The sequence below is a fragment of the Peromyscus leucopus genome, chromosome 20, assembly GCF_004664715.2.
Source record: "Peromyscus leucopus breed LL Stock chromosome 20, UCI_PerLeu_2.1, whole genome shotgun sequence".
Classification (NCBI taxonomy): domain Eukaryota; kingdom Metazoa; phylum Chordata; class Mammalia; order Rodentia; family Cricetidae; genus Peromyscus; species Peromyscus leucopus.
In genome coordinates this window covers 19,442,497-19,512,095 of record NC_051080.1, presented here as the reverse complement: position 1 = coordinate 19,512,095, position 69,599 = coordinate 19,442,497, and the positions used below count along the sequence as shown (strand labels likewise).

At 48.9% G+C, this 69,599-nt stretch overlaps 2 protein-coding genes across 6 annotated transcripts; both read left to right on the top strand.

The window, feature by feature from the left end:
* The first annotated feature begins 14,841 nt into the window (after positions 1 to 14,841).
* On the top strand, positions 14,842 to 21,589 carry Upk3a (uroplakin 3A). Its single transcript, XM_028878108.2, has 6 exons — positions 14,842 to 14,978; positions 15,765 to 15,920; positions 16,839 to 17,118; positions 18,095 to 18,177; positions 19,785 to 19,917; positions 21,284 to 21,589. Exons 1-6 carry the CDS (start codon positions 14,927 to 14,929, stop codon positions 21,441 to 21,443), a joined length of 864 nt encoding a protein of 287 aa, XP_028733941.1. The 5' UTR covers positions 14,842 to 14,926; the 3' UTR covers positions 21,444 to 21,589.
* Positions 21,590 to 36,575: 14,986 nt separating this feature from the next.
* Positions 36,576 to 68,773, top strand: Fam118a (family with sequence similarity 118 member A). Of its 5 annotated transcripts, none has more exons than XM_028878130.1 (9): positions 36,576 to 36,751; positions 47,344 to 47,399; positions 47,977 to 48,229; positions 50,937 to 51,158; positions 53,782 to 53,910; positions 60,014 to 60,299; positions 61,968 to 62,000; positions 63,388 to 63,471; positions 67,471 to 68,773. In XM_028878130.1, the coding sequence occupies exons 2-9, from the start codon at positions 47,353 to 47,355 to the stop codon at positions 67,488 to 67,490; spliced, it is 1,074 nt and encodes a 357-aa protein (XP_028733963.1). In that variant the 5' UTR covers positions 36,576 to 36,751; positions 47,344 to 47,352; the 3' UTR covers positions 67,491 to 68,773. The 5 variants fall into 5 exon arrangements, with proteins under 5 accessions (XP_028733963.1, XP_028733961.1, XP_037053368.1 ...); XM_028878128.2 differs by lacking the exon at positions 67,471 to 68,773 and adding an exon at positions 64,055 to 64,169 and having other exon boundaries at positions 36,601 to 36,751; XM_037197473.1 differs by lacking the exons at positions 36,576 to 36,751; positions 67,471 to 68,773 and adding exons at positions 36,787 to 37,213; positions 64,055 to 64,169.
* The last annotated feature ends 826 nt before the right edge of the window (positions 68,774 to 69,599 follow it).

The following is a 69,599-nucleotide window of genomic DNA, read 5'->3' as shown; positions in this document are numbered from 1 at the left end:
GTTCCTTTCACGAGGACATAGGAGAGCCAAATGCCCCCTGAGTAGAATGGTGACCAAATGGGCGGCCCCGGGGGCTGGGCCTCAGGCTCGCCTCCCTGCCATCTTGCATCTAGACTGTGGCCCCTCGGCCCTGAGCCGTGGCTGGTTCTCCCAGACTGCCCCATCCCCTGGCCGCGCGCACACACACACACACACACACACACACACACACACACACACACACACGAGTGGGTATGCGCACTGAGCACAGATTCCTCAGGAGGCATCAGATTCCCTGGGAGCCGGAGTCACACGGCCATTGGGAACCACGGGACTAGGGTACTGGGAACCAACCTTGGATCCTCTGCAAGAGCAGTACGCTGTCCGACACTGAGTGACCCCAAATTCATGAGATGAAGCCTAACCCCAGTTATTGGGGATGAGACCCCTGGGAAAATCCCTGAGGTTAGAGGAGGTCATGAGGGTGGGGTGCTGGGATCGGTGCCCTTATGTGGTAGAGATGACTGGGAACCTTCGGTTTCGAGTGTCCCCTCCTGTCCCAAGTGTACCATATGTGGATAGGGTGAGAAGGTGTGTGGCACCCGCTTATAATCCCAGCTGCTAGGGGGAGCTGAAGAAGCCGAGTGGAAGCTTCAGGGCCAGCCTGGGCTATTGAATGAGTAAGAGGGCTGGGGATGAAGCTGGGTGGAAGACTGCTTGTCTAGAAAGGGTGTAGCCCTGGGTCCCTGCCCCAGCATCAGGATTGTGCGGAGTTTGAGTCTATCCTGGGCTACTTGGTGAATCCCAGGCTAGTCTGGGCTACAGACATCCACACCTCAACCAAAGTGAGTTAGGACCAGGTGTGGTGAAACATGCCTTTAATTTCAGTACCCAGGAGGCAGAGTCAGGTGACCTCTGAATTCAGGTCCAGCCTGGTCTATATATTCAGTTCTGGGTCAAGACTACAAGGTGAGACCCTGCCCCCCCCCAAAAAAAAAAGATAAATGCATACAGTGCTTTTATAGGAAAATTAGAAAATGTAGAGATTAAAGAAAAAAAGGGGTTCTTATAGCCCAGCCCCCCTCCCCAGAGCTAAGAACTGGCATTTTCAGGTGTTTTATTTCTGTCTCAGTTTTCCGCTAGCTACTGGAACAAACCTTATACGGTTCACGGTTTAAAATAACACAACTCGATCCTCTCCCCTCTGCAGGTCAGAAGCTGGAATCTGCTCAGTAGATGAAAGCTGGGCCTTGGCAGGGCTGGTTCCTTGAGGAGTTTCTGGGGAAGATCCATGTCTGAAGCATGTCCATCTCTAGAGACGGAACTCCACTGCACCCCCAAATTCCTTGCTATGTACCTCGGGTTTTAGGGGGGACATGAGGTTCTAAGGGTTGAGGGCGCTTTTGTTCAGCGTTTTGTGATTTTTCTTTTCTCTGGTTGCAACTCGTTTTCCTCACAGTCTACCTATGGTCCTGCTTGGCTTGTGACTTGCTTACCCAGCTCTGTGCCTCCAGTGGTCTCTGGGCTGGACCCTGAGCCCGTGTGCTTGTGGGCTAAGCATTATGGTGTCTCCTCCTGGGGAACTCCACAATAAGACCCTCACCCTGTAACAATCCAACCCTTCCCCTATCACTGGACATCCTCGACTCTACTCCCATCATCCCCTGAGAGCCCCCCAATTCCGTCTCTTCTCTCTTTCCTGGGTGCTTTTTTTTTTGAATGCCAAATTCCGTTTATTGAAGGAGGGAGGAGGTCTTAAATACAGGCTTACACCACAATGAGAGAACCCCGGAGGGCAGAAGTTCGATGTTTTACAATCTTGCATCTAAGCTGTTAACACCCATTATGCAGGATACACAGACAAGGATTAAGCCTTCAGGAAGGTGGAACCCGGGAGGGAATCAGCATAGGGAGGACATCAAGGTCAAGGACAGTGAGCAAAGCAACAGCTACCCAAAATGGGGGCCGGGACCCTACAGGTTCCCCCCCTTTTACTAAAAAATGAGCTTCTGACTTAGGTTGCGTGGGACGTCAGCAGGTCATCTCACCCATCATGGAGACACCTGCCCTCCTGGGTCCTTTTGTGGCCACACTTCTTGGGATGTTCTCTGAAGAGTTTCTGGTCTGGGGTGAGTGAGATGGCTCAGCAGATAAAGGTGTCTGCTGCCAAGCCTGCTGACCTGAGTTCAATCCCTGAGACCCATAGGTGGAGGGCGAGAACTGACTCTCAGAGGTTGTCTCCTCACCTTCACACTTGAGCTGTGGTGTGTATACACCCACATATATACACACAATTAAGTAAGTGTAATACACACAAGTAAGTGTAATAAAAAAAAACATTGAAAAATAGAGTTCTGGGTTGCTCTTCTCCTTTGGCTTTGCCTTCTTTCCTGGACTCTCCATTCACTAGACCCCTGTTCTAGGTCCCCCACCCATGTGGGAATGTCATTCAACTATCCTAACTTTTTAAGGTTGTCCCGAGCAGTTTGGCGTTGGGACATGAGGCCTGAAGTGAATCCAGATGCTACCAGCAGCTCAGAGCCAACCTGCGTGACTGGTCAGGCTCTCCCCTGGGCGACTAGACACCAGATGTTCTGGTCCTGATGGCCACACACCCCATAAAAAAGCCCAAAGCTGAAAATGACCCCGAGATGAAGCAGGGGCCATTATGCTATCTACTCAGGCTGAGTCACACTGCCCTCAGGGACCGTCCCTGCCATGGCAGTGAAGGTAGGGAGCCCAGATGATATCTCATGGGCTTATTCCTCCCCTGCTGTGGTTTTACACATCTTTCTGTGATCATGTGTTATATGACTCCTCCAGTAACAGTGTCCCGAGGGCTGGCTCTCTTCCTGTGACTGCCAGAATAACAGTCTTCCCGGCACATAGAATGGGTGCTTCCTACACACTAGTTCAGTGGTATTTTTGTTTTGTTTTCTAAAATTATTCTTTGAGGGGCTGGAGGAATGGCTCAGAAGTTAAGAGCACCTGTCACTCCTACAGAGAACCTGGGTTCAGTTCCACCACACTCACATGGTGGTTTGTAATCATTCATAACTCCAGTTCCAGGGGATCTGCTGGCCTTTTTTGACTTCCATGAGCACCAGATACACATGTGGCATGCATACATACATACATGCATGCATGCATGCAGACAAAACATTTATACACATAAACACACACACACACACACACACACACACACACACACACACACACACACACTTGAGACAGGGATCTCTCTAGTAGTTCTGGCTGTCCTGAAACTTGCTCTGTAGACCAGGCTGGCCTTGAACTCACAGAGACCCACTTGCCTCTGTTTCTTGAGTGCTGGCATTAAAGGCATGTGCCACCACTGCCCAACTCTATTTATTTTTTTTAAATTACTTGTCTGGGTATGTGCATACCAGTGCAGGTGCCCTTGGAGGCATCAGACCTTCTGTAGCTGCAGTAACAGGCAGTTGTGAGCCGCCCAGTGTGGGTGCTGGGAACTGACCTCCATAGAAGGAGACCATCTATTAACCACAGAGCCATCTCTCCAGTCCAACCCCTTCATTCTATTTATTTATTTATTTATTTATTTATTTATTTATTTATTTATTTATTTATTTTTTGAGACAGGGTTTCTCTGTGTAGCTTTGCGCCTTTCCTGGAACTCACTTGGTAGCCCAGGCTGGCCTCGAACTCACAGAGATCTGCCTGGCTCTGCCTCCCGAGTACTGGGATTAAAGGCGTGCGCCACCACCGCCCGGCCAACCCCTTCATTTTAGTTGGGGTCGCTTTTATGAGTATGGGTGGTACTCTGTTCCTGACGCAGGATCTGCCTCCACCTCCCCCGTGCTGGGATTATAGGCGTGTACCATCATGCCCCACACATTATCTTATAAATCTAGCAGACTACAAAGGAGAAATGATGGTCATTTTAAAATGAAGACAGGGAGGTGTGGGGACATGCCCACGGTCATGTATACATTCAGGTGCTCCATGCACTGGGTGTTGCTACATGACCATACATACATACGCTGTTCAGTAACCAAGCAAGGAGCCTTACGTCCTATGTAACCTGAGCGCCATCTAATTTGCACGCAGCGTGATCACGCACTCTATGCGCATGCGTGGTGTAGCTATGTGAGCCCATACGCGCATGTGCAGGGGAATCCATAAAAATCGGGTCACAGACTCCTCCTCCCTTCTTTTTCTCTCTTTTCCTTCTTTCTCTCTCTGCACATGTATCTCAAACAGGCCTGAGCACACCCTCTCCTGTCCCTCCCTTCTCCTAATAAACTTTCATAGTGACTTTTCCTCACAGGGTAAACAGCACTGCCTAGAACCAACACTAGGACCCTTGTGAGCCAGTCCGGGAAGACTTTAAGGGCTACAAGGGCATAGAAGGTTGGCTGAGGGCAAGGACATGGCATAGAGAACTAAGTCTACAGCTGGCAGTGTTCTGACAGCAGGAAGTAATTTCTCAGGGCAGCATCAAAAGAACCAAGTCAGAGCTGCTGCCCTGCGCCTGAGCTGAGGTGGGTGGCAAGAGGGTCTGGGGGAAACCAGGGTAGTGAAGGGGCAAGAACAATGTTCTAAGCCCACCACCCTGCTGCGGTCCTACTGGCTGGCTGGACAGTGTCTTCCCTCTGGCCTCAGTTTCTCCACCAAACCACTGTGGTGATGGTGTATCTAGAGATTCATGGAAACCCCTTGCAGACAGCCATGAAGTGCCCCAGATGGACAGAGTGGGAGAAATAGTCAATAGTCAGAGTTCTGGGGTGCCTGATCTAGGACGCCCTGCCCATCTCTTTCCAGCGTGCTTAAGAACCTCCAAAACAGCCCTTGGGGATTAGAGCTCACAGAACCAAGCTGCAGCCTGGCCCGGCACCAGATGCAGGTTCTTACTAGTCTAGGGAGGTCACTGGGTACCAGATCTGCAAAAGTTTCTTCGTCAAGAGTCTAGGTCGAGGTCACATGGGATACAGCAGGTAAGACAGGGGCATGACCAGATGCCAGGTCATCTCAAGAAGTGCTAGGGAGGTCATCGGGATAACAAGATGCCAGGTTTCTCAAAGAAAGAGTCTTTAAGGAGGCGTCACTTTCAGGCATTTTAAATCCAGTGAGGTCAGGGTGAGGCTCATCATCAGTCAGTGTATCTTTCTGGGGGTTACTGGCAGAGCGGCTCCCCAGAGCCCACATTCATTCTTTTTTTTTTTTCAAAGTATAGCTGTTATTTATGTCTATATCACCACAACCTTCAATTCTCTTATTTTTTAATCTCAAAGCAAATTTTACTTAATTATTTTTTCAGCTGAATTTTTTTTCATACAATATATTCTGATCATACTTTTCTCCTCCTCCTCCAGCTCCTCCTAAATCCTCCCAACCCCCCCCCACCCGATCCTATGCCCCCTCTCTCTTTAAAAAGCAAAAACAAACAAGAAACATACACAAAATACTCAAAATCACAAAAATAGAAACTAAAATATACAAGCAAAAGACCAATAAGACAAAAACATGCTCTAACAAAGCAAAATGATGCGAAATGTCTGCAAAAATACCACTGAGTTCATTTTATGTTGGGCAACTCCTCCTGGGCACGGGGCCTCCCCTGACGTGTGCTTCATAGTCTTGGTGACACTCCATTGAAGAAAACTAAATTTCCCCTTGCTAGGCACTATCAATTGCACAAAGCTTCTTGGTTAGGGGTGAGACCCTGTGTCCAGCTCCCCCTCTCAGCGTTGGGACCACATCTGCCTTGAACCTGTACCTGCCCTGTGCATGCTGCCACGGTCTCTGTGAGCTCACATGTGTGTTAGTTACATTCATTCTTTTGACTCTGACCCACTAGGATGTGGGGCCTGCAGGGCCCTGGTGATAAGATTAGCAGGAGATAGCAGGGACAAGAGAATGAATGGTCAGGAAAAGTCGTCAGGCTTCCAGACCTCACAGGTAACGACAGAGCTATGCACGTCTGCTGCAGGCTTCATTCCAGTCCCTGACAAACCAGTTTTGCTCTGCTAACCCAGAGACCCTGACCTTTCCACCTTGCAGTAGCCCAGCTTGCTGATCCCCACCTACAAGCTCTTCTGGTTCATCAGGTAGGCTTTTTCGGGGTCTTGGTGAATCTGACATCCTCAGCTCTCCATGTCCAGCATGGAATGGGGCAGCAGGTAAGGACAGGGACATGATGCTTAAAAATCAGATTGTCAATCAGCGAATCCACCTTCGCTCAGGAGAAACTGCCTCCGGGGACTGGAGAATCAGTCCTGACTTGAGAATCAGCTCCTGACCCACAGATGGACACTGTCAGGAAGAGAAAACCACTGACGTCTGACCTCCCTCTGGACTCCAGGTCCTCTACTGTACAAAGGGGAACAGTAGGTCTTGGATCCCCCTCCCTACATCTGTGCTCACGCCTGTCCTCTCTTAGTTGGCAGGTTCCAGTCCCACCCCCTGACTCCTCCAGCCAGACCCGGATCCTCTAGATAGCCCCTTATTTGGACCCCACATCTAATGCATCAGTGGTGACCTGTTAGGGCAACCTTCAAACTATGCTTACAGACTCTCCTCTTTTCTGCTCCAGGGTCAGCCTGCACCAGTGTCCTGTGGGTCCTTCCTGGGCACCTTGTCTGGCATGACCCGAGATGAACTTGACACCCACAAAGAGCTTCTTTTTTCCCCATGCTATTTATACTGATTTTTTTTTGTGTGTTTTTTTTTTTGTTGTTTGTTTGTTTGTTTGTTTTTTCGAGGCAGGGTTTCTCTGTGTAGTTTTGGTGCCTGTCCTGAATCTCACCCTGTAGACCAGGCTGGCCTCATCACAGATCTGCCTGGCTCTGCCTTCTGAGTGCTGGGATCAAAGGCATGTGCCACCACTGCCTGGCTTTATACTGATTTTTTAAAGCCTACTTATAATTTGTTACATGCATTTCATGTTTGGCCTACATATATGTCTGTATGAGGGAGTTGAAACCACTGGAACTTGAGTTACAGACAGTTGTGAGCCTCCATGGGGATGCTGGGAATTGAACCCAGGTCCTCTGGAAGAGCAGCCAGTGCTCTTAAGCTCTGAGCCATCTCTCCAGCCCCTTTAAAACCTTCTTCACTCATCTAGTATTGATAAGCTTACACACCCCACAGGACATGGGGTCACTGTCACAAGCCCCTATCTCTACCCTCGAGGGGATTTTGCTCTTGGATTTGGAAGACTCACGGATGGCAAGATAGGTCTCTCCAACAGGAGCTGCTTGGGACAGGCACATCCACTCTAGATGCCGACTCTCTCAGGCTGACAACTGACAAGGGACTTGGGTCCTTTGTAAGAGCTGGTGGGTTTTTGTTGTTGTTGTTTTTTCAAGACAGGGTTTCTCGGTGTAGTTTTGGTGCCTGTCCTGGATCTCGCTTTGTAGACCAGGTTGGCCTCAAACTCACAAAGATCTGCCTGACTCTGCCTCCCTAGTGCTAGGATTAAAGGCATGCACCACCACTGCCTGGTCATAAGAGCTATTTTTAAGTGCTGGGCTGTCCGAGAGTTTGTGAATATATTTAGAAGGCTGAGTCCCAAGATAGAGTTGTTTAAAGCCATGTGGAGATGCTCGAAGCAGGGGCAGGATGTGTGACCCTCAGAAGACTTTGGGTTTCTTCTCTTGGGCTGTAAGAAACAAATCATTATAGTCCATTTTCCACATGATGTGCAGTTAGAACTCAGCAGGGAAGCAGGACGCGCAGGAGGCGCTAGGTCCCTGTCTTCCGTAGCTGGCTCCCAGATGTCTAGAAGCTCTGTATTCATTCCAGCTTTCAAAGTCTCTGTAACTGAGCCCCGGGGAAGAAAAAGGGCAACTTTGGAGGCCCAGGATATGCATTAGGTGAGGCTTTGTGTCCTGAGTCAATAGGATGGGGTCTCTGGGGAGGGGGCAATGCTAGACACTGAGAAGACTGTACCTCCCTGAAGCACTCAGCCAGCGTGGAGTCCAAGCGGGAAGGGAAATGTGTTAGGAATATAAATGCCGCTGCTATTCCAAATGGACCCACCAGCCATCTTTTGCTGGTTTGGCTTGCATGTTCTGAGCTTCCAGAACACTTATTACAAAGTGAGGACCCCTGTTTCCCACAGTGTCCTTCTGTTTTCTTAGAGTGCTGGAATCCCACAGCGGGTCACCAGGGTCGGAGACCAGCACTGAAAACCAGCATTGCCCAACATCCCTGGCAGCCTCCCTAGCTTCTAAAACACGAGGCAGATCTCTGGCTCTTGGAGAAGCAGCTCAGGGGCAAGAATTTCTACCCCACAAACTGCCAGTGTTGAACTTGAAAGAGGCCTGCACAGGACTGGGCTCTTCTCCTTCTCCTTCTCCTTCTCCTTCTCCTTCTCCTTCTCCTCCTTCTCCTTCTCCTTCTTTCTTTCTCCTTTTTTTTCTTCTCCTTCTCTCTTCTTTTTCTTTCTCCTTCTCCTCCTCCTCCTTCCTCCTCCTCCTCCTCCTTCTTCTTCTTCCTCTTCTTCTTCTTCTCTTTTGTTTTTTTGAGACAGGGTTTCTCTGTGTAGTTTTGGTGCCTGTCCTGGATCTCGCTCTGTAGACCAGGCTGGCCTCCAACTCATGGAGATCTGCCTGATTCTGCCTCCGAGTGCTGGGATTAAAGGCGTGTGCTACCACTACCCTGATCCTCCTGTCTCCACTTCCTGCCAGATTTATATCCTGCTGCTAGGTAAGCCTGCTGTCAGAAGTTTAAGGTCATTTTCCATTACAGACAGAATTTGAGACCTGGGATTTATCAGTTTAAAAAAAAAAACTCAAAAAAAAAAAAAAAAAAAAAAAAAAAAAAAAAAAAAGAAAGAAAAGAAAAAAGAAAAAAAAAAAAAAAGAAAAAGCCAGAGGTAGGAGGCAGGAGGCAGAGGTCACATAGTGAGTTCCAGGCTGCATAGTGAGATGGTCTCAAATTAAAAAAAAAACACCTCAGCTCGGCAGTAGCACACGCCTTTAATCCCAGCACTTGGGAGGCAGAGCCAGGTGGATCTCTGTGAGTTTGAGGCCAGCTTGTTCTACAGAGTTAGTTCCAGGACAGACAGGCTCCAATAGCTACACAGAGAAATCCTGTCTCAAAACAACCAAAAAAACAAAACAAAACAAAAAAACAACAGCAAAAAACCCAAGAAACCAAGGTATTATTATTTTGCAAAAAGGCTTTAAAATGCTTACATGGGGGCGTGGCTACTGTAGGGGCATGATTCTTTCTGTCTTTTTGGGTGCTCTGGCACTGAGTCACACTTGCCTAGAGATCTTCATTAGTCCCCGCTCCTTTGAGATCGGCATGGGTCACCCCCAAGTGAGCTTGCTGACATCACTCCTCCTGAATCTCTCAGTCAAGCTCCAAAGCCAGCAGGCTTTAAAGCCGAGGCCTGACTATAAACCGGAGGAGGAGGTTTTGCTTTATTTATTTTGCTGAGCATGTTTGGGCCTTTGCGGATTATTATTTAAATATTTCCCCCACAAAGCTCCCTCCTTTTTTGGGCAAAGGAGGAGATGAGAAGATGCTCTGTTTGTTTTTCTCATAGGAAACAGCAGGGCCTGAAGAAGTCAAGGAATGGCAGGGCTGTTCTCTCTCACCAGTGAGATCAACCCCGAGGACCCCGTACCCCATGAAAGCCCAGGTGCACAAACAATCACAAAACCAGAAACGCCAGCCCCTAAAAACCCTTGCAGGAAACCCCACCCCTGCTCTGGAGCACCTGTCGCTGGGACTTTCTAGGTGCCCGGGATATGCTGTCTACCCTGCGGGTCAGAGCCCAGGGGTGTCCAATCCCACCCCATTCACAGAGGGAAACTGATCCCCAGAGAGGTGAGAACACAGAACTTCCCCCAGCACCTCCCCCCTTCTTTATATTGCTGGAAGTAAACCCAGAATCTCACGCACGTTAGGCAAGTGCCCAGCCCTTCCCCCACAGCATTTTTATACTGAACATGTCAAACCTTTAGGAATGCGGCAAGAACAGCGGTGTGCAAACTCATATCCATTTACAAGTGTTGACAAGGCCGCCACACTTCCTTTCTTCTCTCTCTCATCCGGTCTGACTCAGGCCACTTCACCTTTGTCCGTCCGTCCCCCCCTCGCCCCAGCGTGTGGTGTCTTTTGCATAACCTCATCATCACTATAAAAATGGAACTCCTTTAAAAAAATACAGAAAAATTGTTTTTTCCATGCTAGGCTTGGTGGCGCACGCCTTTAATCTCAGCACCCGGGAGGCAAAAGCAGGTGGGTCTCTCTGAGTTTGAGGCCAACCTGGTCTATGTCACAAGTTCCAGGCCAGACAGAGTTACATAGTGAGACCCTGTCCTGTACTCCCCGTCCCCCCATTTATTGGTTTGTTTATTTGGGGTAAGAGGTGTATGTAGGTGGCACAGTAGTGCTGTGGGAGGCAATTCTCTCCTTTTACTGTTACCGGATTTGGGGACATAGACTGTGCCCCAACAAGTCAGATTCAAGCCCCTGTTACTGATAAGGCATTTAAAGCTGCCAAATTAATATCAAAAGGCAGAAAATGAGATTTATTCAGCATGACTGCAGTGGGGAGAGAGAGACATAGATTCAGTGGCTCCGGGTTCATCTTAGGAGTCCTGAAGAGATAGCTTAGAGTTTCAGTGGAGGCCGGTGCTATACAGAGCTAAGCAGCCTGGGTCAAGCTATGGTCCCACGCACCATTGATCCATCATTGTCTTGTCTATAAGGTAGGCTGACAAGTTATGAACTTCTGTCCCAGAGAGAAACGTCTCCTCCGGTCAGCCCTGGGTTTGAGCTTTCTCTCCTCCGGAAGTGAGATTCCTGGGGGAATTCCAGTTTCTTGGGGTCCACTGTTCCAATAGTCGTACAAAGTAAAGGACACAAGCCTCAATTTAGAATATCTGGATCCTGCCAGGTGGGTGGTGACACATGCCTACTTTAGTCCCAGCACTCTGAGGCAGGCTGATTTCTGTGAGTTTGAGGCCAGCCTAGTCTGCAGAGGAAGTTCCAGGATAGCCAGGGATACATAGAGAAACCCTGTCTAAAAAAACTGGGGTTGGGGATTTAGCTCAGTGGTAGAGCGCTTGCCTAGTAAGCACAAGGCCCTGGGTTCGGTCCTCAGCTCCAGAAAAAAAAAAAAAAAAAAAAAAAAAACCAGCAACCAACCAACCAACCAATCAATCAGGAATATCTGCATCCCTGGCGGATATAGATCCCAGGAATCAGACCCTGGGTTGTCAGGCTTAGCATGCATCAAGCACCTAAGCCATCTCACTGGCTCAGAAATGTAACTTCCATGTGCTATTGTTTCTTAATATGCATCACATGCTGACAGTTTCCCCTGTCACAGAGATTATGATAGTGTGCACTTTGCATTCCTCTGTGTGTGCATCTGTGTGCACTAGAGGCAGCACCTGGGCCTTGTGCATGCTAGGCAAAGTGCTCTGCCACTAAGCTGCAGTTTCAGCCTTTGGATTTGGAGACTCGGGCAGCTCAGGCGGCCTCAAACTTGAGATTCTCCTGACTTCTCCGCCTAAGTGCTGGGACGGGGTTGCTTGTTTTTAGATGACTAAGCCAGAAGTTGGCTTGGAGTCTGTAGGCACTACATGCCCTTGGTCCCCTCGGTCGCCCCAGGTCTCAGCTTCTGTTTGACTCTGTCTTTTCTCTTTTACCACACTGACATTTGCAAAGTGGCCAGCTGTTTGGCAGACAGACCCTCAGTTCTCATCTGTCTGCTTCCTGCCGAGTAGACCCAGGTTAAACTTTGGGGACAGGACACTGCCTAGATGCCTTTGAGTGCCCACTTCTGTAAGTCCAGGAAGCACTTGCTGTCTGTCTGTGCAGTGATGCCTGGCTAGGTCACCCTTCCTTAAGCTAGTCTCTCCAGATCTCTGTACAGAATCAGTATTGACTCACGGACCTGTGTGTTATCAAATGGGCTAAATGTTAAATATTACCACCTTTGTTTATTTTGTGAGCAAAGTTCCTCGGATCGGGTGATGGAGGCCTCTTCAAGCCGGTCTAGACTGGCTCCTTTGACATGTGTTCACCATTCTTTAATGGATTTCAAAAGTCCAGCTCCTCCTGCCTTGCCCATCCCAGCCTGGAGTCAGCCCCTCTCTAAGGGGCCTGGGGACCTTTGCAGGAAGTGGATTTTAGAATGTAAGCATTTTAACTTTGCTCTTTGCAGGGGTGAGGGTCGGAGGGTAGGAGTGGTAAAGCAACTAGGCTCTCTTAAGTGGTCAGAAAAGGTAAAAAATAAAAACAAAAACAAAGCAAAAAAAACCCAACATTTTGCTTATTTGTATGTGTGTTGTAAGCATGTGCATGCATGTTTGCATGTGTGTATTTACATGTACATATGTGTTTGCATGTGTGTTTGTGTGTGCATGTGTTTATGTGTACATGTGTGTTTGCATGTGCATGTGTGTTTGTGTGTGCATGTGTGTTTGCATGTGCAGGCCAGAGGTCAGCATCAGGTGTCTTCCTCTATATACCATAAATTTGAGGCAGAGTCTCTCACGGAACTTGGGGTTCGTCTTGACTAGACTAGCTGGTCAGAGAATCCCAGGGATCCTCTGTCTCTCCTCAGCTCCTCAGGGATCCTGCTGATCCTCCTCAGCATTGGAGTTCTAGCTGTACCACTGTGCCTGGCTTTTTACACGGGGGCTGGGGATTTGAACTCAGTCAGGCCCTCATGCGTACAAGGCAAGCTTCACCAATGGGCCCATCTTCCTTGTCCTGTTTTGCTCTGTAGAGTTCTGTCCTCATCCCAAAGCTTCCCCATTCTCTAGCAAGCACACCATCAGAGCTAGGACACCACAGAATTTGCCCCCCCCCCACTACCAGCAACTTTCCAGGAAGGACCTGGGTTCTATTTCAGGAATTGTGTTCTTAGAGGTCTCTCCAAGAAGGGCCCGGGATAGCTGCTTGCAAATTCACCCAGATCCAGTTTCCACACAGATGATCATGTTATCCATTCCACACTTTATTCATTTACTGGTCCCCCACCCATGCTTGCTGAGTCGTATGTCTTGCATATAAAATTGATTTAAGATGCATTTGGAGTTGTGCATAGATTCCCGACACTGGAGGGAACTGGTTAATTTAGGTGAAGACCCCCTCATCTCTCTCATTTCTTTTTCCAAGGTCTGATCATTTATTTGTTCCTTTAAAGATGGACTTCGCTGGACTCAGACTCAGAAATAGAAGCTCTCGGCGAGGACAGCCCACGTCTCCTGGCAATCTGTTCCTGGCGTTTTTTCTTTGATTTCCTTCATCCTCGTGGCCAAGAGTTTAGCACATTCTGCAGCCTCCTCCTTGTTTGCCTTAGTGTGTTGTTTCTTCAGGGCGATACGTTGGTGTTTGTGTTGCAGGTTCTGTGGAGTGGCAGGATGCTGAGTCTGGGTGCTTTGGGTCTGGGTCTCTTACCCCTTTGTTTAAGGGCTTCCTGGCAACACACTCATGGATATCTCCTTCTTCTTCTCCTTCTTCTCCTTCTCCTTCTTTTCTCCTTCTTCTCCTTCTTCTCCTTCTTCTCCTTCTTCTCTTGCTTCTCCTCCTTCTCCTTCTCCTTCTCCTTCTCCTTCTCCTTCTCCTTCTCCTTCTCCTTCTCCTTATCCTTCTCCTTCTTCTTCTTCTTCTTCTTCAGCTTTTTGAGACAGGGTTTCTCTGTGTAGCTTTGGAGCCTTTCCTGGATCTCACTCTGTAGCCCAGGCTGGCCTTGAACTCACAGCGATCCGCCTGGCTCTGCCTCCTGAGTGCTGGGATTAAAGGCATGCGCCACCACCACCCAGCGGACATCATCTTCTTTAGAGAGATCAGAAGCTGGCAGATTTTGCCAGCTCCCTTGGACCCCAACAGCAGAAGTACTGTAGTATCTATCAGTCCAAAAATACACCCCCCTCTCTCCCCACTAACAGGAACTTTCTGATTGGCGTTCTTCCACAAGGCATCTGTAAACACACTCGCACTTCCTCACTTCCATTCTCCTTGGTTCGTAACAAGAATGCCCCTTCCTCAACAGCAGGAGCTCTCTGCCATGGGTCAAGACACCTTACTTCATAGGAAAACCTTGTTTGTTGTCCCCACCACAGACTGGAAGCTCATACCCCTTTCCACTCTTCACCCAGGGCATACCCAGGGAGTCAGCCCTATTCCTGGGACCATGTGTTTCTCATAGGACCAGTGACATTTGCATTCATCAGTGAGTTCTGACAGCCGTGGTGGGGAAGATGTTCAGCTTCATCTTGAAGGATCCCATCAGGAGAAGAGGCGCCACGAAAAAGAACGGGGTTTCTTCCCCACGCTTCAGCTCTGCTGGGGGACGACGACGACCCAGCGTCTTACTTAGCCTACGCAAGCATCTACCGCTGAGCGGCACCCCAGCCCACCATCCCTATCGTCCATTGCTTCTCAGGAAGCAGCGAGGGGTTAAAGACCCTATTCCGTTCACCTGAAGCAGCCCTTGGCCTGGTCCCACCGGTTCCTGCCCCTTCTCAGTCTCTCTGGGCCTCTGTCTTGCATGGTCTGTGAACAGAAAAGAACCATCATCCAGGACTTCATTTTTCCATGATTAATTTACCAGTATCTGGCATGTAGTATGAGCTCATGCGTGTTGGAACTAGTGTCTCTACTTTACACTATAGAAATTGAGGCTCCAAAAATGAGGGTGTCTCAGACGACACTGCGAAAGCCTCACCTCAGCTTTAGCACGCAGTAGGAGCTTTGCAGAAGGCAAAGAGATGCTTGGGAGCCTTAGTTCATTAATGGTCCCCAGAACCGCACTGGTGGGAGGAGCCCAGGGGGCTAGGCTGTATGCAAATATCACACTGAGAGGCTTCGGATTGGTCCGCTCGGGAGGGGTGGGGCGTGCCCTTGCTGGCGGCAGGTGCTCAGGGCTGCAACCGGCAAGGCGTGGTGGGCTCTCAGGTTGGAGCGCAGTTGCTGAGGCTCATCTCGGGCGATGCTCCTGCTCTGGGCCCTGCTGGCCCTCGGATGCCTGCAGTGTGGCTGGAGTAAGCCGGGGATGAGAACACCGGGGTGTGTCCAGGGAGGTCGGAGAGGAACGGAGACATGGAGTGGCACTGGGAGCCTCCTTTACGAGGTCTCTGATTCCGGCAACAGGGACACAGATGTGAGCAGCTGTAGTAAAGAGAAACAGCCCACCTTTACGTGTTTCCTTTGATGGGAATCCCAGCGCCCATCCATGGGCTGGCCCTCAGCCTTCTGAGGGGTGTTGCCAGAGAACACCCTCTACAAGGGCTGCAGAGGGCAGAACCAGTTCTGTGGCAACCCCGGGGCTGGGGAAGGTGGAGGGGTACGTTCCTGGAGAGGGAGGGATGGCCCATACTGGGATTGATTTTTCGATCCCTGTGGCTGAGGAAGGGATGGCATGAGAGGGAGCCTGCCGGGGTTGAAGTTGAGAGTAGATATGGAAGAGCCCCGAACGTCTGGATCTCATTGTTTTTCCTGAGAGACCGTGAGAGGCCAGTGGGGAGCCAGAGGGCGGAAAACGGATACGGTTTGCATGCTAGAATAGAGGGTTCAAGTGAAGAGCGTGGGGTGGACGGGGAAGGGCCCTGGGATAGAACTTTATAGAGACAGATAGAGGGCAGCTGGGGTGCGGTGGGGATGTGACCAGCGGGGTGGGCACAGGAGCAGTGACTATCTCTGCGAGAAGTTCGTGGATTGGCCCGCTGGGAAGGCCAAGCCCAGTGCAGGACAATGCAGCAAGTGCTCAGATACACCTGTGCCCAGGGATGGGCCCAGAGGTCAGTTCCCACCCTCATTGCCTTCACCAGCTGTGGACCTCCAGCCCCAACTGGCCAGTGTGACCTTTGCCACCAACAACCCCACCCTGACCACCGTGGCCTTGGAGAAACCTCTGTGCATGTTCGATAGCTCAGAGCCACTCAGCGGCACTTACGAGGTTTACCTCTATGCCATGGTCGACTCAGGTAAGGAACCTGTTTCCCTCTAAAAGGGTCCTTGACAGTCCACAGGGAGGAGGAAGAGGGAGCTGGGTGATGGGACATTGCATACCTGTGAAGGTCCAGGACCCCCTTGCTCATCACAGTCCATGCACACACTGACACCACTGTGGGTGTGGCCCCAGACCTGCACTTGTCCTGGCATCCAGGCTGGTGTGGGGGAGACACACCAATTGAGTACCTGCCTTGCCAATGTCTGCAAGCAGCTTGCACGCTATTACGGTAGAGCAGGGCATCAAGGCAGGGGTGGGTGGGGTCCCCTCTCTAGGGCTCCTACAGTTATATTCTGATCTCACTGACCTTTGAACCTAGGTCATTTCAGGGTTTTCCCTAGGATTGCTCCCCCTGACCCAGCCCACAGCCCTTCAAAGCAAGCTGCTGGGTTTGGGGACCTAGTAACCTTCTGATGTTTCCCAGCCTTCCATCCTGTCAGCAGGCCTGATCTGTGGGTACCCTAGGGGTCTTTTTCTGCCACCTCACAGAAGCCCAAAGGCAAGAGATGCCAAGTAATAGGTCCAAGGTCACCCATGTAGTAAAGAAGAAAGATGGGATCCAATATGGGTCCAGCCACATGCACCTTAGCATTATCCCACCCTTCCCGTGTTATAGGGGAAAGAATCCAGGGCCGCCAGCTGCAGGTGGCAGAGGTCTGTTGATCTGGGGGTTACAGGGCATTGAAAGACAGAGTGAGAGATGAACCCACCACCTCACAGTGATGTGCTCCCGGGCCAGCTGCACTGTTACCACTGAACTTGTGTGTGCAAACCATCCTAGTGCCCAGAACGAACCTGGGTAGACTTGGGCTTGGGGTGTTTGATGGGTGACTGAGAGGTTGCCACTGAGTTGGAGTGGCCCGGGTCCTAACTCCCAGCACTGCCTCTGCAGCCAGCTCCAGGAATGTGTCTGTACAGGACAGCGTGGGGACTCCACTGAGCACCACCTTCCACCAAACCCAGGGTGGGCGGTCGGGCCCCTACAAAGCTGCGGCTTTTGACCTGACCCCTTGTGGTGACTTGCCCAGCCTGGACGCGGTTGGAGATGTGAACCAGGCCTCAGAGATCCTGAATGCATACCTAGTCAGGGTGGGTAACAATGGGACCTGTCTTTGGGACCCCAACTTCCAGGGCCTCTGCAACCCACCTCTGTCAGCAGCTACTGAGTACAGGTGAGTGTAAACGACCCTGGGGGAACGGAAGACCCAGGGAGGGGACAAAATGGGGGAAGCCATACTTTGGCACACGGACCAGGTGTCAGGCAGGGGAGGCTTCCTGGTTTGCAGCAGGTACACAGAGGACCAACAGGGCCCTGCTAGGCACCCTGCTCTGCAAACACAGTTTAAAACCCATCCTCTCTTCCCTTCTCTCTTTCCTTCCTCCCTTTCTCCATCCCTCCCTGCCTTTCTCCTCCCCAGCCCCTCTTCTGTTTTGAGACAGGCATTCACACAGCCCAGGCTAGGCTTGAACTCCCGAACTGCCTGAATGAAGGGTGTGTGTATTGCTATGGCTTTGCACATGCTGAACGTGTGCCCTTCCACTGAGCTACAGTCCCAGCCCCTAAAGAGGCTTTAATTTTAAGGGTCACTAAGCTATAGGCTGTAGATGAATTGGTCCTCATCGCAGATTTTCAGTCTATCCAAGCCACTGTTCAAAATGGGACTTAAGTGGGCTACAGAGCTTACCATCTCTCTTGGTCTTCCCTTCTGATTATAGCCCTCATTTGGGGATTCTTGCACCTAAAACAGCCCTAATCCAAGGAAGCCAAGGGAACTGGGAGCTGGCGATGGATGCTATCAGGCTGGGTTTCTAATTCCCTTTGTGACCCCAAGGACCAGAGCTGCTTGGAGGATTATGGATTAACACCCAGCAAGGGGGTTACAGACACATAGAATAAAAGGGGGTACTCCCAGAGGAATGCTGAGCAACAGCCCCAATCCTGAAGGCTTCCCAAAGCAGGTGCAGCCAAGCTGGAGGAGGATCCAGGGGATATGTGGTCAAGTCCAGCATGCTTCTGTTGTCCTGACTCCACCCACAGCTGTCTCCTGGAAGTCTTCCTGTGTGCCTCTCGTGGTTCTCCTCCTTCCTGTTTCCTGTGGCTGGGCACACAGGATAGAGGAAAGTCACCCTTAATCTATCTTCTTCCAGGTTCAAATATGTCCTAGTCAACATGTCCACAGGCTTGGTGCAGGACCAGACACTATGGTCGGATCCCATCCGTACCAACCATCGTAAGTGCATGCATGCTGTGTGTGTGTATGTGGGGGGGGTGTCGTGGCAGGTCAGTTCTGGGATACTCCTTAAGGACATATCCAGGAATGCAGGGCCAAGGATTGATCAAGAGGAGGGTTGGCTATCCCTGGGAAAAAATCCCCCAAGCACCTGGCCATTGTGCTGTTTAATATAATGCTTCTTGAGATATTTTCATCTGAACCATCCCTTCCCTCTTCCATGCTTGAGACTGGCCCAGGTTGGGTGCACTAGAGTCAAGATCACCTGTCTGGATCCAGAGACCAGTGGTCCTGTGGATTCTCACGATAGCAAGGATCCATGGCAGTACAGGGACTGGGCACTAAGTGGAAGAACTCAGGAAGAGCCATGTCTTTCCTTACTCAGAGCCCCTTGTACCCCTGAGGCCGGCAGCAGGGGCTAGGAGGCTGCAGAGCAACTGAGGTCCTGCCCTCACCAACTCTAGTGCCACTAGGGTGCAGGGTCACACAGACTTAGGGCCAGGGAACATCCATGCTCAGCAGAGGTAGACCAGATGATCGTGACTGTATGGGACTCCAGCACAGAAACTCTCTGCCTCCTACTCCAGCCCTGGCAGGGCTAGGGCCACAGGAGGGAGGCTGGATCTCCAGATGGTTGCCTGAACTCCCACACCAGTGAGGAACGTGGCGGAATGGGCGGTACCTTGGTGGGTGGGTGAGTGGGTGAGTGTACCCATGGCTGTGGGTATGACTGAATTACTCGTGAGTCCGAGTGTGTGGTGTGTGTCTGTGGTTTGTGTGTGATCGTGGGGTATGAGGTGTGTGGCATACATCTATGAGTGTGTAATGAGCGTAGTGTGTGCAAGTATAGTGTATTTGCTATGTGTTGTATGTGGGTCTATGTGGCGTGTCTGTGCTGCCGGGTGACCCCCCACTCATGCCCCTTCCCTGCCACACCCCCTGTGACATTCCCATTTATTGTGTTCTTGCCTTGAGGTCCTTGGAGCTGAGTCCTGGCTCTAAGTCTGGCCTCGGTCCCTCACACAGCGGGCACCTCCACCTCCTTGCCTGGCTGGCTCGGTGGAATCCCTCTAGAAACTCTGGAGGTGGCAGCAGGCCGAGCACTTCTGGAGCCAGTCCTAAGGGTTGGCCCCTGGGGTATGCATAGGGGACCCCCTAGACCTGGGGTACCAGAGTGGAGTGTGAACTCAGAGTCAGACCTCCAGGGATCTGTCTCCGGGGACAGTGCCACAAATCGCTTGCTCACTGTAGGACCTGTCCATTGTTTCCAAGGGTGACACTAGCCAGAAAGATCGAGAACCACGTCCCCTCGGAGCCCTTTGCTCAACTGTATTTTGTTTAGAATGTGCATGGCTATGTCACCGGAAGCCTTGCGTTCGTATATACCTAACCTTATGCAAGCAGAGGAAGTAAACAGAAACACGTAGACTACAGAAGGGGACGAGGGACAGACAGGCCATAGGGCCAAAGCCTGGGAAGAGCAGTTACTGCCCTGGGTACGTAGGTCACCCTGGATTCCAGGCAGCCAGGACAGGGGACCCCTGTCCCTGGAAGAAGATCCAGGGTGGGGCATTTCCTGCGGAGTAAGTGGCTGTGGTCCTCTGCAGCTACCCCCTACTCAGCCATCGACACGTGGCCGGGCCGGCGGAGCGGAGGCATGATTGTCATTACTTCCATTCTGGGCTCCCTACCCTTCTTCCTGCTTGTGGGCTTCGCCGGAGCCATCGTCCTGAGCTTTGTGTGAGTACTGCCAGCGGGGAGGAGCCTGGAGACCGAGCAACACGCTCCCCAGGAAAGAGGACTCAGCACTGGGTCCTCTGAGACAGGGCAGGGAGTGGAAGCCGGGGGCTCCGTGTCATGGCCCTGGTGAAGGCAAGCAGAACGCTGGCATTTCAAGGTCAGGTCACTCATCAGGGGAGGGAAGGGCTCAGGTGCATCCCAGGCTGTGAGCAGTGGGCCCATTTATGTCTCAGTTCTTGGACTGGGAGTATATAGCTCAGTGTAGCACTTGTCTAGTATGTAGAGGGCTCTGGGTTCAATCCCAACATCCCACAAAAAAAAAAAAAAAAAAAAAAAAAGAGACAAGCTTTAGCCGTGATGGAGTTGTGTGACCTCAGCAAAGCGTCCAGGGCCTCGGTTTTCCCGTCTGGAAAAATGAAGGTGACCATAATGTGCACAACAGAATGGTAAAGGTCACCTGGAATTAGCCCTGGGAAGCCCTCAGAGAAGTTCCTGGGAGCTGTTATTTAACTCGCCCATTTAGGTGGGGAAACTGAGGCCTGGTAGGTAGCAGGGGAGGGTGGAGCAGGACGTGAATCAGCACTCTCCCTCCCCAAGCCTGCAGTGTGCTCACTGGGAATCTGGAAGCAACAGGAAAGAAAGGACCTGAAGCAGCAGCAGGCTGGCTTCCTGGAGGAGGGTTCAGCAAGAGCAAGCTCATGGCACAGGATGGATCCTAGCCCCAGCAAGCTGAGGGAACTCAGAGGGGTTTGGGACACTGGCAGGGTGGGGAAGCAGATGGGAAAGCTTGTCTGAGTAGGTGACATTAACTGGGCCCCAGAAGCTGGCCAGCAATGGGCCCAGAGAGGGACAGTGAAATCCAAATGTCCGCCAGCATTTAAGTTAACAAAGCATCCATGTAAATGGCAGCAGGCATCGAAAGTCGCTGTCCGGCTGGCAGCTGGACGTGGCTATGTCTTTCTCTCCCTTCCTGTTTCATCCCATGTGCCTCTCTCTACCCATGACCCTCCTTCAGGATCAGAGTGTCTGCCCCCTCCTCCAGGAAGCCTTCCACCTGGACCTGTCCACTCTGTGTGATCACTGTTAACTGTGCTCTGTCTCCCTTGATGATCAGGACACTTTGAGGACCTGGAACAATGGCCTCTAATGCTCCAGCTCCCAGACATGAAACTACCCTCATATTTCAAGAAGGGTGACACTTCCCTTATTCCCAAGGCCTCACACACACAAGGGCTACAAACATACTGTTTGTTGAGACCACACCCTCAAAGGCAGGGTGCTATCTAAGTTAAGGCCCTGAGCAGCTGCAGGGGTCCAGGTTTGCTCGGCTCCCCTAACCCTGGCTCTCTCTCTCTCTCTCTGTCAGGGACACGGGCAGCTCTGATGGGGAAACAACACACGACTCACAGATCACCCAGGAGGCTGTCCCCAAGACCCTGGGGGCCTCTGAGCCTTCTTACACGTCTGTGAACCGGGGCCCACCCCTAGACAGAGCCGAGGTGTTCACCAGCAAGCTCCAAGACTGAGACAAGCCCCAGCCCCAGGTCGTGGTCTCCTCTCAGTCTGGTCTTGTGATCTGCGGTGATGGTGTTGATGCTCTGACCTGACCAAAGGCGAAGCAAGGCTTGTTGGTCCGACTTCATGAAAATGCTTAATAAAATCTCAAGCGACAGTGTCTGGAATGAAAGCACAAGCGCAGGGGATGGCTATGTGAGTGACATCACATTGAGGGACTGGACACTGGGTCTCAGGAGGTGGGGACACTGTTGTCAAAACTATGGTGCTGAGAACATGTGAGTTTCTCAGCTCTCAACCCTGAGTGCCCCCATCTGTTAAATGGGCTGCTGGATCTGGGCTGTTACCAGGCTAGCCTGACCTAGCTTCCTAAACCACTTTCCCTGTGGGCATCATCATGGCGTCTGTTCTGTACCTTCTGGAGAATGATCTTTGCCTTCAGTTTAGAATGAGTTGAGTTTATTAAGTAGATAATAAGCCAAAGTAAAAGACTAAATAGAAAAAGGGAGAGAGGGAGGGAGAGGAGAGAGAGAGATAATAGGCAGATGATAGATAGATAGATAGATAGATGATAGATAATGACTAGAGATGATGATCGATAAATGGATAGATGATAGATAGATTGAGTTGAGTTTATTAAGTAGATAATAAGCCAAAGTAAAAGACTAAATAGAAAAAGGGAGAGAGGGAGAGAGATGAGAGAGAGAGATAATAGGCAGATGATAGATAGATAGATAGATGACAGATAAATAATGACTAGAGATGATGATCGATAAATGGATAGATAAATGGATAGATGATAGATAGATAGATAATGATTATAGATGATGAATAGAGAGATGTTACGTAGGTAGGTAGGTAGAGGATGGATAGATAGATGATAGACAGATAGGTAGATAGGCAGATGGGTAGACAGATGATTGATAGATAGGTAGATAGAAGGTAAAACATCAAATCAGGTCCTCAAAACACCCAGCAGGAACCGACTAGAGAAGCCCCTTTAAGTAGCCAGCTTGGGTTTCCCATGAGAGCCCTGGGCAGAGTGGAGGATCCCTTCAGGTGAGGCTTCCAAATGGAAGAACAAATAGCAAGAGAGCAAGATGATGTCATCAAAATGGGTGCCCTCAACATCCAGCAGAAACTGACTGGGAAGTTGAGGCAGTCAGCTGGAGCTCCCAACTGGCCCTTCTCTCCAAGGCTGAGCTTCCAGCCCCCCTTTCCCACTGCAGGCATCTTTATACCTTGGGATCAACAGTAGCAACCCCTGTGGGAATGGTTTGTGTCCTAGATGTTCCATCCTTCCCGTCACAGTTAGAGCGGCAGCCCATCACAGGACAAGAGGTCTTGGAGGATTCTCTAGACAACCACACTGGAATCTGAAATGGGATGGGGATGACAGCCAGCTTCCTGAGTTCAAATAGCACATAACAACTGAATAGTGTAATGTACATTACAGGTTCCCAGAGCAGCAGGAAGATGAGGAGCCAGCAAATCAGACTGTCACAGAGCAAGCCCAAGAGGCTGCAGGACATACAGGGAGCAGGGAGGCACCAGGTCTGCCTGTGCTCATGCGTGCATGAAAAGGAACTGTTCCTGCCCTGGGTCTGGGTTCAAGACTCATTTCTCTTTTCTGAGCCACATACCAAGATGCTTCCCCTTTGAGGGTGTGCGAAACAAGTCCCAGGCCACCCCTCACCACTGGAAGAGGATCTCAGGAGCTGTTTACAGTAGGAAAGTTACTTACAGCTGAAGGAAGCCTCCCCTACCCCCCCCAACCCCGCTCATGACTAGCCTCTTCTTCCCAGGGCACTGCAGAACAGTACATGTCTGTGCCCCTCACATCACTCATATGTTGAAGTCTTGACTCTCAATGGGTGATGATCAGGGTGGGGGGCTTTGGAATGTTTGGAGTGATTGCTGTTGAAGTTGGGGTCCTCACCACTGGGATCGATGTCCTTCTAAAAGAGCCCAGAGTTGGCATGGTGGCACATGCTTATAATCCCAGTGCTCAGGAGGAAGCGGCAGGAAGCTGAGGAGTTCAAGATTGTCTTGGGCAACAGAGTGAGTTTGAGGACAACCTGGGCTGCAAGAGAGAACTGCTGAGAAAAAAAGGAGGCGGTGTCAGGGGTGGGGGTGGGGTCACGTAAGCCCCAGTCCTGAGAGGCCCTGTCATGAAAGGATTTAAGGACTGAGTCTCAAAACAACCGGGTCACGCAGCCACCCTGATCTCAGCCTCCAAAACCATAGAAGTAGGTTTCTGTCTTTCATCAGCCACCCTGTGTGTGGCAGCTTATTACAAAAATCCTGCACAGGCTCGTGATGGTCCACTGGTGGCTGTGGACCCAGACTGAGCCACTGGAGGGCAGGAAGGCATCAGATTCATTTCTGTGCCACCCCCCCCACCAACACAACAATGCAAGGGGAAGAGGGAGACTGGCAACAGCAGCCACTGGTTCACTGGACACCTGTTCTGTGCAGGAACGATGCAGAGACCGCACTTTGCCAGTGTTCGGCACCCTCAAGGTCAGCAAGAGGGCGTGGCCTAATGGGTGAAAGAGTTGAGATAAACAAGGTCCGTGGGCCAGAGGCCTGGAGGCCTTCCACTATGACGGGCGGCTTTTATTCTGAATGTGATAGCAGACCGTGGAATAGTTTCAGGTAGAAGGTAAGCTTGACGAAGCCCTCTTGGCTGCCCTGTGGAGGACAGTCTGTCACGGAGCTTTCTGTTGCGATGATGAGATACCAGAGGAGTCAACTGAAGAGGACATTTTTAGTTTGGCCGTTCAGTGTCTTAGCCCATGGTCACCTGGCTCCCACGTGATGAGGAAGAATGTCTTGACAGAGAGGGCGAGGTGGAGTGAGGATGCTACCTCATGATGGCGAAAAAGGATGGGGTGAGAGAGAAGGGAGAAAGGGGGAGAGAGACAGATACCAGGGACAGGATGTCCTTCCAAGAGCGTACCCCAGAGATCTACTCCTTTCAACTACATCTCCCTTCCACTATTGAGTCCCAGTAGCCCATCACGTTATGGACACATCAACAGATCGGTCAGAGCCTCATTGTTATGAATTTGCATGAGTGGAGAAGCCCCAGCGACCAAGCCAGGGTATCCCACATGTGGGGAAAACATGCTGGGCAGAGGCAGCGGTGGTGACCCGTGGAAAGTCATTCACACCCGGACACCGCATCCACATGGAGAGTTTATTATAACAGATGAAGAGAAAGACAGGAAGAGGGAGACAAGGAAGAAAGAGAAGGGAGGGAAAGCAGAGGCGCGCACACCTCGTGGGAATGGGGAGAGAGAGTTTGAAAGAGAGGAAGGGGAGGAGTTTTTCCTTAAAATGAGGTTTTTATGTCAGGATGCAGGGTGGCCCCAAGGGGAGGGATTTCAAGGGGGGCAGGTCAGAATATTAACACTCATGAGCCAATCATTTCTCAAAATGCTGCCTCTGAGGCTCAAGAGTTAACAATAAGTGCTGTGGGATGGTCTTTCTGAACACTGTGAATATGTGTTGCTGCTATTGGTTAAATAAAGAAGCTGTTTTGGCCTATGGCAACACAGATATAGCCAGGTGGGAAATCCAAGAGAGATACAGGGAGAAAAAGGTGGAGTTGGGGTGGGCAGTGGTGGTGCCTTTAATCCCAGCACTCAGAAGGCAGAGCCAGGCAGATCTCTGTGAGTTCGCAGGCCAGCCTGGTCTACAGAGTGAGAGCCAGGACAGGCATCAAAACTACACGGAGAAACCCTGTCTCGAAAAACAAAACAAAACAGAACAAAAAAAAGAAAAGAAAAGAACAAAAAGAAAGGTGGAGTCGGGGAGACACTGCAAGTTGCCAGGGGGAGCAAGATGTAATAGAACAGAAGTAAAACCATGAGACACGTGGCAACACATCGTTTAATAGAAATGGGTTAATTTAAGATGTTCGAGCTAGCTAGCGATAAGCCTGAACCATAGACCAAACAGTTTGTAAATAACATTAAGCCTCTGAGTGATTATTTTATAAAAACAGCTGCTGCCCGGGTGGGACCGGATGGGACGGAGAAACTTCAGTTTGCACCATATGCCTTTGGGGACGTTTCTAGGTTCTAACCATAGTTACAATGGGGAGCCCCTTCAGGCAAGCGTGGGCTGTGCAGTAACCCAGGCAGGAGGTGTGAGCAGCCCAGCAGGGAATGGGGCAGATGGGAGCCAGGTGGTGTGTAGCTTTGATGGGGGCTGAGGAACACGCTGATGGACTGGAGGTGGCAGGAAAAGGGGTGGAGCTTGTGGGTTCAGGGGCCAGGGGCACTGGGGATGTGATAATGCCTTCTCAAGATGGGCTGGGGGGACTGGGGGAGTTCAGTGTAGGTTAGTTAGGCTGTATCAGCAGAGCCCAGCAGGAGTCATAGGTGTGCAAGTCTGGCACACAGAGAAGGAAGGGGTTCCAGGTACCCATATGGGGCCTTATCTGAGTGAGGCGGAGAGATCATGGCTCCCAGATACTCCTCAACCTTTGCTGTGGAAGGATTTAAGTTATGCCTCAGTGCCCTTGGGGACAAGTTCCAGCACACTCACACATACCAAGGTGCACCAAGGTGTAAATCCCTATGTACACAACATCTGTACTAAGTAGTTTGCACATGCCCTCCCGTATCCTGTTTTATTAATTCTTCTGGCAGCGCTGGGAGGGAACCCAGGGACCTCGCACATGCTAGACAAACATTCTACCTCTGAGCCACACCCCAAGTCCCTTCTGTATACTTTAAATTGTTGGTAGAGTACTTAATGCCTAATGCACGGTTACGTTCATTTGCCTCCAAACAGGGTCTCCCTGTGTCTCCCAGGCTGGACTCCAACTCTTAGGCTCCAGCGACCCTCTGCTCTCAGCCTCCTAAGCAGCTGGAGCAGCAGGTGGGAAGCACAGTGCCTAGTTCCTGTCTTGTATAGGACTGTTAAAGTTGTTGTGTTGTGTCATTCAGAGAACAAGGGAAGTCCTGTAGGGCCTTAGCCACGGTTCTCGCAGCGTATTGCGTGTACGAGCAGGTGCACTCTCCTATGCACGCACAAATGGTGGCTGGGGGTCAGCGTCAAGTGTCTTTATCACTCTGCACCTAATATTAAAAAAAAAAAATGTCCTTTTACATTTATTTCTTCTGTGGTGGGGGATGGGCAGGTGTATGGAAGTCAGAGAGCAGCTGTCAGGAGTCTGGTCTCTCCTGCCATCACGTGGGCTTCAGGGACGACCTCAGGCTGTCAGAGGTGGCAGCGAGCATCTCTACCCGATGACTCATCTTTCAGCCCTCTCCACCTTAGTATTACTGTTGTTGGAGGTCTTTCTTTCTTTCTTTCTTTCTTTCTTTCTTTCTTTCTTTCTTTCTTTCTTTCTTCCTTCCTTCCTTCCTTCCTTCCTTCCTTCCTTCCTTCCTTCCTTCCTTCCTTCCTTCCTTCCTTCCTTCCTTCCTTCCTTCCTTTCTTTCTTTCTTTCTGTCTCCCTCTCCCTCTTTCTATCTTCCTTCTTTCTTTCTTTTTACTTTTTATTCAGTGATTTTGAGACAGGGTTTCTCTGTGTAGCTCTGGCCATCCTGGAAATTACTCTGTAAACCAGGCTGGCCTCACCCCCAGACATCTACCTGTCTCCCGGTGCTGAGATTAAAGGCGTGCTTTTTTTTTCCTCCCAGTAACAGGGTTACTGTGTGACCCTGGCTGTCTCTGAAACTCACTCTGTAGACCAGGTTGGCTTCAAACTCATAGAGATCCACCTGCCTCTGCCTCCCGAGCGCTGGGATTAATGGTGTGCACCTGGCCTCTACCCTCCTTTATGAGACAGGGTCTATCACTGACCCTGGAGCTCACTATTTTGGTTTGACTGGTAGGTCCTGGCAGCCCTGGGACCCGCCGGTCTCTGTCCTCCACCCCAGTCTGGAGATACAGGTGTGCACAGCCATATGTCTCTTTTGAGCTGGGGATGGGAACTCGGGTCCTTACGCCTGCACAGTAAGTGCTTTACCCACCAAGCCATCTCTCCAGCTCCCTCTGAATCTGCTTGATCCACTTTTGGTTGGTTCAAGGTCACAGAATCCAGATATGCAGTGCCAGCGGTATACAGGCGGTCCTCAGGCTGGCCCTGGATGCACAGGGGGGGCTACTTCTGAGCAGGCGTAAGAGTCTTCCACGGTTGCTTTTCTCTACTCATTTTTTTTTCCTATTCTAGAAAAGCAAGCCACTGCCGATCCACGTGTGCAGCCCCTCCTCCATCCGTCAGAAGAGCAACCCTGTCCTCTCAACAGGAAATAAGCCCTTGCATTTTATGGCCCTCCAGGGCACTCCCTTCTGGTGACCTGCCTCCATGGCAGACTGCCACACAAGCCGTTGGGCTGGGATTCCCCATCATTTCTTGGCAGAAAACTGCCACTGTCCCAGGAGAGGGGCAGGCGGAGGTTTGGGACCTACTGCTCCAAAGCCCTGCAGCCCGGATCTTTCTGGAAGCTGTGGTGACAGCCTCTTCACAGCAGGTGTCCCACTTGGCACGGGTTAGCCACCTGTCCTCAGGAATGCAGGGGTGCAAGGAGCTGACAACAGCTCTGTCCTTCTCTTGCTGAATCCAACAAATTCTCTTCTGTCCACCCCCTCCCGCCCGATGGAATCAGTTACCTTGTCTTGACAATCAAGCCTGCGCAGCAAAATGTACTCCAGGCTTTCTGACGCTCAGGGCGAAGATAAAGCTGGCCGACACCGCTCAGGTGAGGGCTGGAGCTACAGTGAAGGTGACCCTGATACAGTTTGGGCAGACATGAGCATTGAGTGAGGTCGCAGGAGAAAAGATTGGAAAGCCAGCCCTAACCCTAGTGGCCCACTGCTGGCCCTGCTCTTGTTTTCTTCCCCGAACGCCAGAACCTCAAAGCCATCAGGGTGACCCTCTCCCCACCATCTCTGAAAACAGAGTAACCCACGTGCACGGGTCTGTCTTGAGGGAGGAGGTCGCTGTGTGTCAACAGTAACATTACAAAGCGCTAAGTCTGGATTTGGGGGTGGAGCAAAGCGCTGCAGATTTATAGCCAGTTCTCTCCAAGCCCTGACTATTGGAACAGAGTGGGCCCCACTGGTGGGGAGAAGTGGAATTGTGGCATGTGGCTCCCGGACTCTGTGGTCACGGGGGCTTGCTTGCCCTTGCATGCATATGGAGGTCAGAGGGCAGCTTGTGGGAATTGTTCCTCTCCTTCCAGCATGTGGCCCTGGTTGTCCTCTGAATTGGTGGCAAGTGCCTTTGCCCACTGGTCCTTGGAAGTAATTTCTTTTCTTTTCTTTTTTTTTTTGAAAGGTCAAAGCTACACAGAGACCGTCTCAAACAACCAACACAACAACAAAAAATATCATTAACCTTGAAATAATTATAGGACTCACAGGGTTGAGAAAAACAAAGATTCACACTTGAATCTCCCTGCATATGTCTAGAAGTGCCCTAATATATCAACGATGCATTCATGACATCTCAGCCTAAAAGAAATACCATTAAGCCGGGCGGTGTGTGTGGTGGGGTGGGGCCTTTAATCCCAACAAGCCTTTAATCTTAGCACACCTTTAATTCCAGCAAGCCTTTAATCCCAGTACTTGGGAGGCAGAGGCAGGCGGATCTCTGTGAGTTCGAGGCCAGCCTGGTCTACAGAGCTAGTCCAGGATAGGCCCAAAGCTACAGAGAAACCCTGTCTCGAAAAACAAAACAAAACAATGGTAAACTGCTCCTCACCAAGTCCCCTTGTATTTGTGACTTTTTTGTTGCTGTCCCAAACACCCAACACAAACGACGTTAAAGTCGGAAGGATGGATTTTGTGTCACAGTTTCAGAGCTTTCAGGTCACCCTTGCTGACTCTGCTGCTTCTGGGCGCGTGGTGAGGTAGAATATCATAGTCATAGCAGCATGGGGAAGAGGCTGTGTGTGTCATGGTGGACAGGACGCAGAGAGCAAGGAAGTAAGAGGGAGTCAGGGAAAGATATACGTCCAGCAGCCTACCTCCTCCACAGAGGCCCAGCTCCTCCCTTCACTACCTTCCAGTAGAGCAATCAATCATCTTTATGAATCCAGCAAGGGAGTCAACCCACTGATTGCGTTAGAGTCTTTATAATCTAATCATTTCTGGAAACACCCCGCCCCCCAGAGACACACCGAGAGGTGCACTTTAAATCTTCTAGATATTTCTCAGTCAAGTTTATTTCTCAGTCCATTGAAAGTTGGCAATTAAGATTCATCATCATGGGCTGGAGAGATGGCTAAGGGTTACGAGCACTGGCTGCTCTTCCAGAGGACCCAGTTTGGATTCCCAGCAACCATATGGTGACTCACAACCATCTGACGATCTAGCTCCAGGGGATCTGATGCTGTCTTCTGGCTTCTGCAGGCACCAGGCATGTACACAGTAAACATACATCCAGTCAGGTAAAATGCTCGTACACATAAAATTAAATAAATATATCTAAAAGTTGGAGTTACATCAGTGGAATCACAAAGTGTGTAACCCTCCATACAGTACAGTTCTTTGGAGTCCCACGCCAAAGCCTTTTGATCATCAGGAAGTGATCATAGAATAAATGAGCCTGGTTTGTTTATCCATTCAGCCAGGCATTTAGGCTATTTCTGGTTTGGGCTGTTTTAATTCCAGCTGCAAGGCATATGTGTATACAGGTCTCTCTACACATGAGAAGTTTCCCTTCTCTGGGTAAATAAATCCAATCCACGAGTACAACTTCTGGCTTGCAGGGCAATGCATGCTTATTGTATTTTATTATTTTAATTTTTTTTTTCGAGACAGGGTTTCTCTGTGTAGTTTTGGTGCCTGTCCTGGATCTTGCTCTGTAGGCCAGTCTAGCCTCAAACTCGCAGACATCCACCTGCTTCTGCCTCCTGAGTGCTGGGATTAAAGGAATACCCTGCCCGCCACCGCCGCCGCCGCCGCCGCCGCCGCCGCCGCCGCCGCACAGCTTTTCTTTTAATTTTTATTTTTTTGGTTTTTCAAGACAGGATTTTTCTGTGTAGTTTTGGTACCTGTCCTGGATCTTGCCCTGAACTCACAGAGATCTGCCTGGCTCTGCCTCCTGAGTGCTGGGATTAAAGGTGCGTGCCACCACCGCCTGGCTGTTTTATTTTTATTTTTATTTATTTTTTTTTTTTTTGGTTTTTCGAGACAGGGTTTCTCTGTGTAGCTTTGCGCCTTTCCTGGAGCTCACTTGGTAGCCCAGGCTGGCCTCGAACTCACAGAGATCCGCCTGGCTCTGCCTCCCGAGTGCTGGGATTAAAGGCGTGTGCCACCATCGCCCGGCTGTTTTAATTTTTTTAACCTTTAATTTTTTTATGTGTGTGGGTGTTTTGCCTGCTTGTATGTGTGTGCATCGTGTGTGATATAGTGGGTATCCCAATAAAGCTTGTCTCGGGATCAGAGGACAGAGCCAGCCACTAGACTAGACAGAGTCCAGACAGTGGTGGCACACATACCCTTCCTTAATCCTATCACTTGGGAGGCAGAGATCCATTTGGATCTCTGTGAGTTCAAGGCCACACTAAAAACAGAGTCACACAGTGGTGGCCCACACCTTTAATCCCCATTACTGGGAAGCACACACACTAAGGCAGTTCAGCTGAGACCCATTCAGGCGAGGACTCAGAGGCTTTCAGTCTGAGGATTCGTGGAAACAGGAGCGGGTGAGGAGTTGGTGAGGTGAGGTTGGCTGTGGGTTGCTCTGCTTCTCTGATCTCTCAGCTTTCACCCCAATATCTGGCTCTGGGTTTTTTATGGTAAGACCTTTTAAGATCCGTGTTACATGTGCGTGCTTGGAGAAAAGAGTGATGGGTCCCCTGGAAATGGACGATGGTGAGCGCTGGGAATGCAGCGCAGATTCTCCAGAAGAGCAGTCAGTGCTCCAGCACTGAGCCATCTTGCCAGCACCCCGCCCCCCAAATCCCGCACCCTTGCCTTTGTTTGAGATAAGGTCTCACTGTGTTTCCCTGGTTGGCCTGGGTTTTGCTTTGTTCACTCACAGAGATATACCTGGCTCTGCTGCCTGGCTGCCGGAGTTAAAAGGGTGTGCCACCATGGCCAGCCAAACACCTTCTCTTCCAAGAGATCTGTCTCTGGTATTCCTTACTTGATGAGAAGCAAAGGAAGCTAACAGAACTGAGCCACTCCATTTCTCCGCATCCTCACCAGCCCTTGATGTGGTGACTATTTCACCCTTAGCCTTGTGGTGTGTGGTGTACAGTGGCTGAGGCACTTCCCATTCCCTCCAGAAGTGGGAGCAGATTCCAGTCCATACCTCTGAGGACGAACTGCCTTCATCAGTCTTTTACTTTTTTTGTTGTTGTTGGGTTTCTTTTTTTTTTTTCTTTCTCGAGACAGGGTTTCTCTGTGTAGTTTTGGTGCCTGTCCTGGATCTCGCTCTGTAGACCAGGCTGGCCTCAGACTCACAGAGTGCTGGGATTAAAGGCATGTGCCATTGATGCCTGGCCAGTCTTTCTAATTTTGAACATTCTAGTGTGTAACCATACCTCTGAGTGGTTTTGATTGGCATTTCCCTCATGAGTAATCATACTGAGCACTTTTCCAGGTGCTCATCTGCCAACCACAAATCTTCTTTGGAGAAGCATGTGTGGTGGTATTATGTTCCCCAAAATATTGTGTACTCTAATAAATTTATCTGGGGTCAGAGAACAGACAGCCACTAGATACAAAGGCTAGAAAATGGTGGCACTCACACCTTTAATCCTAGCATTCCAGAGATAGAAATCCCTCTGGATCTCTGTGAGTTCAAGGCCACATTGGAAATAGCCAAGCGTGGTGACTCATGCCTTTAATCCCAGAAAGCCAGCCTTTAATCCCAGGGAGTGGTGGTAGAAAGCAGAAAGATATATAAGGCGTGAGGACCAGAAACTAGAATATTTGGGCTGGTTAAGCATTCAGGCTTTTGAGCAGTAATTCAGCTGAGACCCATTCCGGATGAGGACTCAGAGGCCTCCGGTCTGAGGAGTCAAGACCAGCTGAGGATCCGGCGAGGTGAGATAGCTGTGGCTTGTTCTGTCTCTCTGATCTACCAGCATGGACCCCAATAACTCGCCTCGGGATTGATTTTATTAATAAGAACTTTTAAGATTCATGCTACAAGCATGTGTTCAAATATTTGCTCAATTAAGTTTTTTAAATCTTTCCTTGCTGGGAGTTGCTCCTGGGCTTTGCATATGTTAAGAGAGCGTCAGCCTTCTCTGTTTTGATTTGGTTTTACACATGTACTCTGCCAGATTTTTAAAAATTGGACTTGTTTACTGCCTTGTTACTGAACTGTGGTGAGATCTTTATATATTTTAGATCAGGTCCTTGATCAGTGCTGTGGGATGATCCTTCTGTATGCTGTGAATATGTATTACTCTCATTGGTTAATAATAAAGCTGTTTAGCCGGGCAGTGGTGGCTCACACTTTTAATCCCAGCACTCAGGAGGCAGAGCCAGGTGGATCTCTGAGTTTGAGGCCAGCCTGGGCTACAGAGAGAGATCCAGGGCTGGCACCAAAACTATACAGAGAAACCCTGTCTCGAAAAACAACAACAACAACAAAAAAGCTGCTTGGTCTATAGCAAGGCAGGATCAAGTTAGGCGGGATAATCCAACTGAGGACTGGGATGAAAAAGGGCAGAGTTGGGAGAGATGCCAGTGAGCCAACCAAGAAGCAGGATGCCAGAGGACTGGTAAGGCCACGGGCCGCATGGCAATACATAGATGAATAGAAATTGGGTTAATTTTAAAAGTAAGAGCTAGTTAATAATAAGCCTGAGCTATTGGCCAAGAATTTTGTAATTAATATAAGCTCTTGTGTGTTTATTTGGGACCTGGCAGTCTGGACAGAAAAATTCTGCCTCCATTTACAGGTCAGATGTACATTTTCAAGTTTCTTGTAGTCTAAGTCTTTCCCTTACATGACTTATTCTTTCTTCAGGGTCTTAATGGCCACACCACCCATGTTGGTAGTCATTTTCCCTGGCTAACCAGCTCCACAAGGGCAAGAATGATTTTCCTGTTGTGTCCTAGCACGGTGGGCATGTGAGTACTTAATCAGTGCCCAGCTGTCCCCAACCATCTTGTGGCTGCTGGGGGGGGCGGTGCAGGAGACCCAGGAGAGGAGGGCCTCAGAGCAGCCTGCTGGCAAACTTTCAGGCCAGCAGAAAGGAGGCCTTAAGAATCTAGGGCCTAGATGGAGCAGAGGTGAGACATGGGGTGAGGCAGGCACAGCCAACAGGTGTGGAAATGGGCCAGAGAGGTTCGGCCTGGATGCTAGGCTCTCTCCTACCAAGCAAAGCCATCTTGCAGCGGCCACACAGTCCTTCCTGCCCAGAGTCGGGGGAATCTGGATGACTTCCATAGGAATCTGACTGGGGTGTATGTGGGAGAGAGGTGGAGGGTTCAAAGCACTCTATTGCTTCCTTTGTCTTTAGTGTTTACAGCTTGCATGTGTGGTGACACATACCTGTGCATGGCTACAGTGCTTGGTATTTATACAGAAGGTGGTACTAGGGCCCAGGATCTGTGTCTACCTGGCCTGTACACTGATGTAGGGCCGAAGTGATAGAGGCCTTCCAAGGCTACAATAAAGCAACAGTTTTATCTGGGGGGTGGGGTGGGGGCGGGGGCACTGTCATGTGCGGCACCTTGTGTCCTTCCTGTTCACCCTGTCATGTCTCACTGAATCCAACAGTTCTCTCCTTTCTGGCTGCACAAAGAGATCTGTAGCAGACCAGAGAGCAGCCAAACCCAGGCACTTTTACTAGTTATTTTAAGTCCGTGTGTGTGTGTGTGTGTGTGTGTGTGTGTGTGTGTGTGTGTGTGTATGAGCATAATCATTCATATGTATGAGCATGGGCATGTGTATGTTCATGGCATGAGTATGGAGATCAGAGGACAAACTTCTGTGTGGGTCATGACCTTCCATCATGTTTGTGACAGGGACCTTTTCATGTCGTTTACAGCTTCCTGTGCCAGGCTAGCTGGCCTGTGAGCTTCGGGACGTTCTCATGTCTTTGCTTGTTATCTTACTATAGGGTGTGCAATCACGCCTGACTTTTACATGGGTTCTGCTGATGCAGACTCAGGTCCTCACGCTGCATGGCACACGCTTTACCCACATGGAGCCATCTTCCCGGTCCTGACTCTGGTTTTTGAATCTGTAAAAACAGACTAACTATCCTAACGGCAAAGAGTTGCTGTGAGACTGAAGACGGGACGTTAGAAGAGTTTAGCACATAGTGTGTGCTTAGTAACCATTACTGTCCTCTCACAGGCTTGCACAAGTACATGCCTTTCAAACACACTGACATTTCCCGGTCCCGGGTGGTCCCTGCTGCATGCTCCAAAGGCCACCTTTGGTATAACAAACAAATCGGAGCCGGGCGGTGGTGGCACACGCCTTTAATCCCAGCACTCGGGAGGCAGAGCCAGGCGGATCTCTGAGTTCGAGGCCATCCTGGGCTACCAAGTGAGTCCCAGGAAAGGCGCAAAGCTACACAGAGAAACCCTGTCTCGAAAAACCAAAAAAAAAAAAAAAAAAAAGAAATCGGTCTGTTCTGTTGAACTCAGGCCATGACACCCATTTTGTGCATACACCTATTCATGTATTTGTCCAACACACCTGAATGATGCATACCAGGAACACATCGGCATATACCACACTGGCCCCTGGTAAGAGACGCATTATCACTCAGAATAAGTACAGTGGCCCGGGGTTAAAGCAGCTTTCTGGAATTGCTCTCTGTAAATCAGGGTGATCCTAGTACTGCCTGGGAGTAGGTGCTCAGCTGTCTCTCTTGGATGGGGGAAGAAGGGGACTATTGTACCAAATGTGTCCCTTCTGTGGGTCTTGTCCTTGTGAAGTTTCTTGGCTGGATGGGCTGAGACTTTCAGTCTGTGTCCCCCATGGGGTTGTACTTGGATGGAGAGTTGAGTTTACCTGGGCTCTACTGTCCTGGACCTTGGAGGACATTCAGTCTCTCTCTGCATACTGTGGGTCCAAAATGTTCTAGTCCATAGTCTCCTTGAACAAGTACCTCCCTGGGACCCAGGAGCTCCTTTAGTATAGGTCTCGGGACCTGGCCTGGGGCAGGAGCTTGTCAATTGAATTGCATCACACTTAAACTGTACAGTCTAGTGGAGGTAAGCCTGGACAGTGGGAGTCAATGCATGGCTGGTATTGCCAATACAACCTCCCTGGGCCTCTGCCTCTTCTGCTGTTAATTGCAGTAAATGTGGTGCCGTCCACGGGGTTGTTTTGAGGACTAAAGGAACATTCAGACTCAGGTAGGTGCCCGGTACTGCATGGGAAACCACTGGGCTCTGGCTTCACAAATTTCATGCCGAAAGTCGTTAAGAACAGCATCTGTGACAAATGTAGTTTCCTTATGGGCTACAGGGATGCTAATAGCAAAACTAAGTAGAAAAAAGGAGGCAGAGAGAGAGGAAGTCCTAAAAACTTGCCTGGGTAGGGCGGACCCGGGAAGGTGGGAAGGAGGAAGTGGGTTTTGATCCGACCCAGCCTTATTTAGAGAAAGGGGAGGTGTAACCGGGACTTTAGGTTCCTCAGACTGAGTGCTCCCCCGCAGAGCCCACCCACGTGTGCCCACCCCCAGTCCAGGGCGAGTACTGAGTTCACCCTGATTGACAGGCGCGGAACCTGGGCACAGAGGTGTCCAAGAGGGGCCCCGGGGCACACCGGGAGGACCAGGTGCCAGGTCTGGCAAGAGATGGGAGAGATGGTCACTGCGGGAAAGCAAGCTGGGCCGGGTAGGGGCACAGGCGGTGCAGCCTGTGGCTTGAGCTTGAAGGAGCGCGCCCGAGTGCCAGGCTAGACGTGGCTGCCGAGGGGTGGTTCCGACCGAGCTCGAGGACCTTCGCGTTTTCGCAGGGCCGTCCAGGCGCACAGATAGGGAAACTGAGGACGCAAAGCTGCCGCGAGCTCTTCACTCTCTAAGTCCTCGCTCCCCTCCCCATTCCCTCCCCCCAGCGCGACTGCGCAGTCCGCCCGGTCGCAGCCCCTCTGAGGGCGGGGCGCGCCACGGCCCCGCCCCCTCCGGGCGGGGCTTCCCGTTGCCGCGGGGCCGTTGATTTCAGGGCGGAACGTTCGCGCGGGGAGTGCGCGCGCGCGGGGGAAGGCATTGAGGGAGCGCTGCGGGTTCGGTTCGGCAGGCTCCGCTTGGTGCGCGCGCAGCGCCATCCGGCGCACCGCCCGGCGGCTCCACCCAGCCCGAGGGGCGCGGCCCGGGTGGGAGGAGGCGAGAGCGCGAGCGACACTGGCGACTCCGCTGCGCGGCAGGTGAGGCGGCGGGTCGGGGCCGGATGCCAGCACCCCGCGTTTCCCCAGCCCACAGGACCCGCCCTGAGTGCCCGGGACCCCAGGTCCCTCATGTCCCGGGGACTCCTACCTCCGGCATCCCCTGGGATTGCCCGGGTCCGCGGCCACCTGTGGACTGGACCACCTTTCAGTCCTGGGAAGCCCCCCAAACCCTCCAGTTTTGCCCCAGACTCAGTCCACAGAGGACTTCTGCGTCTTCAAGGCCTGAGACCCTGTCACCTTGTGCTCCAGAAGCCCAACAGAATCCCCTCTGGTCCCGCTCCTAAACCTCGGGTCTCCCTGGCCGGTGGACTCCAACCTTTCTTGGGTGGAGGCCTTCAGAGCCACCTCTCCCCACCGTCCTTCCTTCCTGGGATCTCCTGCCTCCTGCTTTCTGACTTGAGGTTCACAGAGCCATGCAGCTTCTACTAGAGTGTTCTTGAGGTTTGTGATTTGTTCATAGGAATAAAAGTAGAAACACGCGACAGGTCAGCGGAGGGCTATGTATAACCGAAGAGGAGATGGGATGTAGGGCTCAGCATATGCGTTTGTGCTCACCGTACAGCGGAAGCCAGTGTGGGACCGCGTTTTTACTCGTGAGACTCATTGTAGAGAGGCATCACTGGGAGTGAAGGACTTGGCAGACAAAGGCCCTTCTAGGTTGTGTTCTCAATGTGTGGTAGTTTCTGTTACCACACACAGCCCACCAAAACCAGTCCAAGAGAGCAAGGCTTGATTACGGTGGCCTAGTTGCTAGGAAGATGGTAGCCTAAAGAGCCGTCCTTCTGGATCTTGATTTAGGGGCTGCTTATGTAGGAAATGGAAGTCTGTGGCTGTCTTCCCGAGGTGGACGTTTGGAGCCAAATGTTACACATGTTATCCTTTTTCAGTCTTGGAAATCTCTAGAACAAAGATTGTCATTTCCTCAGGCTATCGTCACTGATGAACAGTTCTGGTGCCCCGAAGCACTGCTTACAAAAGAGAACGTACTTCATCTGCTGATTGTGAAAGACAAGGGTCAGGCATGGGTGAGGAGGGAGTGGGTGCCCTATGTGATCCAGGACTCTTGGTGCTGGAGGCAGGGGGCAGAGCCCCAGCTGGTAAGGTTGGGAGGTGGGGGTGGTTAGCCAGGCTGTGTGGTACTTGTGTGCAATGATGACCTTAAAGGCAGCTGGGGTGGGATTCTTGAGAACAGGTTATGGTGAAGAGAAGGGATGTGAGAAGTAAAAGAGAAGCAGACTCTCAAAGGCTGAGACGTTGTTGAGGGTCATTTCAGGCAGAGTGGCAGGCGGAATGAGAAGTCAGCGAGGTGGGCCCAGCACACTAGATGTTAGAACCATGAGGTGTGGGTGGCAGAGCTTCGTCCTGGGAGCTGTCCTTGTACGGATGATAAAGAGAAAGGAGGAAGCCGCAGCCTCATCCCCTTGGGCTGTCTTCAGTGACTGCTTCTGCGGTGAAGGAAGGAGAGAAGTTAGGATGAAGGCAGGGAGGGAAGTGCTCTTAGTTGAGACCATGATGCCATAGCAGGAGGGCCTGAGCCAGAACCTGGCTCTGAGCTTCCAGTGGGGAGCAGAGGCCTGGGTGGTTTAGGGGAACAGGAGGCCAGTGGAGGAGTAAAGTAGCTTGTATGGTTTTTTAAATAGTTTTCTTTTTCTTCCTTCCTTCCTTTCTTTCTTTCTTTCTTTCTTTCTTTCTTTCTTTCTTTCTTTCTTTCTTTCTTTCTTTCTTTCTTTCTTTCTTTCTTTCTTTCTTTCTTTTTTTGTTGTTGTTTCTCAAGACAGAGTTTCTCTGTGTAGCTTTGCGCCTTTCCTGGAACTCACTTGGTAGCCCAGGCTGGCCTCGAACTCACAGAGATCTGCCTGCCTCTGCCTCTCGAGTGCTGGGATTAAAGGTGTGCGCCACCACCGCCCGCCGCCCAGCATATTTGTGTGTGTGTGAATAGCAAGGTGGAGGGCAGGGCACAGCACTTATGTCTGTGTGGAGGCCAAATGGCAGTCTTGGGTGTCATTCCTCAGGTGTTTTGTTTTTTTTTTTTTTTTTTTTGAGGCAGGATCTCTCACTGGCCTAGGATTTATCAATGAGGCTAGGCTGGCTGAGGAGCTGCAAGGACCTGCATGTCTTCACCATCCCACCAATGGGATCACTAGTGTACACCAACACATGAGAGACACTTTTTAAAAAACAGTTGTGAGGATCAAACTCAGGCCTTATGTTTACAGGTCAGATGATTTGCTGATGGAAACATCTCCCCAGTCCTGACTGACACATTTTTCCAGTGGTCGCTTTAGCTGTAGTAGAGAGACTTGTTTGTAGGAAGCAAGACAGACCCAGGTGGTGTGGTTCAAAAGCCCTCTAGGGTTTCACTAAGCTCCTGAAAGCCCAGGGCTCAGGGCCTGGGACACTGACATGGGAACGTCTTAGGCGAGACTTTATCTGTTTGCTCGTGGGTCATAGTCACCTTAGTGCCTCACCAAGGTGACTGTCTGCTTTCCCCTAGGAGACATGCTTCCAACAGGGGGTGCAGGCTTGGTTCTTAGAGGCCAGCTGGGGGGTCTTGAAGGAAAAGGAAAGGTGCTGGAGACACATGCGGATGTGTCAGCACTGTCCTGTGTGACTGGAGGGGCCGAAGCTGCCAGCAGGTGTCAGTGTCCAGACAGGTGAGCACTCGAAGGCATGGCACACAGTGTAGACAGTGTGAGATCATGAAGAACAGTGAAGGAAGCCTGGACTGGGGAGAGGGAACTGGTTTCCTGTGGGCACCACAGCAGCCTGTGGTAGAGTCTCCACACCAGCCATACATGGCTGACAGTCACTGACAGGGCTGGATTCTAGCGGATTAAATCTAGGGGTCCTTCAAAGCATGCTCCGTAGGTTGCTCTGGTGTTATCCCGTGGAATGGCTCTAGCTACCTGGGAGGTGCACACTGCCCTTTTCACGTGTCAGGGAACAGACTCAGAGGGCTGCCTAGGCTGAGGCAGCCCAGCACTGCTAATGTTGACAGGGGCTTTCTGTGAACCTTTCCTTTCCCCACAGCCTGGAGAAGTGGCCACACTTCTTCTCCTTCAGCCCTCCTTATCAGTTAGTTCTGCTAAGGTTACCTCAGGCAGTTAAAGTGTGACAGCCAGTCTGTCTGTGTGTGTGTGTCTGTCTGTCCCACCCATCTCTCCTGGCTTCCCTGAAGGCATGTTTCTGGGGGAATGACAGAGGGCCAGCAGGCTAACCAGAGCAGCCAGCCTGGGGGCCAGGTGTTGAACATGGCAGGGAGACTTGGGGATGCAGGGTGCAGGCAGTGCCTGGGACAGTCACAGGAGTCTGGATGCAAGCCAGTAGCGAGTTATTGCTGTCCCCAGTGCCTGGGGAGATGTTGACCAAATTACTAGAGGCCTTCTTTCACCTTAGAAAAATGAGGGCAGTTGGCATTATAAACCTTAAGATGCCCCCTAGCTCTAAAATTCTGTGATTTTTTTTTCTTTAAGTTGCTCTACAGAATATCTCTTCTGCATCTTGTGGGGCTGGGGGTCATTTGGTCCCTGTTTGGGGGTGTTTTACTGATTTATTAAGTTAATACAAATACCTGTGTTATGGGATGTGTCACCTCTGATGGGCACACTAAAACTGAGTGCTGTGGGCGGCAGGTTCCTGGGAAAACATCCCATGTATTGTTTGCCAGCCCAGCACACTAGAATTCGGACAAGACCTCAGTGTGGTGGTTGCCTCTACTATGGACTCAGTGGGAGTGGTGTAGGTGAGTGCTGTAGGCACTTCCCTGAGTGGGTGGAATGAGATCATGCTGTAGAGTGCTTTGTATTTTTCTCCCTAGAAGCAACAATACTTAATATTGTGGGTTTTTTTTTTTTCAATCTTTTTATTTATTTGGACAAGCTCTCATGCCCAGGCTGGCCTTAAACTTCACCTTGAACTTTTTTTTTTTTTTTTTTTTTTTTTTTTTTTTTTTTTTTTTTTTTTTTTTTGAGACAGGGTTTCTCTGTGTAGCTTTGGAACCTGTCCTGGAACTCACTCTGTAGACCAGGCTGGCCTTGAACTCACAGGTATCCGCCTGCCTCTGCCTACCAAGTGCCAGGATTAAAGGCGTGCGTCACCACTGACTGGTTCACTTTGAACTTCTAATCCTTCTGCCTCTATCTCTAAAATTCTGGGACTGCAGGTGTGTGGGTTTCTCTGTGTAGTTTTGGTATCTGTCCTGGATCTCGCTCTGTAGACCAGGCTGGCCTCGAACTCACAGAGATCCACCTGGCTCTGCCTCCCGAGTGCTGGGATTAAAGGCGTGCACCACCATCGCCAGGCAAGAACTGTAATCTTAAGTGTTTTGGTTTGGGTACTGGTGGGATCTTGCTTTTTCTTTTTTAGAATTTGTTTTTTTTTTTTTTTTTTTTTTTTTTTTTTTTTTTTTTTTTTTTTTTTTTTTTTTTTTTGGTTTTTCGAGACAGGGTTTCTCTGTGTAGCTTTGCGCCTTTTTCCTGGAACTCATTTGGTAGCCCAGGCTGGCCTCAACTCACAGAGATCCGCCTGGCTCTGCCTCCCGAGTGCTGGGATTAAAGGCGTGCGCCACCACCGCCTGGCTTAGAATTTGTTTTTTTATTATTGTGCGTGTGATATGTGTGAGTGCATGTTACACAGCATGTGCGGAGGTCAGTGAACAACTTTGTGGAATTATTTCTCTTATCCACCTTTTTTTGGGAAGGTTGAGACAGGGTTTCTTTATTATGTAGCTATTTCTTAATTTGGGCTCAAATATAAGCAGCTTGGGAGCACTGTTTCCAAGACACCAGTTAGCACTTTTTTGTTTTGTTTTGACATAGTTTGTCTTCATAGCCCTAGCTGTCCTGGAACTCACTATGTAGATCAGCAGTCAGGCTTTGAACTCACAGAGATCCACCTGCCTCCTCCAGAGTGCTGGGATCAAAGACATGTGACACCATGCCCAGCTATAGGTGGACTTTCTGCTGTTATTTATTTTAGCGATTGGCCTAGTGGTGTGTGCTGAGGGTCAGGGCTTGTCTGCTGTAAATTGTTTTGAAGTGTGTGTTTGTGTTGCATGGAGGCCAGGAGAGGCTGCCAGATGTTCCTCCCTCCCTTATTCCATATAAGACTGGGTCTCTCACTGAACCATCAAGTTCCAGGGATCTTCCAGGCTCTGCCCCCTACAAAGATGTAGGTGCCTATATAACTATACATAGTTTTCTGGTTTTTCGAGACAGGGTTTTGCTGTGTAGCTTTGGAGCCTGCCCTGGAATTCACTTTGTAGGCCAGGCTGACCTCGAACTCACAGAGATCGCCTGCCTCTGCCTCCTGAGTGCTGGGATTAAAGGTGTGTGTCACCACTGCCCGGCCACACACAAATTTTAAGTGGGTGCTGGGGGTTCAAACTTAGATCCTAGTTCTTGTGCAGCAAGTAATTTTACCCACTGAGCCACCCCCCCATCCCCTTTTCTGTTTTAGGGTCTCATTCTGTAGCCCAGGCTGGCCTGGAATTCACTATGTGGACCAGGGTGGCCTTAAACTTTTGGTATCTTTCTTCTGTTTAAGCCTTCTGTTTGCTGGAATTGCAGGCATGAGCAACCATGCTTGGCTGTCTTTTGGGGGGAGGGGATCCATGAGCAACCATGCTTGACTGTCTCTGCCGGGGTGGGGGGAGGATGGGAGTGGAGGGGTGTTGAGGCAGCCTCATGCTGTATGCCCAGGCTGGCCTTTTACTCTTAGTGATCCACCTGCTCGGTATCCTGAATACTCTGATCACAGATGTGAGTCACCATGCCTAGCTTTGTTCTCTGAGCTGGAGACACGATTCATCCTCACACCCTGATTACAGGCTGCAGAAGTGACCGTTGTAGGATGGCCCCAAGAGAGTGGTTCAGAGTTGGAAACTTGCTGGTGTGCTTAGGCAACTTCTGGTAGCTTGTAGGCATCTTGACCAAGTGCCTTTCAGATTCTGTGCTCACCTGAAGTCTTTGCAATGGTCTAACCAGTGACATGGGTGGGGGAACCCCACATGCAGGTGGGAACGGAGCTTTGGGTTTTTCTGCCATGTCTCAGTACTGTTCTGAGTGGTTGTGGTTCCGAGTATAAGTCTATAAGTCTATTCCTTGTGTGGTTTTTTAAAGCTCCTTCCTGCTTTGTTTCCAGTTCAGGTAGATGGAGTCCTGTTGATCCATCTCACCTGAGACAGATCTGTCACCCAGACCCCAGCTGGTTCATTTGTGCCACGGGGTAGACTGGACATTATTATTATTACCAGTGACTTCTGCCCCAGCACCATGTTCCTCCTGTCTAAGACCCACATAAGGTCCATGTGGTGTGAGAAAGAAGACTGACTGGACATCAGGGATTAGAAATCAGGTGAGGGGAATGGGCCGGCATCAGTTGGAGTGGCAGGCTTGGCAGATGGCCACAAGTGCCTGCTGTGCAGATGCCCCAGTCTCGTAGTGGGAATATGACTGGCGGAGTCCAGCTTCCTGTTCTCCTGTGTGCTTTTTTGAGATAAAAATCTTGCTGTGTAGCCCAGGCTGCCCTGGAGCTCATTATGTAGATAAGGCTAACCTTAAACTTGAAGTGGTCCTCCTGCCTCTGCCTCCCCAGAGCTAGGATTAAAGGAATGGCCACCATGCTCCATGTTAGCCTTCTTTGAGGACCTCCGAGCCTTTGAGTGCTGGGACTAAAGGCATGCGCCACCACATCTGGCTAGAAGTCAAGTTTTTTAAAAAGTGTAATTTCTGAGATTTCACAGGCTTGGGCTTAATTTAGTTACTTGTTGCGGCACTTTTAATGATCAACAGCACACACCCCTTACATCCTCCCACACCTATGGCCACCCTCATGACGGCTCTGGCGTGTTCTTTCTTCCTCTGATCTCTGTGGCAGTGTAGAACCCTGGTGGTAGCCAGCCTTTCAGACAAGGGTGGCTTGTAGAGCTTGGGCTGGGCCTGACTCAGCAAAGCTCGACCAGCCACCTGGGTGGCTCACACGGTGTTCTTGGACCTGTGTGTTGAGGGTAGGGTAGCCTTGCTCCTCAGCTGGGTGATGCTCATTCTCTCGGGCTGTATCAGCTCTCCAGGGCAGAGTTGCAGGGGACAGGAGGCTGTACCCCCCCACCTCCCCCCCCACCCCCTACCCACCCCCACCCCCACCCCCGCCGTGCTTGTCACACACGCACTTTTCTCCCATTTGTTGGTGTGCCAGTGGCCAAAGAAGTCATGTGACTAAGACCAGAGCCATTGTGTGGGGTGCGGGTATCTGGAGACTTGATGGGCATTGTCAGTGATCCACCATGGTGGGTTGGAGGTGGGGGTTCCTCTTCACAGTTGTATGAAGATGGAGTCTGTCATGTTTTAGACTCTGGTGAACATTAAGTGTTTTTAAATTTTTAATTTCTGTGTCTGTGTGTGCCAGTGTGGAGTATATACTTATGAGGCAGGTGCTCGTGGAGGTCAGGCGCTAGGTCCCCTGGAGCTGGAGATTCCTTTAAACACCTGGAGTAGGTGCTGGGACCAAAGGTAGGACCCCTGTAAGAGCAGTTTATGATCATAACCACTGAGCCATGTCTCCGGCCCTTCTGACGAGCATATATTTAGTGCTGGATGCCAAGGAGCAGTCTAGCTACTACAGAGCTCATTTGCGTAAAATAGCTGTGCTTTCTTAGTCTAGGCCCAAAACATTGTGCTGAGACTTTGCTGAAGGGTTTAGATAAAGAGGACAGTAACTGCTTTTAAGAGTCTGTTTTGGGCCTGATTTTTACATTTAGAGAACACTGGTAGGTTTTTATGAAAAAAAAAAAAAATGGGTTGCTATGATGACTTGGCTTTGAGACTGCAAACTGGTGACGACATGGTCACCTAGGAAACGGAAAGCTGCAGCATCTAAGAGGCCTCTGAAGGGTTTTGTTGCTGTTGTCAGGAATGTGATTGGCTTAAAGGAGAGGCTCTTGAGAAGGGAAAGGAGCATCAGAGGTAGAATGGCCTCCAGAAACTTCTAGGCACAGATGAAGCTGGGCAAATCTCCCACTTGGGCCTTGGTTTAAAAACAAAGGGGAGAGTTTGGGCACTCTGGATTATGATGAGGTTTGGCTCTGATCTTTTGGCTGCTGAAAAACAGGAAATGAAGTAATGTCTTTAAGCATGTAGTGTTTATAAAGAACTGTAAATGTCTAAATATGGACAGCTGTGCAGCTAGCACATCACGGTTCCTGTGCTGAGCCTGTGTCTTGTGCGTCCCCTGCTGGTTGCTCTGATCCCTAGAGGTCCCCAGCAGTCTAAAAGCCCAGAGGCCCCCTCCCTGTGGAGGTGGGAATCCCTGTGCAGAGCTGGCTGCAGAGACCTCTCCGGACCACCACCTCAGGCTGAGGCAGAGCCCAGCAGGAACCAGTCACAGCGTGCCTGCCAGAGCAGAGTTCTCTCCTGTGAGTGTCTCTCGTTTTCTTGGGGAACTGAAATCTCTTGTTTTCGTGTTACTTTGAGGTCCAAGTGCACGGTTTTGGGTGTTAACTGTGGTGCCTACAGATGTGTGGAGGACAAAAGCAGTTGAACAGGAGGAAGATCTAGAGCGTCTCCAAGTTCTTTGTGTGCTAACAGTCGAGGCTGTGCCATTTCTAAGGCATGCTGGCTGCCTGGGACTGTTTGAAGTCAGCTGTAAATGCTGGGGAGAGCCGGCCAGGATGAAGGGCTTTCTCCCAGGCAGGAAGACAGGTCCACTCTGAAGACAGTTATTTTGGTGGTCTTGAGTTAGTCTGCTCATATTGACTTCAAACAGGAAGTGCAGCAACATCTCTGTGCTCTGTCCTTCAGGGATCCCGGGCCCCCCCCCCCCCCCCCCCGCTCCTGACCCTTGACCCCTGTTCTCAGCTGTGGGGCACAGCTCAGCTGCTTGGCTCAGCAGTTTGGTTCACAGAGCACTTTCCCTCCAGAGAGGACTGGGCTTGGTAGTTTGGCCAGTTACAGGAATCTGCTGTACAGTCGGAAACAGAATCAACGAATATGTATTGGCCCCCTAGACTCGTGGGGTGGGGTCCGTAGGGCTTCTGTGTGCAGTGGACAGGTTATGTGGACTAGAATACTTGGAACTTGCCTTAGAAAATTTCTACCAGATTACAAAAGCAAAGTAGACTTGACCGTGTGTGGTGACTGCAGTGAGGGGGGCGGGTACCCACACTCCTCGGCCCTTCTTTCCCCCGGGCAGGTGGCATCCTCTGCCAGCTTCACTTTTTGGCCCATGGACTAGTTTCTTAGCACTGAGGAAAGGTCAGGGACCCTTGGAGACTTTGGAAGCTATGAGTGTTTTCCTCCAAGGTAGGGGGATGGATGCATCCCATGTTTTCATGGGTGACTGCAGGACCCCATTTCTCCAGCCCGAGGGTGCAACTTATAGACCCATTGAGCTTGGTGATTTCTCCTGGGAAATTATTTTTGGTGACCTAATTCTCATTGAAGAGGAAAAAGATTAGAATGTGGACAAGGGTTTTCAGTCTGTGGGCGGGGTTGGCAGGGCAGGTGTTCTGCCACTGCTGACCTCTGGGGAGTGCTGCTGCAGGGGGTGCTGCTGCAGGGGGTGCTGCTGCAGGGTGTGCTGCTGCAGGGGTGCTGCTGCAGGGAGTGCTGCTGCAGGGGTGCTGCTGCAGGGGTGCTGCTGCAGGGGTGCTGCTGCAGGGAGTGCTGCTGCAGGGGTGCTGCTGCAGGGGTGCTGCTGCAGGGGGTGCTGCTGCAGGGGTGCTGCTGCAGGGGTGCTGCTGCAGGGGGTGCTGCTGCAGGGGTGCTGAGGAGTGGTAGGACTCCTTTTTCTCCTTTGTTTTGAGCTGGAGTCCCTACATAGCCTAGGCGGGCCTTTACCTCAGGTTCCTCTGCTTCTGCCCTTCTGACTGATGGGATTGTAGGTGTGCTCTCTCACGCCTTTAATTCAGCAGGTCTGCCGCTCAGAGGGCTGCCCTCCTTAGACAGGGTCATTACAAGTTCTGCACACAAGCTGCTCACCATGCCACTAGCTTCTTGCATGAGTGAAGGGCTATTGAAGATGGCGTATCAGTCAGTATATGTATTGTAATTCCACATGTGTGGCTTACTTTTAATTATGAATTAGGATATGTATTAGGCTCTCAAATTACATGAAAAATATCAGTAAAAGGCCTGGAGGTAAATGGGCAAATGGTACCATAATTCTCAGTGATAGTAGGATGTAGGCCTTCATACCAAGTTCTCTGCACATTTCCTTGTTTACAGTAAACATTAGTTCTAGAATCAAGGGAGAGGGGGTTGGGACAATTGTAGATGGCTTTGTCTTAAGGAGACATCCAGGGTGAAAACACAGTGGGAACTAGCTCACAAAAGCTGCTGCTCACTGCCTGCTCTGGGAATGTTTTCCTTTCTGAACCTTTGACCCATGGAAGCCAGGCAAGGGAGCAGTGGTGGCCGAGGAACTGTCTTTTCATGGATGGCATTTTCCAGGTGTTCTGATTAGATGGGGAGTCAGGGCCTGTGGTTTCAACCCCATCCTTTACTGTCTTCCAGGGCACTCATAAAGTCTTTCATCTGGGGAGGAGAACCTGGGCTGATGAATGTATTTCTCTTTAGGATTCACAGATGGAGTCAGTGGAAAAGACAACGAACAGAAGTGAACAGAAATCAAGGTAACTAAAGTCAGTTAGAAAATAGAGGTAGGCTGGCAGGAGAACCCAGAGCTGCTCACCATGGTCTCCTCCAACACAAGAAACATCACAGAAAATGGCTTTCTGCTCGAAGAAGCCATCCGAGCCCCATCTCTAACCCAAGCCATGTGGAGGTGGAGGGTGGGAAGGCCCCAGGACTGTGAGTGGCCCCAGGTTCCACTTCCTGGAAAGTGATGCAGAATGAACTGCTGCCCCCTGGAGAGTGCAGCGCAGGGTGTGTGTGGAGGGGGGGTGTTTAGGTGGCAGAAAACCTGCATTTTGTCAGAAATTGTCTTGCTGTCACCACAGCAAGATCATTTTGTCCTTACAGTGTTTGCAAGCTACTTGCAGCTTCAGAGGATGAGAGGGGCTGAACTGGTTGTTCACAGATATTCTCATGTTAATGTGCTTATCACCGTGGTGGGCAGCATGGACTTTGTCTTCTGGTAGTGTATGGAAGGGCCAGTGTTTGACCTGAACGTTCTAGATGTTTCTAGACTGGAAGCTTGCGGTAGTTCCAAGCCGACTGCTGGCTGCTTCTTCCCTTGTTTCTCAACAGGAAGTTTTTAAAGAGCCTCATCAGGAAGCAACCCCAGGACCTGCTCCTGGTCATCGGGACTGGCGTGAGTGCCGCAGTGGCCCCGGGCATCCGCGCACTCTGCTCTTGGAGGAGCTGCATCGAGGCTGTCATCGAGGCTGCGGAGCAGCTGGAGGTCCTGCACCCCGGGGACGTTGCCGAGTTCCGGAGGAAGGTGATGAAAGACCGGGACCTGCTGGTTGTGGCCCATGATCTGATCCGGAAAATGTCACCTGTGAGTCGCAAACCCTTCTGGTTTCACTGGGCTGCCTTTGGGTTTTAGGCCAGGTTGAGGGAGTGGATAGATTGAACACTCGGCCTCCGTGAGCAGAGGTACTCATTATTTAGTGCTCAGCCTAGCTGGTCACCGTCCTTTTGGTCTATTTTTTTATATTCGAGACAGGGTTTCTCTGTGTAGCCTTGGCTGTCCTGGAACTCAGAAATCTACCTGCCTCTGCCTCCCGAGTGCTGGGATTAAAGGTGTGCACCATCATGCCCAGCAGATGCCACCCTTTCAAACGCTGACGTTGTCTGCAGGGGCTGGATCAGCTTGTAGCAATGACTCCCGTAGGCTGCCTGGCTCTGGATGTTGTCATGCTGCATTTTTGGTGTGAGGGTTGTGAGGCGCTGTGAATACTGTGTTGGCAGTCATACCTCTCCAGATACAGCGGGTCCTCAGAAGACATTTTAAGGTGGGAAATCAGGGTCTGTCTGCTGGTAGAAGTGACACAGCAGAGCGGTGACATAGTTGGTGATGCAGGGGGCAGTTAATGAGAGGCAGGGCCAGCTCGGGTGTCTGTGCTGGGTGCAGGTGCTAAGCACAGTGTGAAGCTGGAGTGGGCCGCTTCTCCCTGGTCTGTGTTCGTGGGAGATGTACAGTCGGTCAGCATTTGCAGGAGGTGGAAGGAAACTTGAGCTGTGAGCCCTAGGGAAGATGATAAGAACCTGAAATGGTCAACTGGAAGGGCAGGAGAGGTTTTGGGTCAAAAGAGAGACCCCAAATGGTGTGGTTTTATTGTGATAGTAGCTGATTCCTATATTGAAACCTGGAGAGGCAGCCCAGGAGGGTGCAAGAGCTCCATGGTGCTGGGGACCTGGGCTCTGCCATCCTCAGCGTGAAGTGCCCTGTCTTTGTTCAGTTGGCTGCCTGACCGCCCCTGCTCCTTTTCCAGTGGGCAGTGGGGGATGGGCTGTCACCCCTCACCCTTCCATGGCATCCCATGGAGTCACAAGACTCTAATGCTGCACCTCACCTTCCCAGGCTGGGGACCTTTTCAGTTAGGTGGGGCTGGGCCAAGTGGGGGTGTTCTGTAGCTGCCACTGTAGGCATGGGCTGAGCCAACCCTGACCTGCTAGCCCTTTTTATAAGGTGGTGTTGGCACATGGCCACACCCTCTTGCAGACACATTGTCTATGGCTGCTCTCGTGCCCAGAGGCCAGCTTGAGTAGTCACAGAGGAACCGTGGCCACAGGCCTAACAGATGTACTGGCCTTGGTAGACAAAGGGTGCTGACCCCTTCCTTCTACAGGAAGAGGAAGGCTACATCTGTGGATGGCTGGGCAGCATGGAGGGTGTGTGGCTCATGCAGGGAGAGGCTGTCATGTTGATCAGTGTTGGTCAGGAGATGCGTCTGAAGTGCTGTCTGTCTGTCCCTTCTTACCCTTGTGCGCTCTTCTGAACCTCCCGAGGAGTCAGGTGGGGTGTCAGCAGGCCTCTGCTGTGTTGGCAGGTTTTCGAGGAGGGTTCTGGTCCATGGATAAAGATGAGGGCTGGCAGGCACTGCAGGGGAGTGGCGCAGTGCTGAGATCCCCACAGCCTCCTAGGAGAAGGAGGGGCCTGAGGGAAACTTGCCTGGTGGCTCTGACTTGTGGCCCTTGAGGTGCTGACTGAGACCAAGCCTAGGTTAGGCAGGGCTGCTCTTCCTTGACCCCTGTGTATGTCCAGCTCAACCCCATCCTCGGGTTCCCTTCAGCAAAGCTCTGCTGCCGCCGCTTCTGCCCGCTCACGCCCTTAGCGCCCTACCTTCCCTGCCCGACGTGGAACGTAGGGACTTCCCGTGTATATGACCTGGTCCCTGGCCACCTCTCTGACCTGCTGTCGTTCCCCTCCCTCTCCTAGCCACACATGGGCGCTTTTCTGACCTTGGTCCCTTTTACCTGCGCTGTGTGCTTTCAGCAGTCCTGAGAACTCCTCCTCCTGCAGGTCTCTGCCTGGACATTGAGTCTTCAGAGAGACTCTGGGGCCCTTGACCTGCCCACGCTCACCCGAGCGGTAGCTGCACCCCTACTCTGCCTGCTGCCTGGCTTTCCCTGTAGTATTTATTGCTGCAGTGTTACAGCTTTGCCCTTGAGCTCTCCTCCTTCTCCTCCTCCTCCTCCTCCTCCTCCTCCTCCTCCTCCTCCGAGGCTGACTTCCTTCTTACTGTTTGTAAGAATGTGCCTCCTACTCAGGTGCCATGGCTTTGTCACAGTGAGCTCTGGTGTTCCTAACTCCTTTTGTTGTTGTTATTTTGAGACAGGGTCTCTATGTAGACCTGGCTGGCCTGTAATTCACTATGAAGACCAGGCCGGTCTCAAACTCACAGAGATGTGCGCCTGCTTCTGCCTTGTGCGCCTGCTTCTGCCTTGTGTGCCATCAGGCTCATCTTGTGTTCCTAACTACTACTACTACTACTACTACTACTATTTCTTCTTCTTTCTTCTTCTTCTTCTTCTTTCTTCTTATTATTATTATTATTATTATTATTATTATTATTTGGTGTTTTGAGATAGTTTCTTTCTCTTTGGAGCCCTGCCTGTCCTGGATTTCGCTCTGTAGACCAGGCTGACCTCAGACTCATAGAGATCCACCTGGCTCTGCTTCCCGAGTGCTGGGGTTAAAGGTGTGCACCACCGCTGCCCGGCGTGTGTTCCTAACTCTTGATCTACCTTTCTTTCCATAGCGCACGGGAGACACCAAGCCCAACTTCTTCCAGGATTGCCTAATGGAGGTTTTTGACAGCTTGGAGCAGCACATCCAGAACCCCGTGGTGCTGCAGTCCATCCTCGGCCTAATGGACAGAGGCACCATGGTGCTGACTACCAACTATGACAACTTGCTGGAGATCTTTGGGCAGCAGCAGAGCAAGCCCATGGAATCCCTGGACTTGAAGGACAAGACAAAGGTACGGGCTGGGCAGGAGTCGGGGAAGTCATTGCTGCGGACATGTCGCAGGGGTCTGCATTGAAACGAGGCACTGGGTTACTACTAGATGCCACATAGCCGTTTCCTCAAGCAGCCTGGGAGTCGTGCCCTTCCCCTCTTGGGATGCTTGCTATTATCCACTCATCTGTTCTGTCCTGTGCCCTGTACGTTTAGTCATTAGCAGTCACCGTGGGAATATGGACCATAAAGCAAGTACTAAAAGAAACGACTGCAATCCTCCCAGGGTGGGTTTTACTGGCACAGTTGGGATTTCGAGGTATGCAAACATTTCAATGCTGCTTTTAATTTTTCCTTTAATGTTTATTTTGGAGGCAGGGTCTTACTGAATATAGCTCAGGCAGATTTCACACTTGGGGTCCACGTGCCTCTGCTTTCAAGTACTGGGGTTAAAGGTGCACAGCACTGTGCCTTGCTTCCATTAGCCATTTTTGTTTGTTTTTGAGACAGGCTCATGCTATATAGTTGTAGCTGGGCTGCAGCTCACTATGTAGATCGTGCTGGCTTTGAACTGATAGCGATCCTCCTGCCTTTGCCTCCCAGGTGCTAGGACTACAGGCGTACTCCATGATGCCTGGCTCCATTAGGCGATTTTGTCTTACTACTGTTCTGTTGCTATGACGAGACACCATGACCAAGGTACCTTGTAGAAGAAGGCATTTATTTATTTGAGGGTTTGCTTACAGTTTCAGAGGGTGAGCCTGTGACCATCATGGTAGGGAGCTTGGCAGAAAATAGGCAGGCCTGGCACTAGAGCAGTAGCTGAGAGCTTACATCTGAGCTACATGTTGGAGGCAGAGAGAGAGAGACAGACAGACAGACAGACTGGGCCTGGTGTGGGCTTTTGAAACCTCAAGCTCACCCCTGTGACACACTTCCTCCAACAAGGCCACACCTCTTAACCCTTCCCAAACAGTTCTAACTGGGGACCAATTGTTCAAATAGATGAGCCTATGAAGGTCATTGTCATTCAAACTAGATTATTTTTACTTTAAAAAGAGCAAATGTTGGCCGGGCGGTAGTGGCGCACGCCTTTAATCCCAGCACTTGGGAGGCAGAGGCAGGCGGATCTCTGTGAGTTCGAGGCCAGCCTGGGCTACCAAGTGAGTCCCAGGAAAGGCACAAAGCTACATAGAGAAACCCTGTCTCAAAAAACAAAAAAAAAAAAAAAAAAAAAAAAAGAGCAAATGTAATTTAAGGAAAAGTGAGGAAGAACTTCTGAGAGCAGGTTCTAAGGGAGAAGAGCCCAGAAGTTGTTGACAGTGATTTGGCCTGACATGGAGGTGCCTGTAATCCTAGCACCAGAAGGCAGGTGTGCCCCTCCAGCTCTGTGTGGCACAGCATTCCCTGTCCCTTGCCAGCAGCGGAGTTATTAAAAACAAAGCAAGCAGGCATGGGAGTGCTCACCCGGAACCTTAGCACTTGGGAGGCTGTGGATTTGAGTGCATTTGAGCCTGCTCCGGGCTACCCAGTGGGTGTGAGGCAGGTCTGGGCAGCTGTCTCAAATACAAAACAAAACAGAAAAGCCACGAGTTTCCCTGTCTGGGGGTGAAAATCCTAATGGTTTCCCTTTTATTGCTGAGGTTGAACAGTTCCACTTCATGGACCAATTTCATTTTTGGCATGTTTGTACCTTTTGTGATACTCTTATATTCTGGGTTATTAGGGATCCACATTGCTACCTGTGCTCTTGGCCACTGAGTTGTGGTACCCATGTTCTCTCTGTGGTAGCCTGTCTTGAGTTGGCTGTGGGCACAGGCTGGCTGCTTGGGGATCCTGTGCTGTGACTTAGCCCTGGGAGGGGGTGGACACAGGCTGTGGCTGAGCAGGACGGCCCGTTAGGAAATGAATCGTCTGCTATGGTAAGAGAATTGTCATCAGGCTCCTGCCCCCAGGTAGTCTATCCGTAGAGCCTGCAGATTCAGGAGCCCCACACTGAGGGATGAGTCACAGACATGGAGTGTGTCCTGTAACCCGCTTGGCTCTGTAATTAGAACTGAAATGAATTCAGGGGCTAGTTGATAAGTGGCCTTTTTCTGAATATGTAGTTTTGCTGGTGTTAAAATAACAGAGAGCTGGTATTATAGCCCAGGAGTAGAACACTTCATCTCCATATGTGACGGAGGACCTAGGTTTACCTGCAGCACCAAAAACAGGAAAATGGAAACAAACTCAACTACAGCCCCTGCAACAACACAGAATGATGAGCTGCGTATGACTTAAGAAGGTCCCTTGCCCCACACAGTAACTACTAGCTGCTGTAACAGCAGAGTTACAGTCCACACACTGTATGTAAAGATCTTGCTGAGTTCTGGGCAGGAATAACTGCCAGCCACATTTTGTTTTCAAGGTGTAATTATAAGTGGAAACATTTACCTTTTTGGATATTTTCTTTTTTGGGTTTTTTTTTTTTGTTGTTGTTGTTGTTTTTTCCCCCAGAGCTGAGGACCAAACCCAGGGCCTTGCACTTGCTAGGCAAGCGCTCTACCACTGAACTAAATCCCCAACCCCTCAGATATTTTCTTCTTGTATCTTGTTTGAAGTAACATCAGACTGTTTCTTTGTCTTGGTTTGGTTTTTGATAGGTCCTTCAGTGGGCAAGAGGCCACATCAAGTATGGAGTTCTTCATATTCATGGCTTGTACACAGACCCCTGTGGGATGGTACTGGACCCATCGGGCTATAAAGATGTCACTCAAGATCCAGAAGTAATGGTATGCCTGTTTTCACTAAGCCTTGGGTGCCTGTCCTGGGGAATTTACGGTGGCAAGCAGCCATCTGGCTGTAGTCTGAGTGTTTTCCAGGCATTCTGGCCGTCTGTTGACCCTCCATCATACTGAAGGTACCCACAATTCTCGCCTTGAAGGGCGCCTGTAGTTCTATGCTGAGCAGCACATATAAGTGTCTTAACAGAGATCTACCTCGCCTTAGTGTTCGCCTATTCTATTCACCTTCTAACTTCATTAGACTACTTTTTATTTAGATCTGTCCATAGCTGTTCGTGCCAATTCAGGTATTCACAAGCTTAGGTGTGCTCTGCACTCTTTATGAGCAGGAGTAGTGCTTCAGGGAATCATAACGAAATCTACTGAGTATATCCTTGAAGGAGAAGTTGTGCCTATGTCTCCTATAAGTAAACGTACAAACCGTGCTTTGCTTTCCTTTGTGCTGGGCGTTCCCAGACAGGACATTGTACGACAATGTCAAGTTGTTAAGTGACTTCTATGTACCTTACAGTAGAGGACATTCAGTAAATAGAACCGCGGAAGGCTTTGCTAGCGCACTGCTCAGAGGATTAAAAGGCCTTTCTCACATGTGGAGGCTGAATTTGAATCCTAGCACATCTGTAAAGAAATGGGTGTGGAGGGTAGTAATAGTGGTGTGCTAGGTACAGTTCTGCCCATGGAACTTTGCTGTGGGCGAGCTGGTGTGGGTCTTCCTCTGTGTTGTCCTCTAGCGAAGTGATCCTGGTTGCGCTACTCGTGTTTGGCCTCAGGGTGTCTTCTGTCTGCCCGCTCCATGCTCGACATTCCGGTTAACACTCAGCTCAATCTAATGAAGTGCTATTCTCCAAGAGAGCTGAGTTTGTATAGGAGAAATCGGCAGGCACAGACACCTCACCCCTTTACTCCCCTCCTCCACGACACCACACAAGGTCTAAAGAAGAAAAGCTCTGGCTGAGCTCTGCCCAGCACATGCCCTTGGTTCTATTTGCCGAAGGACGCATGGCAGGCAGAACCAGTGCGTTGACACAAGCCCCCTTCATTTTCACTCGACACCTTGACTCTTAGATAACACATTATATTAAAGCAACACGCGACTCAATCTATAACACTAAACACAGACACGCCGCTTTAAGACTCTAAAAAAGCACACACTAGTCCTGCTTCCAGCAGAGATTGGAGTCGTTGGTTCTCGTCCTCGTGAACTCACCCCATCTTGGATGAGACCAGTGGCCTGTACGTCTGAAACTCACGAGCGGTGGGAAGTTGTTTGGCTCGCAGTGACAGCCTCTGCTCATACCTGCGGTCTATACACTGTGGGCTAATTTCCTTGAAGGCATACGTAAAGCAAAAACAGCGATAATGGTTCTTCGCTCCAGGACTCTCTGTCTTGTTGCTCGAATGCCCAAATGAATTGGGCCATCTCTCTAATATATGTGGAGAGAACAAGCACGCTCTCCGGTGTGCATCCTCTTTCCCTCTAAAGATGGGCCCCTACTTGGTGCTTTTCCTGTGGAGCGCAGAGGGATTTCCAATGTTGTGAGTAGGGACTAAGGAAAGCAGTCTTGGTCGGCAGATGTAGTTCAAGTGGGTGTTGTAGTGTGGTCGGTGTGTGCATCGCATCGCTCGCTCAATAGATAGAGCTGGGTTCCCCCCCAGCACCACATAAACAGGTGTGGTGGCGTAGCTGCTTTAATCACACGTGTTCAAGAGATGGAGGCAAGAGGATCTGATGGAGGGCAGGATGCATATGGCTGGGATGTGTATCGTAGTGAGATGTTTACGACGGTTGACAACTCTAGGCGTGAAAGGGTGCAGAGCGCTGCCTCACTCTAAAGCTAGAAACAAGAGACAACAATTGGCAGTGTCGTAGATACTGATCACGACTGGCATGTAGCAGTCTGTCTTAAGGCGCTACTGGAGATGCAGAGGCGTCGATACTCAAGCCCCATTATAGAAGAGAGATATCAGAAATAGCTCTCTGACTTCCATGTGCAATGGACACAACATACACACACACACCATAAATAAATGTATAAAATTTTTTAAACCTGTGATCAGTCCAAAAAACACATAAAAGGAAGGCAGTCAACACACTGCTAAATCTGGCTTCTCTTGGCTGGGGTGCGCTCAATGATAGACCCCAGGCTCAGAGTGCGAGACATAGGCTCCACCCTTGTCTCAACAACTGTGACTGTCTGCTCCACTAAGGGGCATGCGGAGGAATTCGTGACTCAACGCTAGCTACGCTGCTGAAGGTTTCTTGCCGGGCTATTCACTCTCTTCCCGCATCAGTTGATATTAGCTCAGCGGCTGTTGCTCTTCATGGCTGGAGTGTTGTAGTAGCTACATCTTTGTCTTCCATCATACAGCTGTTTCTATTTCTATGCTTCATGAATTGCTAGGCAACAGTACATCTTGTTGTCTGTGTTTCGATTTTTCTTTCTTTTTTTTTTATAATCTTTCTGCATGGATACACTTCTGCAATATATAGATTCTGTCACTAAGAAGGGGCAAGACTGTTTCCGTTTTAGCGATCTTCGACACGGATCTATTTATACTTCTCATGCAAAGAGTTCACACGATCTGTTTCTTAGTGGAGGGCTCGACTTCTTTCCCGTTCTTTCCCTTTACGGATATTCCCCACGCGCTTAACGTGGCTTCTGCGTCTCTCTCTAAGTTCATCGACAAAGAAGAAATTTGTGGGTTTAGGCTTCTGTTCATCACCAGCATTTCTCCAAACACTGCTCTCCCATTATCCACTTCCCTGCTCCTGAGGATCACTATATGGCTTCCTTATGTGTCTCTTATTTCGTTTCGTTCTTCAAGACACAAAAACTGTCTTTTGACGATCCATGGTCTAACACATGCTTCTGTTTCTTCATGTGAGCAGAACTTGCGAAGTATCGCCAGGCAGAAGGGGACCCACCTGTACATTTGGGTCTGCTATGGTTTCTTGGCTGTGTGTGTTTTGATTGTCGCCAAGGGAGTGACGTTGGAAAGCTCAGTTAGTCAAGCCTTGAATGTGTGACGTGGTGATTACCTTTTAAAGAATAGGAGTCTACAGAAGGGCCTGTCGAGCTGTTGAGGACCTTCTGTGGAAGTGAATTCTATTAGTTTCCGAGTGAGTTTCTCAGTTAAGAAGGCCTCCTCTAGAAAGCTAAAATATTTCCAGGTATGGATTTCTCCTCCACAGACTGATGCACCTCTACCATGAAGTATCACCAAAATGGAGACGGAGCATAGGACCTTCCCAGACTCTAAAAACAAGTGAAGAACCTTTCTTTGGCCTCAGGTATTTTGGTAGATAGGCAGTGAACAGATATTACAACTGCTTCGTTCTCTGATCCGTCTTTGTCAATAACTGAGAAAGGCCCTGAGCAGGGTGAATGCATAATTCAAGCAGCTCACTTGAAAGATTAACAACTGTTCTGCCTTGCTTATGCTACAACAGACAGTTGGCTGACTAGTTCTGATACACCTTTTAATATTTTTCTCAAAAGCATACATTAGGTTTATGGTTTGCTCTTCAGAGGATTAGCGAAATGTTAATCTGCAAATTTCATTGTTGCAAACAATATGTTCCCAACATTCATTGTTTCTGTTAGTCAAATATTATGTGCATATTATTCCTAGTTTGTGCCTTCTGGCCCCTACCACACTGTCAACACCGCCATCTCTTCTGTCTCGCTCTACGTGTCCACCACTGTCTTCACCTGATGAATCAACTCTCCAATCCCTAAAATGTCCTGAACATTACCCTCCTGAACCAGAGGCCATATCCTGTCGTATGCCATGATTTTCGTCGTAATTAGTTGTATATATTCATGTCTGATGTTTAGTAAACCTTCATACTCTCAGTTGCTGTTTAATTTGGTATTTTTAGCTTTATAGTTTTGCATAATTATAGAATTTCTAAATATTTGGTGTTTTACGGCCTCTCCTGAAAATTGTATTGTAGCTGTTCTGTCATCCAGGCAGTTGATGGTTTTTTATACAATAGGCGTTTAAGTCTTTTTAAAGTGGCTAATCTGTGGAGTTCCCCACATGCTGAAAGGGAATGACTGAACAAACTTGTTATTGGGGCCGTCGAGAAGCCCCTAAGGCATTTTACCTAAATGGTGGGGTTATTACGGGTAATTACCTTGCCTGTCCCTTGTTTGCCTGTGGCATCATTAAGTCCCCAGTGTGTGGCCTCTTTGTGCCCAACTTCTCTGTATCTTATTTTTCTGGTTGGCTTCAAAACTTGAAGGTAGGGCTGTATAGTGTGATTTGATTATCTTTGAATAAGAACACATCGTTTTGGGTCTTTTAGAAATGCCTTGTTCACTCACAATTCGCCTCTGCTTTTCTCCGACGATGACCCCCCCGCACTCCTCTACCTTTATTTTTATTATTATTCACAACACTCTACTTTATTTTTTCTTACCAAAAACGTGACATAATAGGATATTTATCCAGAAACATTGCTCGTAAGTGGCCAAGGCTAAGTTTGTATGCCACTCCAAATGCATAGCAGGGCTATATTCTAGAACTCTTAGGTGTGTGTAAGTAGATCACTCTTCCCAGATCAAAGGTATTATTACTCGGTATGTGTCCCCAGAGCTTCTTTCTCTCATTGGGAACTTCAGATCGCTTCGATTGTGTCTGCCTGAAGCCCCTCATTCATGGAGAAAGTCGGCTTGTACCTTTGGTGGTGTTGGCCGCTAATAGATCCTTTGGGAGCGCTCTCTCTGTTTTGATAATCATTGACTACTTCCTCTGATGTGACCCTCAGAAATTCATAATTGTGCGTTGGCCTTACTGCCTTTTCCCTTCACAGCTCTCTTGCCTTCACTCAGCCGAAAATTTTATCTAACCTCTTTTTTGTCCTATTGGGTGGTGATTCGCAATGTCATCATCTTAGGCATTCAATTAGTCCCAGTATTCTCGAAGCTGTCAGGTGTATAGTTTATACAGTTTTAAAAATGAACCCAAGAAAATAAATTTGTTGAATTTCGAGGGGGTCTTTCACCAGTTTTTACGTATGTTAGCCCTCCAGTGGCCTGTTTTAAGTTATCTTTGTCGTGGTTAGATGCAGCTGGTCCCTAGAAGAACATCTTCCTCGTCACATTGGAAGTTCCATTCCCTTTTGCACTACTAGCCCTGCTTAGCTTAGTCTTATGGAATCAGAGAAACTGAGACCTCGTGAAATCTGTTTGGTACACAAAAAATACACAAGCAAAGAAACTGGGGAAAACATATTTAATGTTCATCTTGTGTTGTTTCCTTTTATGTGACTTTAGTGAATTAAAATGAATATATATTAACGTAAGGTCTTAGAGTGTAGTAAACAGTTTGTGTCTTCTTTTCTCTGGATTGCTTCAACGTCTGTCCCAAGCATTCCAAGTTGCTTATACTGACAGAGTCAAGTGTGTGTTCATCAAATGTAATTTGTGTTCTTTAGCAATCGGATATTAGGCCTTCCCAAGTATGGTCATGTTCTTGTCTTTGGGACAAAATTTCCCATGACTCTTAGCTCTATCTCCCATTTCATGGTGATGCTCTAGCCGTATGCCCTGTTTCCCTCTCATTGCTCTTGTGACAGATTCGCATTGTTTTTCGTCCATGTGTGCTGAAATGAGGAAGGAGCTTCCATATGCTGTAATCTAAATCTCTGTCAGTCTCTATGGGTTAATACTTCTGGTCTGGAGTTGCCATGAATTTTACCCACTCTGCTTCCAAAAAGTGAATGATACCACAACTGAATAAACTACGCTCGCTCAGCGTTCACCCGGTCTATTGTTCTGTGTGACTATCCTTCAGTTGGTATCATAGTCTTTGGATTCTTGCAGGGGATTCTGAGCTAACTGAAACTTAGTGGGTACAAGACCAACTACTGGGAGTTGACCTGAGGATTTGTCCAAGAAGGCTACAGTAGCCTTTCGAATAATCCATTGAGTCCTCCAGGGTGGCTTCTTTGCGGGATAAGCCTTAGGTGTGTATCGGGTGCAGGTAGGATTGTAAATGGAAATAGATGGTGACTTTGGTTGTTAAGGTGTGAGTCCCTGGCTGTCTTCACAGAGATGTCTCCTTTGTTTTTGGCTTTCCCCAGGAAGTCCTGCAAAACTTGTACCGAACAAAGTCCTTCCTCTTTGTGGGCTGTGGAGAGACCCTGCGTGACCAGATATTCCAAGCCCTCTTCTTGTACTCGGTGCCAAACAAGGTGGACTTAGAGCACTACATGGTAGTGCTCAAGGAGAACGAAGACCACTTCTTTAAGCATCAAGCAGACATGCTTCTGCATGGAATTAAAGTGGTGTCCTATGGGGACTGTTTTGACCTTTTCCCAGGCTACGTGCAAGACCTAGCCACTCAGATCTGCAAACAGCGAAGTCCAGGTATGGAGTTCTGCCATTACTTCCCGAGCATGACTTGTGGCTTCTTCCTTCAGCTGTTTCTCCTCTCAGCCGAGAAGACTTACCAATTACCAATAATTAGTTCTTTTTAATGCCTCTAAATTTCAAAGTAGAAAATGGGGTGATTGTATAATAGTGACAATCTGTAAGTAGAACTTGAGACTTCTGCCCACAAATGTGGGACACACTGATTCATATTTCAGGCCAGTTCTGTTGGTTGTAATACTTTAACCTTAATCATGTGAATATCATACATACCTTCATCCTTCACTACATTGGAAAAGCTAAACCTTGAAAAGCACAGAAAACACAAAGCTTCAGGTAGCTTTGACCCCCCCCCCCCAGCACATCTCTGCTGTGTGAGGCACAGCATCTCATTGGTGCTTTGGCCTTTCTAGGGAGTCACAGCTCTGCCAGTTTAAACCTCGACCGTGGGAAATACTGAGTCACTTTTACACCAGGGAATTAAGGGCTTTGAGTTCACTGTCATAAAACATGGATGATGGCAAGCATGGAAAGTTCTGTATTGCCTGACCTTTCATGGTAACAGGAAACCCAGAGGCTCACCACGTGGTGGAATGAGGCTAGCAGAGACCAGCAAGGGACAGATGCACATAGTACAGCTGCCATGAGTCTCTGCCACTGGCGTTCTAGTTGCTAAATTAGGAGGAGGTGTACAATTAGGGTAGTTGTCAGTTCTTACTGGGAGTGGGAACAGAGAATTCATGTTGTAGAGCAGGGTCCTGCACAATTACAAATTTTACATTTTTGCCATTATTATTTTATTTTGAGACAGGGTCTCACTATTTTCTTCTGGCTATCCTAGAACTCACTATATAGATTAGGCTGTCCCAGAACTCATAGAGATCTGCCTGCCTCTACCTCCCATATGCTGGGATTAAAGGCGTGAGCCATCATACCCAGCTGCCCTTATTTTTTAGTATCAGTACCTTTTGCTGCTTAGATGTTGAGAGTTGATAGCAGCTGGGGGAGGTGAGTTTTGCCCAGTGTGTGCCAGAACTTTGGAGCTGGGATTTGATCCTGCACCAACAGAGACAAAAATGTCTTGGTACCAGTTGTGTGCATGGATCTTCAGAGACCTCCCTCATCCTGCCCATCATCTCTGTCCTGCCCACCAACTCTTGAGACTCCCCAGCCCTGACTCCCTAGAAGGCAGCAGCCACCCATTGAGCATGGTGTCTAGGGTAAGCAGCTGAATTGCTTCCCACCCCCATTGAAGCTCCTTTTCCAGGACCTGGCAGCTGAACTGACTCAGTGAACTGCTAGAGGAGTAAAAGGTCACTGAGGTTTTCATCTGTGCCACCTGTCACGAAGGACATTTGTGTTTGTGTTCTCTCCTGATGGGTGTGGATGCCTACCGACAGGGAAAGTGGCATTAGCTGTTTGGGTACTGTGTCTCACTCCATTCGCCTGCCTGCCAGCTCCAGGAGCGTCCCATGGCCATGCAGTGAGTTCTTGCAGCCGTCCTGCCAGGTGAAGAAGGGAGTGACACATGCAGGGCTCCATGGTTGGCCTGCGACGCAGTTGGCACAGAAGCCTGTCCCAAGCAGTGGACGACCTTGGGGTAGCTTTTGCCTGATGAAGAGTACTCCATGTCTTGGCTTTGCTGACTGTTTCCTCTCTTCCCAGATGCTGAGCGAGTGGACAGCACCACCTTACTGGGTAAAGCAGATCTTTACTTTTGCTCCCCTGACTTTCGCTTCCATATTCTACTACTCATCGCCATTGACGTCATGAAAGTGCCCCTTCCATTCAATAAGTTCTTATCAAGTAGCATAGAAAGGATAGATGGCAGTGCCTTCAGATGATCCCTGCCACTGTAAAGGCACAGAAGTCCATCCTCTTGTAGCAAAGCTGACATTGTAGCTTTACCCCCTTGAGCCTGTGATTGATAGCCCCAGCTGATTTCTGAGAGACCTCAAGGCATCTTTCCTGTTGTCTTGGTACAAAAGCATGGGGCTTGCTTTTTGGTGCTAATCTTAATTGGCAGCCACACCTTCCTTAATCCTAACTTCGAATGTCCTACTTTTCTGGCCGAACTCTAAGGTTTTCCAATTCTTCTCTTCTTTTTGCTTTTAACTCTCAGTGTGAAGCTGGCTAAAAAGCAGCTAGTAATACCCATGCCACAGTCTGAATATTATGTAGCCTTGCAGTTTCCTTCACCGGATTATTTAGTGTATCATTTTTAAATTCAACCTCCCACAAAGTCTCAGGGCATGGACAAAATGTAGACTTTTAATTAACTAATTGACTAATTAATAATGTTTTCTAGAATGTGAAATGAATGGCCTCTAGTCCAAACCCCTGGAGTCCTCATTTTCCCCTGAGCCTATGAACAGTCCTTACTGTTTGTGCTCACATGAGCATCCTGGGCCTCTGAACACTGAGCATTTATTTCTAAGCTTTTCCTAACATGTTTCTCTAAACTCGTAAGTCACTCCTGCATATTGGTTTAAAGGCTTCTGGTGCACATGCTCAGATAGAGCCATGGCCTCACCTGTTAGCACCAGTTCCCTAATGGGCTTTCTGTGACAAAATTCTGGAGAAAAGCAACTTAAAATATACTTGGCTCTCAGGCTTGAGTCCTTGGTCACCTGGCTCCATTGTTTCTGGACCTGTGACTAGAGAGAGATGTGGCAGATGAAAGCTCAGAGTAACAGGAGAGGGAAGCAGAGTGAGTGCAAGAGACAAGGTCATGCCCCAGTGACTGAACTTCCAGCCAGGCTTCTACCTCCGTGCAATGTTGTTGATTGGGTCAGAGACCTCGGGATCTAGTCACTACCCCAACAGCCTCACTTGGGGGTTCTATGTTGGGGACCAAGCCTAAACCATGCGGTTTGAGGGATACTTCCTATCTACACCATAAAAAGTAGGCAAACTGTATTTCCACTTATGGGCAATTTCAAGGCTATGCAAGGAAGACAAGTGAATTTTCAGAGCACCCCAACTGTTAACCTCATGCTGCCCTTCTTCCTCCTGGACTATTTAATGTAAATTTTTTAAAATTTATTTTTATAAATTTCTTATTTTTTAATGCAATTTTTTTAAGGTAATGCATGTCAGGATTGTGCGAAGAGGAAGTTGGAAGAAAATGGAATTGAAATTACAAAAAAAGTCCGACGGTCAGACACTGGTAGGTATTATTTGTTTTGTGGGAGCCATCTTAGAGCCGTAGTTTCTGTAGTTAGTGCTTTGTTAACACTCCTGGTTTGTAGGGAGGAGTAGCACACACCATGTCAGAGTCACACAGACCTTTCACACTACTCATCAGAGGCACTGTTGTTTTCCCAAAATTTCTATTGAAGTAATGTAATTGAAGGAAAACAGGCAAGCGATGGAGCATCGGCTCAGTTGAGCGTTCATGAGGTAAAGACACCGTTTTCATACCAAGTCAGCAGACAGAACATTTTGGGAGTATTCCCCCACCCGCCAGAGTGCCCACATCTCTAAAGAAACCACTTCAGACTCTTGCTTTTTGTTATCTCTACCACAGAGGTGCTTGTAAACTGTCAACTGCTCATCTCAGTAGACTCCATTGATAGAGGCAAGGTGATCTGGCTGACTGCTCATGTCCCATGGCCTCCTTTCTTTACTTCCCTTCTCCAGGTGTTTCTAGTTACTCTGGTTACTAGTACTGGGTTTGAGTTGGGGTTGAGTCTGATTGGGTTCTGAAGGGTTCTCCCTCCTTATCTCCCTTCTCCATCTCACTCCTCCAGCTCCAGCTCTTAATATTGCCAATGTCAAGTACCTAGACACAGGATAAAAAGGAAGCAAAGCCTCTACTCTGGATTCTAAAAGGTGTAAAAATAAAAGCACTTCCTTTATTAAAGACATCTGTAGTCTTTCCTTTCGACTTGTTTACAGTGTTATTGGGCCGAGGCTCTGACTTTAGTTGTAGGATGTGTGCTCACTATCAGTTACATGTTTATTTTCTGAGCATTCCTTTCTTCCACTTCGGATTGTCTCACATTGGCAATTATTTCTTCTTTGCTCTTCTCTTTTCCTCTCATGTTGGGAATCATGCTACTTGGAGTCTCTTGGATTGGTTCCACTGTCTTTTATGTTTTCTTTAATGTTTCTTTTGTATTTTTTTTTTGAGGCAGGGTTTCTCTGTGTAGCCTCTGTAGACCAGGCTGGCCTTGAACTCATAGAGATCTGCCTGCCTCTGCCTCCCGAGTGCTGGGATTAAAGGTATGTGCCATCACCGTCTGGCCCTTTAGGGCGTCTTAATTTTCATTTTCAATTTCTATTAAAACACTTTGAGGAATTCTCAAAATTATATTTCAGTCCTTAGGTTAAAATGTTACTGTTATTTTTGAGTGCCTGGAGCTGGGGATATAAAGCAGGGTCTTGTGCATGCCAGGCACAGTGAGCCACGTCTCCAGCATCTAAATTTTTGTTTGTTTTGAGATGGAGTTCTCACTGTGTATCCATGGCTGGCCTGGAACTCACCATGTATAAATCAGGCTGACCTCAAACTTAAAATGCCCAACTTAAAATTCTTATTTTAATAGTGTGACATTAGGTTTCTGAGATTGTCCTCTTATTTAACCTTGCTCCTATCATCTGTTGTATAATGCTGTGATAAGTCTTTTCAAATCTTTGGAGACCAGAGTCTGCTCTGATTATCTGTTACCACCTCAATCCTGAAGCTTTTTTGGATAGATTTATGATTATAGGCATTTTCCTACTAGAAGAAAAATCTCAGGCTTTACCATCATGGAATACATCTCTAATCACTTGTAGCACATATGAAGTTGAGGCAGGAGTATCATGAGATTGAGGTTGGTTTGGACCATATAAGAGCCCTTGTCTCCAGAACAACAGAGAGGCAAGGCAAGAAGAAAAGGGAGGGCAGGAGGGAAGAGAGAGAGAGAGAACAAGTATATACACCTGAACACTACTCTTAAATACTTTTGTAACTCTTCTCTAATAATTTCCCAGAGCTTTGAAACATTTAGCATACTGATGATCTACAAATATTTAAAGTTAACTCCTCAGTGGCTGTCTAATCAATACTATGACAGAGCTTGAGCATTCCTAATGTGAATTCCTCCCAAATTGAAACTTTTTGGTTCTTAAACATTTTAGATTTGAGAGAGAGATGGCTTAGTAGTTAAGAGTGTTTGCTATTCTTGCAGAGGACCCTGAGTTTAATTCCCAGTATCCATGTGGCTCACAACCACCTGTAACTCTAGCTCCAAGGATTTGACACCTTCTTTTGACTTCTGCAGGCATATTCATTCTCTCTCTCTCTCTCTCTCTCTCTCTCTCTCTCTCTCTCTCTCTCTCTCTCTCTCACACACACACACACACACACACACACACACACGAGAAAAATAAAATAAAAATATATATATATATATTTAAAATTACAGATTTGGAAGCATTTTGGATTTCCAATTAGAGATATTCAATCCCTTAAATTCTGTGCAAAATTCCTAAACCCCCAAAACTTACAAGTCTGGCCCCAAACATTTTGAATAAGGTATACTAGTATATTTTGGATAAGAGATAGATGTACTATACATTCCAAGGACATGAGTTGCTGAAGTCATCTGTTTTTGAGTCACACTGAACACAGATCACCTAGTCAAATGAAGCAAGGCCATTTTAAAATATTATCTGCAAAGTGAATTAGTCACACTGGGATTGGTGGCAGGTACCAGAGGCTGTGGAGGCTCACTTTCTAGAGGTGTCCCAAGAGAAGTGAGTAGAGGTCCTGGAACTTTAGTGCGTTTGGTAATTGTATCTTTAACGGGAAAATTCAGTTTTGGTTGTGTATAGACAAAATTCTTTGGCACCTTTCCTTTGGCTTGTATTTTTAGTTGGCAAGGACATCTATAACTAAAATGGTACAGACTAGTTCCTTAATTGCTGCCTCTGGGCAGGTGTTTCTTTTCTGTTGGTCTCCTTCATGTTCCTGGTTTTTCTCACATCTAGGCATCCTCCACCGTCTGCTGATGTAAAGTTCCAGTGATTGTCAGTACAAAGTTGTGGGTTTTTGGCTTTGCTTTGTTTTCCTGCTGTCACCTGTATACATGTAGGTTTGACATGTTCATGATCTCTCTGAATGCTGTTTGTTCAGATGCTAGGGCTACTGTCTGGTAAACAATGCCATAGAGCCAGGGATCCTCTTTGACCCCTGAGCAACTGTCTTAGCCTTGCTCTCCTAGGCAGTCATACTTAACGAAATGCCTCTGGTCTGTTTTTGGTTTTGTTGTTTGTTTTGTTTTGTTTTGAGATAGGGTTTCTCTGTGTAGCTTTGACCTCTGGTCTCTGATGTGCAGAAAGCCTTGGCCTGTTCTGCATATGGATGAAAAAGGTCAAGGGCAACCTTCTTAGTCCTGCTGTCCACACCTGCAGCCTGAAGCTCCCCAAAGAAATGGAGGTTCTGTTTTGCAGTATTGTGTGTATCCTGAGCCTTCATTTCTTTTTTTCTTTCCTTTTTTCTTTCTTTTTTTCTTTCTTTTTTTCTTTCTTTCTTTCTTTCTTTCTTTCCCTCCCTCCCTCCTCTCCCTCCTTCCTTCCTTCTTTCCTTTCTCTCTCTCTCTCTCTCTCTCTCTCTCTCTCTCTCTCTCTCTCTCTCCTCCCTCCCTCCCTCCCTCCCTCCTCTCTCTCTCTCTTTCTTTTTCTTTTTTTTTTTTTTGATACGGGGTTTCTCTGTGTAACAGCCCTGGCTGTCCAGGAATTTGCTCTGTAGACCAGGCTGGCCTTGAATTTAGAGATCTGCTAATTCTGCCTCCTAAGTGCTGGGATTAAAGGCGTGCGCCACTACCGGCACTACTACTACCACCACCACCACTACCACCAGGCCTGAGCCTTCATCCTTATCCATACTTAAAACAAACAGGCTTTTACTACATGTGTGCTGAAATTGCTGTCTTGATTCTATGAGAAAACCTGCACTGAAGTGCATGGGGAGAGATTTTCCATAGGTCTTTACATGCCTACATTGTACCTGGTCCTTGGTAGTATATAGCTCTGAAAGGCCATTTCTAGACAGTGGTTAGTTACTATTCCCGATGGAAAGTTTTTAAAATTTTCAGCATGTGAGGTAGTTGGTGAAACAGAAATCCTAATAGAATTTTTAGTGAACTGAAACACTTTGGTATTTCTTTTGCTTAAACAGATGATGCTGGAGGGTCTTGAAGATTTTAAAACTTGAACCTTGAAAACCAGCCTTCTGTAACCACAGTGCCATGCCCAAGTGATGAGGAATGTACAGAGGACTCCATATGGAGCTCAGTAGAGAACTGTTACACACCCCAGAAGAGCCATGTGGGTGTGTGGCCTTCGTGGTTGAATGACAGAGCTCCACTATGTGCTTAGCTGCTCAGGAGGTGACATGGACACACTTCAGGTATACTCTGTAAGGATTAATGGACAGCTACCTCAGGGACCAAATTGGGAGGTGGGAGGTAGGATGTACCTGGCATTGTTCCCTTTTCCCATTTGACATGTTTTCTTATGTCAGGGTGTTATTTTTCCTGATACATGGAGGAGAGTGAAGACTGTCCAAGCAACAGTAGTTGCCAAAGAGAAAATAAGACATAAACATTTATATTTTATACCTTTATGTAGAAACATCTTTTACAGTAGAAAGTTTTTTAAAGATGTGTTGGTTTCATTGTTAAATAGTAAAGAATGAGTGGATAGTAGAGGCGTTGAACCCACTAGTGAAAATGGTTGTTTTTAAAGGGATAACTAGATCAGTTGGATTTCTTTGGAATTGTGACATTTCAGTAATTTCTGTTCCAAATAAATGGTAGACTGCCTGGTAGGAAGTATTAAGTCCAGAGTCCGAAGACCTCTTTCAAAGTCTTTAGTGCTGTCTAGATCCACTTTGTGACTTAGAAGTTCGAAAGTCAAAGGAAAGCACAAGACCAAGCTTTACACTTTCAGATTTTAAGTTCTAAGCTTTCCAAGTCTTATTTCTCTAGGATAAGGCCCATCTTTTCTGTTCTCCTCTCTTCCCATGGTTCATATTAAGATTTATTTACATTGAGTGGGGTAGGCAATTCTTTGAAAGGGCTTGCCACATTTGAACTACTTTCAAGGTTTACTTCTGGGAAACACCCATGCTCAGAGCACTGCACATGCCAAGTTCCTCTGAGAGGGACTATGGCAAAGGCTCACGTTATGCAGAGTGGTCCTGAAAGGAAGAATTCTTAGAAACAGGTCCTGCATGGCTCAATTGAGGCTACTAATCTTTGATATGTCAAGCTCTTTAATATCTTGCCGAGCCCTGCCTATGACATTGCATGGATGGCACTGTAGCTCCCAAGGGAACAGGGATAATTAAGAACAGGAAACATAGGTTGAAACAGGGAATGAGGGAGAAGCCAGAAAAGGCTAAAGACCTACCCCTCCATTTTTAAGTGTGGAAAATAAATCTTTTATGTCACTGGTTATAAATAAAATTTTAAAGTCAATCCTGTGTGCTCAATTTTTCTTTAATTATGGTAAGAGGTAATATACAATGAGAATGTTTAGCCACTGAACTGTGAAATCAAGCAAATGATTACTTTTGAATATGTCTAATTAAAAAAAAAAACATGGATTTTTGAAAATTGGTTTTGGGGGCTAGAGAAATGGCTTAGCAGTTAAGAGCACATACTGCTCTTGTAGAGGACCAAGTTTGGTTTCCAGCATCCACATCAGGTGGCCCCCAACCACCCAGGGAATCTAATGTCTTCTTATGGACTCTGTGGGCACCTGCACTCATATATGCATAGATCCTCAACAGAAAGAGATGATGATTATATTGAGATAGGATCTTACCTTTTAGGCCAGGCTGGCTTCCAACTAATGGCAGTCCTGCTCAGCCTGTTAAATGTGATTACAGGTTCAGCAGTGAGTCTTTTTCTTTTTTAAACACATTTTCAAAGTGCAAGTGCTATCAGGGATAGATAGGCTAAATATTAAAGTTGATCCAATACATTGTTTATATTTACATGTTATTGTATACAAATTACATATAATTATATATAAAATTATTTTCTGCTGGCTATAAAAGCAGAATACAAACTGCAAACCAAATCAGAGCCCATCAGAAACTTTAGTGTCACACCTTTGAAGGATCTGAGTTTTCTTGCTATAACGAACATTCAGTCTTTTTGTTATGGTATGTTTTGAATGTTCTTTTATTCCAATGATTCATGTATTAGAAGGAAACAGTCTAGGCACAGGGTGTTTGCTTCTCACTTTATTAGTGAGAAACACAAAGTTAGCTGACAAACTCTGGCCCTCTCTGGTAGT

Coding starts and splice junctions, on each gene's coding strand:
- Upk3a (XM_028878108.2), top strand. CDS start 14,927: ATGCTCCTGCTCTGGGCCCTGCTGGCCCTCGGATGCCTGCAGTGTGGC. Junction 15,921..16,838: donor CTATGCCATGGTCGACTCAG/GTAAGGAACCTG, acceptor CTGCCTCTGCAG/CCAGCTCCAGGAATGTGTCT. Junction 17,119..18,094: donor TCAGCAGCTACTGAGTACAG/GTGAGTGTAAAC, acceptor ATCTTCTTCCAG/GTTCAAATATGTCCTAGTCA.
- Fam118a (XM_028878128.2), top strand. CDS start 47,353: ATGGAGTCAGTGGAAAAGACAACGAACAGAAGTGAACAGAAATCAAG. Junction 53,911..60,013: donor CTCAAGATCCAGAAGTAATG/GTATGCCTGTTT, acceptor GGCTTTCCCCAG/GAAGTCCTGCAAAACTTGTA. Junction 62,001..63,387: donor GGACAGCACCACCTTACTGG/GTAAAGCAGATC, acceptor AATTTTTTTAAG/GTAATGCATGTCAGGATTGT.